Raw genomic sequence first — 72,089 nt, 5'->3', positions numbered from 1 at the left:
ACAAAACACAGTTTGAGTTACTTCTGGTAAGATAAATTGAGAAAAAGAGATTAAGAAATAAGCAGGAATGACAACTATTATACAGTATAATTTCAGGTTACATTTGATCCATATGAACTGTTTTAAATGTACAGACTGGTTAAAGACTAAACACTTTTGCACATCATCCATAGCAAATTCTAACATCTTGTCCTATCTGGAACAGATGTGTGTGAGTGTGTGTATTTGCATTGCGATTTGGCTTCAAGCTCCCCTGTGTCCCTGTTTTCTTTTCCAAATCCATCTTCCATCCTTGCTGGCCTGGCTCTTTCTTTTAGAAAGTTTCAGTGCTCTTCCTCCTAATCAGAAACTTAAGGAATCCTCAGTTTCAGGTATGTGGATTTCCTACCCCTTCCCTTCCCTCCCCCACCAGTACTGGGGATTGAGCCCAGGGCATGTGCCCAGAGTACCACTAGGCAGCCAGAAGCCAAGGAAGTGAAATCAGCAGGAAATGGGGAAATCATCCAGCACTTCCTCTTAGGTGTGGAAGACAGTTGACCCTAGACAAACTAGATTTTTAGAAAACCAAGGTAGTAGGGAAACCCCTAAGAGCAATACTATGCTTCTTGTTCATCTGATAATGGGAGTTTGATCTAGTTTGAATTCAGTACAGAGAGAAATATGGTCATATTAGATCCTGCGTATTTACAGAACAATTTATTCTCGGTGACAATGCAAAGAGTTGGTTTTCTCCTTCTCTGTCCCTCTGTTCCAGTTATCTTCTGTTACATAACAAAGTATTTCAAAATTTGATGGCGTATAACATCCATTTATTAGGCTTATTGGTCTGTGGATCAGGAGTTTGGGCAAGGGACAAGAATGTCTGTCTCTGCTCAGCAGTGCCTGTGGCCTCAGCTGGAAGACTCCAAGGCTGAGGGCAGCTCATCAGCTGGAGGCCAGGATCATCTGAAGGCTTGTTTACATTCACAGGTCTGGTGGTAGACGCTGGCCCTTGGCTGGAATCTTAACTAGCACACCTGCATGTGGTGTCTCTTTATAACCTGGGTTGCCTCACGCCATGATGGCTATTTTCCAAGGGTGAGAATACCAGGGGAGAAAGCCAGGCAGAAGCTGTATCACTTTTTCCAATTTAGCTTTAAATGTCATGCAAGCTATTTTCACAAAAGTTTTATTTTCTGGGTAAATCACAAAAGCCATTCAGTTGCAAGGCAATGAGAAAGGGGCTGTGCCTCTTGGTGAGGAGGTAGCAAGGTTGGATAACAGCACATGGAACCAGAAATATTGCTGCAGCTATTTTCAGAAAATACAACCTGTCACATCCTCTTCCAGCCCTACCTTAAATCAGTCCTTTTAACTAAAAATGAACTTCTTTGAATGATCTGTAGTTAAGTAAAATGAAAAATACTGAAAAGTATTAATAACAAAGTGTAATGTGACATGTATTGCTGTTCAAAAGTTGTACAACCTAATTTTGGAAATAATTTCTGGATAGAATATTTGGTGGTATCCAATAGTAGATAACATAAAAATCAATGCAACAGTTATTGTTCTTGAATGCATAAATACTTAACATAAAACATAAACTGAGCCAGCCATTTTTTCACATTACGTAAAAAGTAAGGATATAACAGAATAAAAAATTCCAACTCTTGATGCAGAGTAATCTTTCCCCCAGTTTTTTCATTTTGACATGGAGAAAGCTGTTTTTCTTCCTTCACTTTGATATTACTTCATTATTCTATATCAATGGAATTTAAAAGTCAAGTCTCTTCCGTGTAAAATACCAATACTTAGGTGTATTAACTTTCAAATTCAGGCAGTATGTTTTTCCTCTAGTTATAAAATTGTTGAGGGCCACAACCAAGTCAAGATGGCGCATGGCACTTTGCTAGAAGGAGTGGTTTGTGAAGCAACGCCAGAGAGCCATTAAGATGATGAGGGGGGCTGGGGATGTGGCTCAAGCGGTAGCGGGCTCGCCTGGCATGCATGCGGCCTGGTTCGATCCTCAGCACCACATACAAACAAAGATGTTATGTCGCCGAAAACTTAAATAAATAAATAAATATTAAAAAATTCTTTCTCTCTCTCTCTTTAAAAAAAAAAAAAGATGATGAGGATTCCTTATTGGTTGACTGCTGTATCTAGTTTATGTTAATTAAGTTAAGCTGTGTGTAATTAGTTGGTTATATATACCTCTGAGGTCCAGCAGAGAGGCAGCTCCTGCTATCTTGGGTGCTCACTACTTTGAGTTCACTCCCAATAAAGTAGTTCCTGATTCAACCTTCAAGTTGTTTGTCACCTCTCGGTTATTTTACCCAGCCGGACTATGGCATAAAATTGCCATTTTTTTTTGTTAGAGTTGCACAAAGCCTGACAAGACTGCTTGAGATTTCCAGAAAGGGAAATCTGCCCTAATCTGACTCAAAAGAAAGCACATCAGGGAGAGGACATTGGTGCTAAGCAGAAGGAAATTTTAAGTAAGTTTGCAAAGGCTGGCAGCATACATCAGATACAGTGCCATCCAAATAAGAACACACAGGGCTCAGTCAGCACCCAAACATGGTGGGAGTAGGGGGAGCGAAAACATCACTGTAGCACCAAACTCTGCTTGCAGGGGCTGTGGTGTTTTATTTTTAAAATATTTCTTAACTTTTTTCTTTAACTGACAGAATCTCTGGGGACACCAATATAATTCAGTTCTGTCGATCCACTCTGTAAGATATTAGATATTAGATTAAATTCATAGTGTAACTAACTTCCCCTCCTTCCTCATACCCTAATTCTCTCAAAAATTGGTGCATAAACGTAGACTTTGTCTAGATTGAGTTTGTATCTAGTGACAGGATTCACTCTTTCATGGTAACTAGAGAACATACAGGCTTTCTTTCTGTTATAGTAAAACCTTGATTTGCCTGAATTGAAATAATAGAAAACAAAACCCAGAGTAAGAAAATTCCTCTAATGAAAAAGATAGAATCAACAAATCATCTGTTAGAAGAATCTCATTTTAATATTTCCTTATATGCTTCAGGATATGTGATACCACATCACATCCAGCCTAACCTCCTAATACTCTTTTATCTACGGCAACTGTCCTACGTCATGAAAGCAGATGTTCCCAATAATACATCTTTGGTCATCAAAGATTATTATCTCCAGTCTGCTCTATTTATTATGACAAGGAAATGCCTAGTATATTACATAAATTAAAGTAAATGAACTGGAACAAACCTTCATAAGCATTGTGTTTAGCAACTTCCTCTTTGCTTATTTGGACATAGTCATTCTGAAATGCAAATAACTCAAATGCATGTGTGTGCACCTCTGCATGTGTGATCCTGTGTGCATGCGCTCTCTCTCTCTCTCTCTCTCTCTCTCTCTCTCTCTCTCTCTCTCTCTCTCTCTCATGTCTCCACCCCAAGCATGTACCCAAGTATCTCAGTCAGTTTATAACAGGTGGCAGATATCACATCTTAAGATATTGTAAAATGACAAAGGTCATATTGCTGAATAATAAGAACAATAGCTTGTTTTTTCAAAATCCCCTATGTAACAATTTAGAATGCTCAGGGGGAAAAAAAGAAAAGAAAGAAAATGAAGCAAATAAGTCCTTACAGGCCAAAATAGAGACCACAAAGTTCTAACTATTGTACACTCCTAAGCACATTCTGCTTATTTGTAAATGAGTCCCTCAATTTCAGTAACAGAATTTGATTTATAAAGAATTCTAACCAAGCAGATTGGAAGCTACTAGATATATGGGGTGGAAAAAGAGTGCATTTTAAAAAGCAAAGTGCATTTGAAAAAATCAGACTCAAGTCTGCAAAAACATACAATATGCTTACATCTGCAGTCCCTTGGGGGTATTACTGAATTAGAGCTCGATATTGATTTAAGATTCAGAAAGTAAGGCTTTGTGCTTGAAGATAAATGTCAATATTTGGAAAATTAACTAATTCCACAACAGTTTTGGATAAACCAATATTACTATTCTTTATTCGGCCAGCCTCTGTGCCTGTGCATATTTCAAAAGAACTTTCTTTACTCTTTTACTATTTTATTATGTGCCTTTGAAAGTCAATGAGTTTGGTTACAATGGATATTCTTAGAAGAAAGTGAAACAACTGGATTTTAATTTAAATTATTTAGTCAGGCCTCTTTTAATTATAAAAAACAGATCTATACTGAAATTATCCTAAAAGGGTTTTGCGGTTGTTAAGTATGTCAGGGTGAGCTGAAAACCTGTGTACTGTTCGAGCCCCCTCCCCACCAAGGTAAGAATATAAACCTACAGTTAGTGAAGTCCTTTGGCATCATGAATTGGAAGATAAGAAAAGTGGGAAGCTGTGTTATATAATCCAAGGCAGGGAAGACAAATACTTGCAGTGCACTGAGAGCAAGGTTTAATTTTGCAAGAACTAGTTAAATATGTCGATAGGAAGAAGATACAAGATGGTTCAGCCTCATGGTGATAAAATCCTGTGGTTTTAATCTGATTGTTGTTAAGCCTCCTTTAGCATAAAACTAGCCACAGTCCAGAGTGAAGCACTTGCCTCTCCCCATCACCACAGCCATGAGGTCATTGCTCTCATCTTTACTTCCCTAGGAGATTCTGGAGAGGTTGAGAAAGCAGCTGTGACTAGGCCGAGGAGAAAAGTCAATTGACAGGGGTTGCCAAGGGTGTGAAATTTTTAAGTCTTAAGATGATTGTGGAGCAGAGATTTTTCAATAGAAAGGTAGAGTACCAGAGGACACAAAGTAGGGTCAGGATGTAAGGAAGGGACAAAGAGTCAAGGAAAAAGGAAGAAAAGTCATTAAATTTTCCAATCTTCATCCCCTCTATTCCCCTTGTCTTCCAACCCCATAAATCCATAACGACTATAGAACAGTTATCTAATCGTCGGTAAAGGCAGATGGGATGATGACATCCAAGGCAGGTAAGATTGGCCCGCCCTCGTGTGACAATGGACACTGGCTGCGCCTCACTGGTGTCAGTGACTGTCCACTCACAGCTAATGCTCCAGGTAGAAGAATCAGGTGCGTCGTCTCTCCACCTACTCCTCTCTCCTCAGAGAATAGAACTACCTTAGAGGGTAGTTCTCTCTGCAGCTAGAGACAGAAAACTCCCTGGAGAGAGTCTAAAGATATACCAGCAATCAGATTGTTGAAAGCAACTGTGATATGCGTGGAGTCAGTGAGCCTTCTGCCCTTATTCCTCTCACCTCTATTCACAGTCAGGAGTTAGGAGGATAATTAAAGAACGGGATTTATTTATTGGTTCATTTATTTAGTTATTTGTAGTGGGGATTTTCAGTTAGCAGTTTGAGGCTAATTCAACATACCTAGGTTAACTATAGAATCTGAATGTTACAAAGAGAACTATGGAAGTCCAGGCAAAGAAGAAAATTCAAGTGTTCAAAAACACATCCAAAGGAAAAAGAAATTCTAGAGATCTGACTTTACTAATTGCTGCAAGTGAATGCTCAAAGCTGACTCTCTTTTCTCCTCTCTTCTCTCCTCCCTCTCCTATCCCTCTCGCCATATGATTTGTAGCAGATGTTATGATCCTTCAGTTCTTCTCTGTGGCCATAGAGAACATTCTTAGGAAGGTCTCTCTGAAAGAGATCTCTGTCTGGCTGCATGGAATGCCCTGGAGCACACAGTAGTCTGTAAGACCACCTGTGGCTCTTGAGCACTTGAAATGTGACTACTTTGAATGCAGATGTTCTTTAAGCACAAAAGTATATATTGGATTTCAAGAACTTGTGGAAAAGAATGTGAAATATATTATTAACCATTTTGTGTTGATTGCATGTTGAAATGATAATATTTGGATATATTGAGATAAACAAAATTTAATGTTAATTTCACCAGTCTCTCTTTGTAGTTTTTACTATGTCTAGTAGAAAAATTTCATTTATGTATTTAGTTTGCATTACCTTTCTATTGGACAGCACTGGTTGTCTAGTAACTACTAAGTTTTTCTTTTCATCAAACCCAAAACACTGAGAAAAATAAACCAAATTTTGACATTAAATTCCAAGTATCAATTAGCATAATTTGGTTGTACTTTCTATGAAAAATTTAGTTCCTCTGAGAAGAACCTTCTAGTGATACCTTTTGGGCTTATGCTTATTGAAGGATGTAAACCTTGAGTGAAGTGCATCTTCAGTGTCACATGTATTACAAAATACTGCTCCCCCCACAAAAAAAAAGGTTTATTAAAAAAAAAAGAGGTTGTAAAGATTTTTGCATTCTAGGGTAAATAGGTCATTCCCATTCCTGAAATTTTCAAGGGCTCACCATTCTCTAGTGAAGTATTCAAAACACAGAAGGAACGTAGTGATTCCCCACTGCCCCCTGGACTTCCATAGTCAGCTTCCTGTATCTCCTCTCTCCCAGCCATTTCCCATGTGCCACCTGGAAGCACACTCTGAGAGTTACTGTATATGCTCAACATCAGATGAGGGCACAGCTATGCCAAGGCACTGAATACTCCCACAGAAGAGAAGAGAAGACGTTAACCTGGTTAAAGTGCCAACATAACCAAAGAAAGAACACAACCTACAAAGGGTTTGTGGTTAGCCCTAGAGGCACACACACAAGGGAGCAGAAAGGCAGAATTTGACAATGAACATTCTGCTCAACTCTGGAGGAGAAGGTGTCCTGGTAGTGCAGTCATTTTCGAAGCATGACCGTTTTGTGGAGCTAGACATATAAAGTCCTCAAAATGATACCTTTTAAAACCATTATAACCATGACACTACCTGACCTTGTTCTGACTTCTTGTGTCACAAGCACTTTTCTCATGATAGGGCTTTCCCTTCAGCTTGTATCTTGGAGTGGGCTGTTCAGGCAATGCAGACATCCGCTCTTCCCAGCAGTTGTAATTCTTACTATAAAATTTTAAATTGCCGTTTTGATTTATATATTTTAGACTCGGAGTTTGGTGTGAGTCATCGTCTCTGAATCTGGTCAATTTGGGGTCATTGATGCAATCAAATTCTGAAGCAGTGAGAATGAGGGGCTGACCCAAGATGGTTGTCAATTAATCATATAAATGCAATTTGCCAAGGGAGGCTTCAGCCCACTGCTGAACCTAGCTCCATAGAATGCTGATGGCACTCCTGTTGGACACTGAATGTTGTCTTGCATTAATCAATTGTTCACATGTCTATCTCCCTACCTGACAGATTGAAAACTCCCAAAAGGCAGGAAATGTAGACGCATCTCTGTATCTGTAACAGTGCAAAGCCTGCTCCTCAGAAGGTGTCCAATAGACCAGAGTTTGTGGTAGATGATATCAGCTTGTTTTTAGGGATTTATTTTTTGATATTTTTTTCTTTTAATGGTCAGAATATTATATAATGGTATCATTAGAATAGAAACTTGCAGCAACTTTGGTGTAAAAGTCCTCAGAAGCAAAATTATTCTTATAGGGTTTTTCTGAAAGTATTGGTAAGCTGAAAATTTCATAGATAGCTTTGATTTGCTTCAAATGATAATTTCATTGTAGAAATAAGTAATGGGGACAATTTCCATGTACTTCATTTATTTTCAAAACTTTTTATAAAATACTGAGTTGATACAAATTAATCTTTTGTAAGTAAAGACTAGTGATACAATTAAGGTCTGTCTAGCTAATAATCAGATTAAGAAGTAGCACATTATTATTATCTTTCAAATTCTGTGTTCTCCTTCACAATTCTATCCCCTTCTTTCTTCTACAGCATACCCGATATCCTGAGTCACATTGTTTAATGAAAAGGCAAAGATAAAAACAAAATTCAAAATTCAAACACTTTTAACACTTGTAAAGACTATGGTGAGCTTTAGAAGTCAAAGTTAATGTGATTTATAATTAATTTTATTTTTATTAGGAAAATAATACAAACACCTAGAAATCACAATTTCTTGGATGTTTTATTAGGATTTTTTCCCCCTCCAAACATGGTGCCTGGAAAGCAGTATGTAGATTCCTTAGAAAACTAGGAATGGAACCACCATTTGACCCAGCTATCTCACTCCTCGGTCTGTACCCAAAGGACTTAAAACCAGCATAATATAGTAACATAGCCATATCGATGTTTATAGCAGCTCAATTTATAATAGCTAAACTACAGAAGCAAACTAGATGCCCTTCAATTGATGAATGGATAAAGAAACTGTGGTATATATACACAATGGAATATTACTCAGCATTGAAAGAAAATAAAATTATGGCATTTGTAGATAAATGGATGGAGTTGAAGAATACCATGCTTAGTGAATTAAGCCAATCCTCCAAAACCAAAGGCTGAATGTTTTCTCTAATAAGTGGATGCTGATCCCTAATGGGAGTGAGGGTGGGGGAAATGAGGAAAGGAGAAACTTTAGATAGGGCAAAAGAGTAGGAAGGAAGGGCAGGAGCATGGAGGCAGAAAAGATGGTAGAATGAGATGGACATCATTACTCTAGGAACATGTAGGTACATGTATGACTGTACATCCCCTGTGGTGCTACATTTTGTACAACCAGAGAAATGAAACGTTGTGCTACAATTGTGTGCAATGAATAAAAATGCATTCTGCTGTCATATATACCTAATTAAAATTAATTAATTAATTAAAAAAAACATGGTGCCTGGAAGAGCCTGGTGTCTCCAGGGGTGTTCTGTTATTTTATGCAGGAGGCAGTATGTGTGCGGCACAAACTTAAAAAACACAGATCTTAGGATTTACTCTGTAGATTTATATCAAGTAAAACAATACATGAGGTAAATGTCTCTAAAATGAATGAATAACTGTCAAGACACATAAAGGAGATGTTTTCCCTGAACTGGTGTTAGGATAATACGAGTCTTAGAAGATTTCCCTGGGTGTCCTGTTGGGTTCTACACCTGTGGGGAAAATATCAACAAAAATTGGCTCTAATTATAGTTAGGTTTTAGACTACCCCTGCTTTATGAAAAAATAAAAACACCTTCAAACCTAATATATACCAATTGGGTATGACATTGTGAGACATAAATTTTGCTTAGTTCTTTTTAAAGATCATATGGAATTTATACTTTTCCTTTGAAAATGAACATTAATCCATTAATTAAGTCAGAATTTTTAATGGATTATTTGTGTGGGCATGCAATAATCTTAAATCCTGGCCCAAGGGATAGCAATCCATACTGGGAGGGTGGTAGGGAAGAACACATTACAGTAATGGGTTTCAGTAACTTGCTTCAAAAGTGGGCAAAATTTTAATGCTTCTATGGGAAATCACAATGTCATTCTGAAAGTACAGTAATGGAAACTTTTGAAGCTAAAGGGCTGTGGTTAGATACATTAGGCTCCTCAGAAAGTGCTGCTGGCCATTAAAAAGGTACTGTGCTCTGAGTTTGCTACCCTCTGTGTTATGCCCCAGAAATTAAATAAAATTGGTTTAAGACTTCGAAGCAGCAAAATATGTTATACTCCAAACAAGCCTTTGTTTGGGGGGAATTGTTGGCTTGTTACTAATGCATTTATAGGACACCTAGGAAATGTTAAATCAGTGAAATCCAGATTTTGAGGGAAGAAGTTCTCAGAATCACATGCTGGGTGAAGTGGGGCCTGAGATGAGAATTATGCTTTCTAGAGCTACTGTTACTTAGTTCAGAAACTAGAGATGATGAATTGGTGACATTTTAAGAAAATTAAATTTCATAACTTATGGATTCATGAACTTGCTTCAGGGATTTTATCTGTGTAATTCCTTTGATTTGTAAGACCTCTGGACTATAATTGTCCTTTACCCTGTGTATTACTCATTATTAAAAATGATTTGTGCACGTAGAAATAAAATGGACTGCACAATGAGAAGTGACATTTAGAAAATAACGCTTAGATTAAATATAACTTCCTGAATTCTGAAAGTCTCCTACCCATGGAAAGTGACATCTTCCTGATGTTTACTTCAAGATATGTGTGACAGGTTCTGATGTCTACTCTTAACCTTGCTCTTAACTGATTTTCACTTGACACATGATAAATACCAGGAATCAGAAGATTAATGCCTATAGTGAAACTGCAACTGAAATTTGAGTCTTTGGTGGCAATGTTACCCTCAAAGTTCCAAGACAATACTATTTTTTCCCTATAAAATAAATATGATACTCTTTACTTTTCAACTTTTTAAAACCGTAAGAAAATAACTTTCAGGTTTTGGATCCTATGCTCCCCACTCCAGTTTGTGTGAACTATTTAAGAATGTTTCAGATTAGTTCTCAGGAAACCAATACCTTGATTGGTTTTTAGGTTAGCAGAAAGACTATATCAGTGACTTTTAAAAGGAAAGTTTGTTCACCTCCTTTTCCATTTTACACCCTTTAATAATTTTCTATTGGCATTAAGGTAAGCCCCAGAATCCTTAGAAACTGGGCAGATTTTGACATTTGCCCCTTTCTCCAGTCTGACCACTCAGTAGACACACTGACCTTTACCGATCCTGGAGGCTGAACTCTTTCTTGCCTTGGAATTTTCACAAATGTCATTCACTGAGAAGTGGATGCTCTATTATATTGGGAGGGAGAAACAGGTTATCTACTGAATTCAAGAAACAATCTATGGGAAAAAATTTAAAATGAGGACTAGAAGACTGGTGAATATTAATGTTTGGGTAACTACAAAAGTGAGATGAGCCAGGATGACAGCTGGTGTTCCACCAAAAGGAGCAGTTGGATTAGACTGAACAGCTGAGATGCACTTCTGCCTGCCCTGGTTGTAGCCCTCTTCTTCTGCCAGTAATGTTATAATTGGAGAAGCTGAATGCAAATGAGGAAACCAGCAATTGAACAACAAATTGTGAACCTGGAACACAACTTTAAAACTGCCCCATCTCTTAAATGACTGACCTGGTGGTAATCAACAAATAAACTAGTCACCCAAGTACCCATTACTACTTGCCAGTTTGTTATGACTTGCATTAATTGATTGGATTCCTCATCCTGTGACAGGTTCACTGCTGCAACAATAGGTAGGAGAAGGGGACACACACCTTTAGCCTCTATTCTTTCTCTACCCTTCACCTGGCCAACCCAACCTCCTTCTCCAGACGAACACGTCACTTTCTCTCTTCCCAAATTTCTTTCTTATTCTTCATAAGAGCACTTAGTTCTTTAATTTTCCAGACCTTATCTCAATTTTACTGGGGTGCTTGTTGTACCATCTCCTTTACCATTTGAGGTAAGTACATGAAGGTCAATGCCAACAACAGTGTTTCATTTACCAAACAGTCCACAGCATTTAGCACAATGCCTGCTGCTACTTTGGAAATGATTCATTAGTAAACAAACAGGTTCTTGTTTATCAGTTAAAAATGTTTCATTTTGCTGGCATTCAGCACATTAGTCCCAGAGATTCAGATGACATCCCAAAGAGACTAGTTTATTGATGTGTCTCTGCTTGGCTTTCTGTGGTCCTGTTTTCATCCATCAGCTCCAAATGATTTCCCCCCTTGCTTCTCCAGCTCTTTAAGCTCAACAAATAAACAGGAACCTCAGCAGCATCAGGCCCCATACACTCACGTCTCACGGTCTGTGTAGTCTGGTCTAAAAGATGGTTTCTTCTAGTAGCTCCTGTAAAAGAAAGATTGCATGTATTTCCCACAAGCCCCAGCACGGAGATTTTTGACTCTCATTGGCTTTGATTTGTTAAACACACATCCATAAACCAACCAGCATGACCAGGAAGATGAAATGCAGCAATTAGAATAAGCCATTTGGATTCATTTGTGGATAGCAGGGTGGGGCTAAAGCTACCCAAATCATAAGTTTAAGGATGGTAAGGGGTGGATTTTCTGAGGCAAATTTTGTGAAAGGGTGCTTGGTAGACAAAAGAGCAGGTGTCTGCTTTTTAAACCAAAGATTAGTTTGGCTATTTGCAGTGTTTGGTGGTTCCCTATGAATATTAGGATTTTTGAATTTCTGTTACAAATGTCACTGGAATTTTGAGAGAGTATGCACTGAATATGTGAAATGCTCTGAGTAGTATGGACATTTGTGGTATTTTTTTTTTTATTCCATGAACATGGTATTTCTTTCCATTGACTTATGTCTTTCTCAATTCTTTAATCAATGTTTTATAATTTTCAGTGTATAGATATATCACTTTCTTTGTTAAATTTATTACCTAGTATTTTATTTTTTTATGCTATTGTGAGTGGGATTGCTTTCTTGACTTCTTTTCCTTTTTAATCATTTATTGTTAGTACATAGAAATGCTACTTATTTTTGTATATTGTATGCTGGGCCTTCTGTCTACCAGCCTATATAATGTTCTAGTCCTTTTTTTAAAAAAATTATTTATTTATTCTAATTTGTTATACATGATAGCAGAATGCAATTCATTTCATATTACACACAAAGAGCACAATTTTTCAAGTCTCTGATTGTACACAAAGTATTTTCACACCATTCTTGTCTTCATACATGTACTTAGGGTAATGATGTCTAACTCATTCCACGGTCATTCCAACCCCTTGCTCCCTCTCTTCCCCTCTCTACCCTTTGCCCTATCTAAAGTTCCTCCATTCCTCCCATGCTCTCCCCACCTCATCACCATTATGAGCCATATCAATGTTTATAGCAGCATAATTCACAATAGCTAAATTATGGAACCAACCCAGATGCCCTTTAGTCATGAATGGATAGGGAAACTTTGGTTTATAAACACAATGGAACATTACTCAGCATTAAAAGAGAATAATATCATGACATTTGCATGTAAATGGATGGAGTTGGAGAATATAATGCTAAGTGAAGCAAGCCAATCCCCTCAAAACTAAAGGTGGAATGTTTTCTTTGATATAAGGATGTTGACTGATACTGGTGATATTGAGGGGTGGGGAGCATGGGAGGAATGGAGGAACTTTAGATAGGGCAAACGGGAGGGAGGGGAAGAGTGGGGGCAAGGGGGTAGGAATGATGGTGGGATGAGTTAGACATCATTTCCCTAAATACATGTATGAAGACACAAATGTTGTGAAAATACTTTGTGAACAGTCAATGGCTTGAAAAATTGTGCTGTATATGTGTAATATGAAATGAATTGCCTTCTGCCGTCATGTATAACAAATTAGAATAAATAAATAAAAATGAAATGAAATAAAGGTAATTTTCTACTTAATTCTAATTTCAAATCACTCTTTGAGCTTTCTTTGGATGTTATAACTTACTGACAATAAAATGGTTCTTAGAAATAGCACTGCCCATTCATCCTTTGCATAATTACTGAGTATTTATTTTGTGCCAAAATAGATACTAGCTAGACACAAGGAAATAGCTATGAATAAATATAATGATGTAATTTTGATGAGTACAAGGAAAATAAAGTAGAAAGTATTCGAAAAGCCAGATCTAACTTAGGTGGGGAGGATAAAGATTGGGGAATACTTTTGAAGGATTCCCTAATAAAGTAGTATTCGAGCTTTGATTTTGAGAATATAGGGCTTAGGTTAACTGTGAGGGGGAAAATTTTCCTTTGTGTGTTTGATGTGGAGGGAACCCAGTTTTGTTGAAGGACCAGAGAGGATAAGGAAATTGGAAGAGAGTAGAGATGAGGCTAGAATTGTACATGGGGACAGATCCCCGCAACTGTGTGCATTATGGCAGTGAAATAGCACTAAACTGGCTTAAGGCGAGGAATGATAGGATAGTGTTTCCTTTCAAAAAGGACAGATAAGGTGCTGTAGGAAGAATGGATTGGGAGAGGAAGAGTAGCAAAAATGAAAGAAAAAGATGAATTTGGGAGTCATCATCGACGCTGCCATTATTGAAGTCATGAGATTGAATGGATTTACTCTGGGAATGACTAGAAATGAGAACACTATCAAATGTATTGCTGAGAAGTGAGGACCCACTGAACAGAGGGAGGAACTGATTTCTCTGTGAAGAACTTTGGTTATTTTTGCTAACCTGAAAAAGGAAAAGGAGAGAATGGGTCCCAGTCCAGGTAGAGTTGGAGGAATTTTTTTATTTTTGAAAGGATTTTAAAAAAATTTTTGAAAGTCCTTAACGAAGGACCGTTTAATGAATTCTGTGTTCTCTATGAGGTCAGAGGCAAGTTACCAGCTGAGAGTAAGGAAGATGGAAGATGGAAGTGAGTGGAGGTTTGTGGAGAGAAGGGAGGGTGGAAATGTAATGCTCTGAGGACAGATGCCAATGCTCCCATTTTCTCCTGGAGAATGGATAACAGCCAGTTCCTCCTGGGGTTGGGGTAGCACGAGGACTATGAATGCCAAGAGCAACAAGTTTTAGAGAAGTATTTGAAAGCATCGTGGTCATTTAGTCTAGTACTCTCAATTTTGTGGCTTTTTAAAAAAGAAACTCCAGATACACTGTTCCTTCACTTTCTAGAATGCTTTTAAAGACACATGAAGGTTATAAAGCACTGAATCTAAGGCTAATCTGAATCTAATTTTGGAATGCCATACAGCTCGGGTCTTGCTGAACACAACCATCCCAAGATAATGGCCTTAGCGTAAGCAAGGGGGAGTCTTGCAAAAGACCCCGTGAAACCTTTGAAGAAGGCCACGGGCTAAACCCATCTCTGCAGACTAATGGTTTAATTTCCATTCAAATAATGGCCTGTAGAGAAATCTATAAAGGACTTCTCTGTAGGTGTAAATTGTACCAAAAACTGGTGCTGGTAACACTTAATTCAGAAGTATTATACCGTTTTGGTTTGGTTTTCTCAGCATCTTTTCAAGCTGAAGAGTTGTTTAGTGAAACCTTTGATGGTTGTGTTTAACAGCAGCTCAAAATTAGTCTTGATATGAATGGGTTTGAAGCCAAACCCTGTAAGTGGGATTAATGTCCCCGTCTGTTTTTTTTTTTTCCATCCCTAGTGCATAGTTAACCAAATTATCTCTTGCTCTCTTGGTTTTATTTACTCATTAGCTTGCCATAATGAAGATTCCACAGTGACTAATTCCTCAGACTCACAAGGAGGTTGAGATATGCCGGTACCGAGGTGATGCTGAACTGCCAAACATCTTCCTCTGCTCCCTCCAGCTGCCACCAGCCTTGTACCGAACTGCAACCTGGACAGGCCCCCTTAAGTATGTAGCATAAAACACCGCGGAAGAGTCTACGGGGAGAATACTGGCCCTTTCGCGCTAGGAGCTCTGTAACAATTCTGAAGAGATGTAACAGAATTAATTTGCTGAAGATAAATTCATGAACAACTACTTAGGGATGCATTTTCTTTTCTTTTCCTACATGTATTATTCATTTATTTATTCTTGTCCACCACTCAACTTTTCTCTAAATGGACATAATAGGGAAAATCTTAATTTATGTGCTATTTTCTTCTTCCAGTGTAATGTATTTGGCTTTTCTTCACCGCAGAGGCCCAGAAGTTACCCCAATCTGTTTTCCAAAAGATCTCCAGTGTTTGCTTCTCTTAATATCTTTTGGTTCTAGATTTTGTTATCCTTCCTGGACACAGAATGCTCCTTCCTTCACTCATTCTTTTTCCTTTTATTAATCACAAAGTTCTTTTAAACATGCAAATGTCTTCCTAAGTCAGATCATGGTACCTGATAGGATGAACAGCACCTTAGAATACTTGTATCTGAATGGGCTGAATATGTTTACAGGTTAGGAGTATTTGCCCTTTAAAACAAAACCACATTAAAAAGAACTCACAGCAATAAGTGTTGGCTGAATTTCACGTATTGGGGTCTTTGGACCTTCTACCACACATACTGTTTCTATTCAAGGTTAAATCAAGAGTCTTGGTGTCTATGTTCTTCAACCCTCATTGGGCAAACTGTATGGGTCTTGGCCAACTGTGTTGTCTTTCTTAGGAGCAGGCCCTCCAACCCCTGAATAATGTGGAATGCTTGTGAAGAGCAGAGGATCTCTGGTCTGGAAGCCTGATGGCCTGGACCTGATACACCACAGCTGTGACCTCTATTGGCCTCAACCTCCTTATCTTATTAAGGGAATGATGTCTACTGCTTTTCTCATAAGCAGTTGTTGACTTCTATAGCATACTCATTTCTTCCACAAAATTTAGCAAAATATAGCATAGTCTTTTCTTTTTATTTATTTACTTTTGGTACCAGGGATGGAACTCAGGGGCACTTGGCCACTGAGCCACATCCCCAGCCCTATTCTGTATTTTATTCAGAGATGGAATCTCACTGAGTTGCTTAGCCCGTCAGTTTTGCTGAGGCTGGCTTTGAACTCGTGGTTCTCCTGTCTCAGCCTCCTGAGCCACTGGGATTATAGGTGTGCACCACTACGCCCGGTTATTTTCTTTTTTTTTCTCTTTTTTTTTTAATTAGTTGCTCAAGACAATACAATGATCAAATATTATATATTTGATTCAAATAGGGTATGAATTCTCATTTTTCCACGTGTACAGATTGCAGGATCACATTGGTTATACAGCCATGCATATACATACAGCAATACTGGTATCTGTTGTATTTGCGGCCCTCCCTATCCCCCTTTCCCCTCCCTTCCCCTCCCTATGTCTTTCATCCTTGATAAGTTTAAGAATGGTTCTATTTTCATCTTTTTTACATGCTTTTCCCATTGCCTTATACGGTGTTAAGTACCTTGTAAGTACTTAAGAACTCAAAACATTCTTTTAAGTAACATTAATTCAATAGCATCTATGGTGATATTCTGCATATTAAATCTTTTTCTAGATGTAATGGGGATACCAAAACACAAGAGAAGTTAAACCCTGCTGGAGAGAGACACCAGAAAACATCTGTGCACAGAACAAAGCGTGAGGATAAAATCACAGAGATGCTGAAGAATCAAGAGAGGGAAAGATTGATCATGATGGGTGAAATCTAGGGGGCATTCTTCAAGGAGGCACATTTCAAGGATGAGAATAATATGGGCAGGTGGTTGGCATGAGCCAAACTCAGGAGGAAGAACTCCCTTCTTGATAACAAAATGTTTTTCCTCTGCGGAGGAAAGAGTCAAGTGGGGTGGGCTCATTTATAACAAATAATACTCTAAGCTGAAAGTTTGAAGGCTTGTCATTCATAATTAATAGAATAAGTATAAGAAGTTTCTCTTTGATCAGATTCCAGAGTTCAAGCAAATATCTACTAAATAATTCATTGTCTCTAAGTGTTATCTTCATCTGTAAGTATTTCCTAGATTTTGTATATACCAAAGGGAGCAATGACCATCACTTTCTTTTAATGATTTTTATAAGGGTGATAACACAGGTTGGAATGATCTCTCTGCTTAGAATAACTTGATTCTCATAATTTGGTTCATTATTTTAAAAAAACAGAGCGCCATATGGACATGAAACGTCAAACTGTATTCAAGGAGCCAAAGTGCCTGGGTCTTTTCCATCTATGATGGAATTATGGGTCTTGGCAGTGAGGGAAGAAGATTCACTCCAGCTTCTGTCTTGTCTTCTCTCCCAGGCCTGAGCCAATCCAGACCCTAAGCTGGGGCTCTGGGAGCTATGCGGGAAAGTATCTATGAGAGCCTCGTGAAGCTATCTGGATGCTCTCCAAACATTCAGCAGTGCACAAGATGTGTACATCCAGAACAAGTTCAGTCTGAAGACCACAGGTGTATCTCAACAAGCTTAATCCTCTTCACTCTTGGTCCTTGTAGTGCAGCACCCAGGGAGCTTTCATCCGCAGGTTGTACAATGAGCTCACCACCTTTGGGTTGGAGAATAACCTTGCTGTGTCCTTTGAAACAGATTGATAACAAAAATGCTTTATACTGTACACACCACAGACTGGAGATGATACAGTGTTAAAGAATAGTTTGAAGTTTAGAGTGTTAAATAGCAGATCTCAAAAGTGGAAGTCCTTAAAAGGAGATTGTACATAGGATATGGATCATAGATGTAAGAAGAATGGTAACTTTCTGATCCAGATTAGAGTAATACATTGTCAATACCATTTTTAGCAGATGTTATGGTGCCCTGCTAGAAGCCTCTGAAACTATCCTCCAGCTTCCTATTTGTTGCTGGTAATAACTTGCTCCTGAGACCTTAAGAAGATTGCACTTGGGCAGTGCAGCCAGAAAGGAGAGTGGATGGGGCCTGGAATATTCCTTTCATTCTCCTTCCAATGAATGACCAAGTGATGTAGGACTATAAAATATCTCTGTTGCCTCCAGATGGAAAAACTGGGAGCTGCACTTTCTGGTTGAGCTCCCTGCAGGATCAAAATGGTCCTTTGGGACTTAACTGTAATACACTCTGGCTTGTCTTGGTCTCTTCGCAGTTTTGCTTCTTCTAACCCCATACTGCTCTGTTCTGATCACACACTCTTAGTAAAATTGCTTGTATCTGAAACCTAGATTTAGTATCTGTTTAGATATCATTATTATACAAACTGTGAAGACATAGTCCCCCCACCTTTGGTTGCAAGAAACAGGAAGGAGAGATGTTTCATTGTTAGCAAGATGGATTGTGCTGACAAACAGAATTATAATTCCCCTTATGTCTACTACTTTATGAGAACAAATCAAAAGAATGATAACAAGACTATCAAGTGAATAAAAAAGAATAGTGGGTATTACAACCTTTGAAGCAGGATTTCAAGAACAAATATGTCTTACTTCCTATATTATTGATTAAGCACCATATTAGATTTTTCACGTTTACTTTAAATTGAAAACAAATAGGCTTAAGGAATTTAGAAAGATGGTCTTTCTCCTCAGGTAAATATCATAAATACAATTTCTGTTGGTTTTTGACAAGATAATCTCTATATATCCTGCCAATAATCCATTTAAAATTGGTCTGTGTGGTTGCTTCTATTGCCCACACAACTAAGATAGCAACCATCATAGTAACCGAAGTCCCCTTGGAGGATGACAGAGTGATCATGTAGCAGGCTGAATATTAGCTAAGCCCCAGCTCACTGTCAGCAACAGGCAAAAGAGGGAAGAGACTCAGGAGGCCAAAATGTCACTCTTGAGTTTGAATTAATCTTACAGAATAGTGGCCAGAAAGATCATGACTTAATAAGGGAGGGGGGAATCCATACGAGAGAAGGCAGCTTTCAGTTTCAGGTCTTAAAGACAGAGGCTAAAATGCATTCATTTCCTCATGCTAGAAGGCCTTGGTGTGGTTTCTTAACACCTTTTTTAAAAAATATATATATTTATCAGTATTATTTCTGTAAGCTGTAGGTCTCTGATCATGAGTTTTGTCATTCTGCTGTTAATGTTTCATCATGGTGTCTGTCTTATGTCTTTGTTTCTTCTTCTTTCCAAACTCCCCACAGTATGCACTCCAGGATGTCCTAATCTCTCCTGTGAAATAGATGGCTTCTATAAAATTATTTTTGCTTCCAGGTATATAATTCAAATTCAGTCTTATTTACTCAAGAGCATTTTGATGTTTAAGAAAATTCTACAGTGATTTTATTTTCAAAACAACTATCTTATTGAATTATAAACAGTAATTTCCAGGGACTTCTGTGTAACAATTCAGTCTTTTTTTTTTCACAGCCTGAATTTGATCATCTGGGGAACTTGATTTTAGATGTAGTTAGGATGTTCTGCAAACAAATACCATTTTAGTGCAAAGTATATATCATCTGAATCGTTCCCTGTCTCTAGAGATCTAGAAATAATTGGCTGGGCCCCAGTCACTTCTTTCATGTGAAAACTAAAGGCCATCCATCAGTTCTAATAACATGTCCAGGAGGGATGAAAATGACCACAGGGAATGTCTTTGATCCTCTGTGTCAACTTGTGTGTTGAGCATCATCTGGTTACCTCAGATACTTTCTCTTCTGTGTTCTCCCATAATCAAAGCCGTCCCTCTCATCCAATTGTGATTGCCTAAAATTTGACTAATCTCTGAGTCTCTGTCTTTAAATCTTAGTTTTAATATACTTACTTTTGTCCAGAACACATAGACTAAACATGGAGCCTTAGGTGTCATCTAGCAGATCTGATTTTATAATGGATTTAAAGAGAGGTGTTGAGCTCTTTTCCCATCTCTGTAAGAGGATTCTTCCTGGTTTCTAATCCTTAGGGGAGGGAATCTGTAATTTAATGAAGTAGGGATAAGTTCAGGAGATTTCTAAAAGTAGCTCCTAACTGCTCAAGCTGAGAGCTTGTCAGAGCTTTTGCAATGGCTGCACTGGCGTCTCAGAATTTAACGCTCTCTGGGATTGCATCTTCTGTTCTTGGTGACTTCACAAGGTTGTGAATTTAAGCTTCTGATCTTCCCAAACTAACTTCCGATCCATTTAGACTGACAGTCGCTACAGGGATAGAGTTGGAAAACAGTTGCCTGGGTTCATGTTTGAGTATGGGCTTCTGGGAAACGTGGCAGATTGACAAAGATATTTAGTACCATTGCCTCCTCGAATCCAGATTTGACTAGAATGCAGAGGAGAAAAGAGCAAACGAGGGATGTCAAGAGAATTTTGGAAGATAGAAAGTATGCAGAGAACCTCTCCCACCCTGTGCAGCCAGGTGACTCTGCTGCTGTTTTAGAGAAGTTGAGCCAGGTGGGAAATTGATGCAGGTTGACCTCGTACAGCTCATGAGAGGTGTGGAGTACATCCAGAGAACAGGATATTGAGTGAGAATCTTATGCAGAATGGGGAATGCCATCGTCCCCTCTTCTGCAGAGTATCCATCTCTCTAGAAGTCAGATTAATACTTCACAAACAGAAGAAATGAGGAAAGAGATGGGTCCAAGAGAACAATTTTTTAGAGACTTGCCTGTGGGGTGACTCTATGAGATGGCCTGTTCCCAATTTGCTAATCCACAGTGGTCAGGTTCCAGTTGGTCAGACTTTGGTCAAGCCCACAAGTCAGTGAACTCACCCTGCCAGCCCCAGCTTCCAGTTAACATCTTTAAATATGAATGGATTTGCCAAGAAGCATTCAGACAGTTGAGGAAGCCTGTACCATAAAATATATAGTTCCCAGGAAAACAGGAGGGGAAATGGACAGGAAATGAAGGGAATGCAAGGAGAATAGGAAAACATCTTCTCAAAAAACTCAAAGAGATAGGAGCAATTATATTTATGAAAGAGGAGCAGGATGAGATGAAAAGCTGAATACTCAGAGGAAAAATACACCTGGAAATGGAAACCGGCATGGAAGATAGAATCGATAAATAATATTTCTTGGAAAATAGAAACATTAACACCACCAATAAAATGATGAAAACCAGAAAACCAGTCTTGGGTTGTTCAGGAAGAAAAATACATCACTTAAAAGTAATAACTCTTATCTTTTTCCTTCCATAGAATTACTTCTCTTGTTAGTTTCTCTCATCTTATTCAACTGTCTTGGGCTTCTTCTATGACACTGAAGCGTGACAGTAATAGCAGGTTTCCTTGTTTAGCTCCTGATCTGAATAGTAGGTACCCTTTATATTCCTGGTTAACTGGCTGTGATTTGAATACATACCTTGCGCAATTCAGGTGTTGCCAATGTGACAATATTAACAGATGGGGCTTTTTAAGAGGTGTTTAAGTCAGGAGGGCTCCTTCCTTGTTAATGGGGTTAAAGTCCTTATAAAAGAGACTTCACACAGCAGGAACAGCTTTAGACTACTTTGTTTTCTTGTCTTTTTACTGTCTGCCATGTGAGGACACACCAAGAAGGCCCTCACCAAGTGTTGTCACCTTGATTTTGGGCTTTCCCAAATTTTGAGAAAAATGTTTTTTATAAATTACCCAGTTTCAGGTACTCTTGTTATAGCAGCACAAACAAACTGATACCATGAGCGAGTGTTGAATTTTACAAAATGGAAATGTGAAAAACTTCCATTCAGAAGATCATTTCCCTTTAAATTGTTAGAACAGTGTTGAGTTGGCCTAGGAACATAGTAAAGGATTAAGAGCATGGAATAAAGACATGTTTTGCTTCAAATGAATCCTTAATAAAAATATGTATTATATTTACTATAAAAATTTTAAAAGAAGCATGCTTTAATGATGCAGCAATAACAACAATTTTGATTTTTACTTGTTCTTAGCCTTCTTTAGGAATGAGCTAATTTGGTATAGGAGAAATATTTGCCTTAAACTTAATTTGTTAACCTAACTAATTTGTTCACATCTGTGGTAATATTTTGGTAGTATCAAAAGCACTGTAAGACAAAATTATGAAAACTGTCATAGAGTAAATAATTGCATTTAGATAACAAAGAGCAAAATTTTCATATGTGTGTGTATTTATATGTGTGTGCGTATATATATACACACACACATATATATATACATATACATATATACATATGAATATAACTGGAATATCAGTAATCTACTGATTGTGTATATAATTTAACTTGTGCAAATTGATTGTAGAAGGACACCAGCTCCTCACTAGGAGCTCTTTAAACATTGTAGAATAGAAAAGACTTGTTATTTTTTAGAGGAGTAGAATGGCAAGCAAATACTAGATATATAGCAAAATTTCTGTTTGTAAGATCCCTGAAAAGAAATACATTACTATAGAAAAAACCTGGACTCTGTACCTGGACTCCCTGTATTTGAATCTCAAGTCTATTCTATGGTCTTTGTGACCTTGGGAAAGTATTTGACTTCTCTGAGCTTGTTTCTTTCTCTTTAAAATAGGAGGTATTACCTACTTCATAGGAATGCTAAAATAATTAAATGAATTAATATGTGCCTTAGAAGAAGTCCTGCTCCATCAGGTATTGATAAATGTCAGCTATTATTATCCACTGGTTATTTTTAAGTTTGACAACATGCATCTCTTTTCCTCTATAGATTACCAGCCGGAACAATTGAGTTTTCTCTAACTTAGGAATTAGTATATGCGTGTTCCTGGGTATGTACACTATGCTCCATGTTAGCCAAAATAATTCAATGAGTCATAACAGCAGAGCCCAATGTTGACAGTTCTCTATGTAATAAAACCTGCAAAAATTGGATTATGATGTCATTGAGCAGTTGCCTCTCTTTCCTATGACAGTAAGTTTTCCACATCCTGGCAAGTCTCCTAGCGCGTTTTGGAACAGAGCTGGATGCCAGAACCCCTTTACTATAAATTTACTTCCTACCTTGAGCTGCTTGGCTTTAGACTTGGGCTTTATTTTTATGGGGAATATTCAGGATTTCGGAAGGAAAAAAAATCAAACTGCGACATACAGAAAATAATATACTTTCCTCTGGAGCCCTAATAAAACAGCAACCACATCCTTTCCCGAGCATTGGATGATCCTCTGGTTCCCCTTTTATACATGATACTATAACTGTGCCCTTCCTTAAGGAACTCGAATTTCAGAACTTAGAACCAAAGAAAACAGAAAACTTTGTAATTTAGACAAAGGATTTGAACAAAAATGTTCTGCATGTGTGTTCTGTGTCTTCTTCTAAAAATAGGAAATAACCTGCTGCCAGAATGATTGGAAGTTAAAAATTCCCTCGATTCCTTTACCCAGTGACCTTGACGTAGGCTCAGCTCTGAAAAGAACTGGGGAGTTGAATGGGTGCTGTCTTTCCCCAACTCTTTCCTCCTCCCACCAACTGAAGGGTTCCGGGGGCCCACTGTGCAGACTCCACGCTGCTGGCTAACAGCCTGCTCTCCAGAGCTGTACCTACTAGGACAGGGTGAGACTCCTTTCTGCTTTAATGCTTATTCAATAATAAAACTATTTTCTTTTGTTTCCAGGAAGCATAAGATCCCACCCAGGGAGGAAAGAGCCTAGGCCATAGAGTTAATTGCGCCAGAAATATTCAGAATCAAACTGGCAGGAAAATAGGTTTTATTTAAATCTAGCTTTTAAGGAAGATGGAAGAAACTTAATTGTTTCAAAAGTTCTATGTCCAAAATCCTTGAAAACTACCAAACCTTTTGAAAAGGAGAAAGAAAAGTGACAAAAAGACAGGAAATGCACATATACGAATTTAGTTATCATGTACAAGGCCTTAGTGGGCAATCTCTGCTCCCATCTTTGGTGCCTGTCAGGGTGGCTGGTCTGGTCCTTTGGTTTCCTTCTCTCAACAGGAAAAATATTTCCCAATTGGGGGATGGATGATGACCCCCAAATTCAGTCTGTTTTACTTTCTACTTTATAGGAGAGGTTTTCTGAACTGGAAGATTTTTGTCTTTAATTGTATTTTCCCCACATGCCCATGCCTATTCCTTGCTAACTCACCCTCATGTTTTTTTTTAAACATGGAAACTCAGGTATTGCTCAGATATCTGAACTCTAAATTTACTTTTTATAAATGTGTGCTTGATTGTGTGGGAATATTAACATTGGGTGAAAATTTGTAATTGTATTCACATTTAACTTAGGATAGGTACTTTCCTTACTAGTGGATGGGAACTGCCAGGCATTTTTTTTTTTTTTTTTAGTCTCCCTTGTCAGATACGTTTTTATTTTTACACCTATGTTCATTCTTCAGGTTTTTACTAATTTGCACTCTCAGTCTCACATAGAATTAAAAAGATGTGGCAAACAGCTAAAATAACTGCCAGATTTAATTGATTCCTCAACAGGTACATGAATCACAGAAACATAGCTTAAGGTTGGCTTTGGAGCGGTAATACTGAATTATTTATGTTCCTCTTGTTGTAGTTCCCTATTTATATTTTCAGTATGTCTTGATACAGGTACTTCCTGCTAGGTCCAACTGGCTAAAAACACATAACTTTTGTGGTGAGTAAAAAGTCTTCTATTGCTTCCTTTAGTAGCAATAAGAAAAGTCTTGTTTTACTTGGCCAGACAATAATTATTTCCAACAAAAATCACTTAATTTAAGTCCAAAGTCCAACATAGGAACTAACGAAGATCAATGGGGAGAAGCCTTGTGCTAATATGCATTTATTAACTAAATTCCATCTGAAGTTTAATCAGTCTTCCAAATGAGACAATAGAATAAATGTCATGGTAGCTGATGACTGCATTTCTGACTGATTTTTCACTTTCTGACTGATTTTTCACTTTGGCATTTATTCAGGAAAGACCCACTTAGAAGCTAATTTGTATGCTTTCTATACTGTTAAGCTCCACCCTGTTTTATTAATGTTTGATTGCAATTTGAACAAAATGATCTTCTTGGCTACATTTCAGGGTCTGAAAATTTCACTGCAAATTTTCTGAACATACTAGCATATCAAATTACTATACAAACTAAAACCACATTGCATGTATTTGTGTGTGTGTGTGTGTGTGTGTGTGTTTGAAATCAAAATGTAAGATATATTTGGCTATCTAATCATATCTTTACCCTCTTTTTTATTGGAGTTACATTACAAAATCATACAATGACCATACTTTTAAATTAAATATTATTTAAATCTCCTTTTAAATGATTTTTTTTTCTGGTGAGCATAATTTAAAAGCCAGTGGAGTACAGTACAGCAACTGAATATATAATCAGAACTGAATTTGAATTTTAGTTTTGTCATTTATCATCTGTGAGATTTTATGAATCTCAGTTAACTCATCAGTAAATGGGAAGATCAATAATGCAAACTTCTTGAGGGTTGCTGTGAAGGTAATATGTTTAAAATGTCTATAGTGCTCAGCATGGTAACTTCAAAAAAAATAGACTCTCTTAATTTTGTTGCACAGGAAGTTGGGATATAAGCCATTTATGATTCTGTGTAAAGCAAGTCATTCAATTTCATGATAACCAAATATGTAGTTAAAGTAAGCAAGATGAATTTGGCCAAGGAGGTTTAAAAGATAATCTTCAAGGAACTAAAGTGCTTCTCATGTAGTTACCTGCCCATTAATCACCTGGAGATCTTGTTCAATACTGATTCTGACTTAATAGATCTAAGGTAGAGATTCTGTATTTGAAATAGGCTTCCAGTGAGGATAACTTGACTGGCCCTTGGACCACACTATGAATACAATTATTCATATTCAAGGAACCAGGTGAGTTCTTGAAGTATCTTTATTATGTAAAAGGTAGTTTCTGCTTAATTTGCTGTAGGAACCATAGCACCTACTTTTTATTAATACATTTATTGGAAACAGGGAATATATTTTTTATAGCACTCCTTGTTTTAAAATTATTTTCCCATTTTTCATCTATAAGTTGCATGTTTACAGAAAGTTTAAAATATACCAAAATTTATATTTTTGTCAATTGGCTTAAATGTTTTTTTTAATTCATTCACATTTATATGGCTCACACCTAGCACAGAACCTGTAATATAGTAGGCAGTGAAGAATCAATTTTTATGATATATTAAAACATTTGTTGATTAGCTAGACTTAACCATTTTATTACTTTTTTCAAAAATATTATGTTGCATAGTAAGTACATACAGTTTTATCTGTTACATTAAGAGAGAAAGAGCTGTTTGTTCATTATTTTGAGGGTTTTAAGCAGTGTTAGATGTAGTAGTTTTCTACCCTAGCTAAGCAAGAATTACCTGAATAAAAAAAAAAAAAAAATTGGTCCTTGTCCCAAATCTATTGAATCAGAATATCTACAAGTCGCTCTTGCTATATTTTTAAAGTTCCCCAGGTGATTCTAATGGGCAGCCAGGACTGAACCACTAAAATAAATAGGAACAAACATTCTGACATTTTTCTCTACACATCTTACCTGTGAGTTCCTCGTGGTCAGTTTTGATTTTCACTGCCCTGTTTCCTGCCTCTGTTCAGCCTAAATGTTAATCATGTCCTAAAAAATGTTCTGCTGTAAACTCTGAGCATAAAATGCTCTGGGGAGATTTTAATTTCTTAATCTCTTGCCATCTTGAGTTCTTTTTCTTGTTTCTCTCTGTTGAGCAGCTTTAACAGATCATTTTAATTTATTTTATTTGCATTACAAAAATAACACATGCTTTAAGTTTTTTTTTAAAAAAATCAAGCAAGACAAAATTGCAAAGAAATCAAAGTAAAAATTCTTCCTCCCTTTTTCTCCTTTCTTTCTGCTCCATTTAACAGAATCACCCCTATTGCCAGTTTTTGTGTACTCTTCTGGAAATTTTCGTTGCCTGTACTATCATACATATTCTTACATAAACACACACCACACACAGACATACACACACAAACACAATCACACCAGATTAGGTTAGCAACCCGCTTTTTATTTAACAATATGTCTTAAGAAATACTTCAATCAGTACGTATTTTTCTACTTCATTCTTTTGCAATTCCATAATTTATTTTAGCAGAACTTATTAAGACACATGTAGAATGCTTCTAGTTTACAACTACTATATTAAAATCAATGTCACAGTGAACATCTTTTCTGACTTTGTAATTTTGGCACTGTAGCTATTAAAACGTTTTATATGTTCGATGAACTGATTTCCCCTCTCACTGGCTGTTATTGGCAGCATTTCCCTCTCTTCCCTCTTGTAAGAGCAGCACCCTTGGCCCCTGCTTCTGCCTTCAGTGTCTCACAGCAGATCTTAGTAATCCTCCCACCACAGGCCCTCAGTTGCAACCCATCTCTTAGATCCATACTAAGAAGAGGCTGAAGAAAACTAGAGGAGGAGGAAGAAGGAAATGTTTATTATGCTCCAGATATTACCATGATCAGTGGCCCTCAAAGCAGCTATAAAAAGTGCCTATTATTACCTAGGTTTACCTGGATGATAAAAATGAGCAATAGAAATCAATTTATTTGAGTAAATAGGGATGGAACTAAGATTCAAAATCCAGGGTTGTATAATTTTAAGTCTCAAAATCTTCTTTTCCCTCTGGTATCTTAATTGGGTTCTACTCATGGTGAATGGCACTGGGGTGACCACTGGGCTCCCCTGTCATTTTTGGAATTATAGTGCCCACCACCCCATTACCTTGGAGCATCACCATTCTGGCAACTGGAAGGTATTTCTCTCTTCATGCTGTGCCTTGCTTCTGTAGGCAGGTTTCTTTATCAGGACTTCATTTGATCTTCTCAATGTTCTAAGACTAGGACCATCTTTCTGTATCTCACATACTTCTGAGTAAGAAATAGCTACCATTTTGCTGTACTGCATGAGGCTGGGGATGTTTAGAGGAAGTGATGTGACCTCTCAGTCTCTGCTGAGTGGGGTTCTGTGTTCAGCATAGGGTCTCATAGGAAGTCATTTACCCAATAAGACAATGTACCATAAAACTTCCCTTCTACAAAGAGGAACAACAAACTATGTTATAGATGTAGAATTTTGAACCAAAGCAGATGATCAAGCCAACAAGAAGGGTATAGTTTTTTCATAATAACACTAGTCACAGACATCTTGCAAATGGTTTCCTGGGAAGCTACACTTTGCAAAACCAAAGGTGAACCTTTAGTATGTGCCTTGGGAAAACTAGGAATTTTCTTCAAATAACCAAATCATCAGTACCAGGGAAATAATATTCCAGAACAGCATAGTTTTACATGTGACTAGCTGAACACACAAAAGCAAAGTTCACAAAAAAAAGAAACTTGTGTGTGTTTTTTTATGTTAGACCAAGGTTTTTATACCACTTCAGGGAACAGAAATTGAAGCTCAATAGTAATAACTAACCTATGTGAATCATTTACCTTTTTCCAAGAAGCCCACCTCGTTTAACAGTTACCACATTATTATACCCACAATGCCTTAATGCTGTTTGGTATAGTTGAGTAAAAAAAGTTTGATACGACTCAGAGTTTGATATGACAAATTCTGAATTGGCGCATCGCCATCTATGTCAGATTGTATTTTTCAAGGATGACCATAACCATCTCTTCCAACCCCTATGTTCCAGAATGTTGATACTCAAATTTCAGAGGTGTAGTCTAATTAGGCTCCACTTGAAAATGAGTGGACTTGTGACCTTTATGTAACCAAATGAATGTGGCAAAATGACAAGGTGTGACTTTAGAAGCTAGATCTGAAAAGGTGATAGGATGCTCACATTGCTTGCAGGAATGCTCTTACCATATAAGCAACCCAGATATCCTAAGACCACTGTTTTATGAGGAAGCCAAACTACCCATGGAGAGAATATGTGGAGAACCTCTGAGACAATACAAACATGGAGAGAGGGAGAGAGAGAGAGAGAAAGAGACAGAGAGAGAGTCAGCCCTTATATTCCCCAGTAGGTGTACCACTGTAGGCAATGTCTTAGCACAAACTTGTGAGAGACCCCAGGACAGAATTGCCCAGGACAGCCCTTCCCAAACATCAGCCCCACAAAACTTAGTAACCTAAGAACATGATTGTTCATGGCATTAAGTTTTGAGGTAGATTGTTATGTCACAATATTAATTGGACTAACATCTGGTTACCTTGAGCAAGTTACTTAGGAAAACTTCCTTGCTTACAAAAAAGGGGTAGTGATAAATAATTAAAGAAGTAAATATTATGCTAGTCCACCAGGTAAATTACTGCTAATAGCAAGGCCCATCCCTACAGATGAGTTTGCTTCTTCCTAATCCTGCCCTCCTGCCCAAGTTTTCTATGAATAAGCAGTCACTTGCTTTTATTAGCACTAGGACAAGGTCATTAAACTTCTAGAAATTTTGGATTCCTTAGACAAAACACTCTATGGTTGAAATGAAGTTGAACAGGTTTCTTTTCATTAGTTCACAGAGAGGAGATGTGACCTGCTATGGTTTCCCCGCAAAGGCCCATGTGTCAAAGGCTTTGTCTTCAGCTCATGCTGCTACTTGGAGTGGTGGGACCTTAGAAGGTGTAGCTGGTTGGAAGGCAGTTAGGTCATTGATGGTATGCCCTTGGAGAGTTACTGAAAATCTAGATCCTATTATTACCCTCACTTTCACTTCCTGGCTGCTATGAAGTGAGTAAAACATACTCTCTACCATAATATACTACTTTTCCACAGATCCAAAAGCAGCAGGGCCAAGCCTGTTGGACTGAAGGCTTCAAAACTGTGAACTGAAATAAATATTTCCTCTTTCTAAGTTGATTATCTCAGGCATTTTGTTACAATAATGGAAAGCTGACTCACACATGGCCTAACTGGATTATGGCATGGAAGAACATAGTGAACATGAAACATATTATTTAAAAGAAATAATACTTAGATACACTATTAGCCACTGACACCTAGGTTTAAATTATGTCACAAGATTAGTTGCCAAAGACTTCACACCAACATAAGAGCTTTGCTTTGAGATTACAGAATTGGAGTTAGGTATCAAATATATATCAGCAGTGGAATACAGCCAAATTGATTCATGATAGTAAGTAAAAAGGCTGAATTGAAGGTAATTTCTGATCATCTTGCCTAGTGGATCCCTCCAGTTTTGTTAGATCCTACTCCATTTACTAAAATCTATGTAGACTACTTTTTTAGTTAATTTTTTTTCTTGTGTTGATCGCAAGACCTGATGAGAACAATGTAGAGGAGGAAACATTTATTTTGACCCACTGTTTCAGAGGTTTAATCCTTGATCAACTAACTTCATAGCTCTGGGCCAGAGATGAGGCAGAAAAACATGGCAAAAGGGAATGGCGGAGGAAAGCAGCTCAGAACATGGCAACCAGGAAGGGTGGGGGGAGATAGAGAGAGAGAGAGATAGAGAGAGAGAGAGAGCGCTTTGCTCACCAGGGTCAAAATGTAAACCCAGGGCTGGGGTTGTGGCTCAGTAGTAGAGCGCTTGCCTAGCACGGGAGAGGCCCTGGGTTCCATCCTCAGCACCACATAAAAATAAATAAATAAAGGTATTGTGTCCAGCTAAAAAGTAAATATTAAAAAAAATGTAAATCCAAAGCTACACTTCCAGTGATTAACTTCCTCCAGCCACAGCCTCCCTGCCTAGAGTTACCACCCGGTTAATACGGATCAGTAGATCAATCCACTGCTTAGGTTGAGATTCTCCTAACTTAATCATTTCACCTCTGAACATTTCACATTGTCTTACATATGAGTTTTTGAGGGACACCTCATATTCAACCCATAACCAATACCAATGTGCATGTATCCTCAGAATGTTTTGAGATGGACCATTTCTCAGCTTTCTTCTTTTTCATAAAGGTCCCATGTCTTATCTATCAGAGGCATTTCTTTCTGTATGCAACATTTATGTTTCACATGTCATTCATAGCAGGTGACTTTGCTTTTGCCTTACTACTTCTCTTTTAGCAAAATGAAGTTTTAAAACTTTATTTTTCTTTGTGAAATTGACATGTTTGTGATTTTAAAAAATGAAAATCCATGTAATTAGATTTTTTAAAAGCTGCAATTTAGTGATTCAACTAACCAAAGACAGATATTATGAAATATTTTTGTTTTTATTTCTAATCTTTTCCTTTTGTGTGCATAGATTTTAAAAGTTTAATTATTCTTCTACCAGTTTTCTGGAATTTAATTCTAGGGAAAACTTGAATTCTTAGAACTTGGACACTGAATAAAATCCTGGATCTCAAAATGATTTTCTATCCTGAACTAGAGAGAATCCATCCCCATCCAGAAGGAAAAAAAGTCTTTTATGAGTATGTGATATTTGAGTTGAGCTCTGAACTGTGAAAAAAGACCTAAAGTAAGCACTTTCTAGAGTTGTCACCCAATATAGTATCTACAAGTTGCTATGGTTTGGTTATTTAAATTTAAATGAACTAAAATTAAGTAAAATTTAAAATTCAGTTCTTTGGTCACACTAGCCACCTTTCAAGTGCTCAGGAGTCACACGTGGCTAGTGGATACTGTATTGGACAGTGCAGATGGACCATTACACTGTCACAGAAAGTTCTTTTGTATACCACTACCTTATAGCAGGGTTTTTCAACCTTCACACTATCGACATTTTGGGCCAAGTAATTCTTTGTTGTTGGCAGAAGGGGTTGTACAGTATATTGTTGGAAGATGAGGAATACCTTGGTCTGTACTCACTAGAAAATAGCATCGAACAACATACTGTCAAAAAATTATCATGTTCTATGTTTTTATATATATGATCATTTGAAAGTACAATCAGACAAATAATGAGCATCATTTATAGACTGGGGACATTTAAGAATGCAATAAAATTCTAGTCTTGTAAGAATCTATAATCTAGTTACAGAAGTAAGACAAACACATTAAACACAAAAGCAATAAAAGATAGTAGATGTGTGTAATAAAAGACCAAGTGATATAGCGTAGACATAACTATCATTGAACTTCAGGAAATGAGCTGAGAGAACAGAAGGAAAGCCATTTGATTGCATTGTCTCAATTTACAAATCTAGGACTGCAAGGGATTATTAGCCAGCTGTGTAAGAAGCAAAACAGGGCCCAACAATCTTAAATTTCAGGCTAGTGCTCATTCACCCACTCAGTCCTCTTAATAATTGAGCTCCTATCATGCCTAGGCACTGTGCACAGGCTGACTTCATGAGGCACAGGTGATAGAATGCCCAGGTTCCACAAAAATAAAATAAAATAATTATTTTTAATTGAAAAGAAAAAATGAATTTTAGGTGACAGAGAAGTTTTAATACCTGATATTAATATATTTGTCTTTACATAGACATGATTTTTTAAGACTTTTTATGGTGCAAGGAGCCCAAGAAGGCAAAAGTGCCTCAGGACCATGCAAGTCATAAAGCCCCAGGCACTGGGGAAAGATAAAATGGTGAATGAGGCAGACAAGGCCCTGCTATTATAGAACTTTTGTTTTCTTAATGGGACAAACACATAATGAGCCAATGAACAAATCAATAAGGGAGATAATTTCACGTAGTGATAAAAGCTGTGAGAAAATAAAACATAATTTGATAGAGAACTGTGAAATGGGGATGTTCCAAAAAGTCCTTTATGAGTATGTGATATTAGAGTTGAGCTCTGAACTGTGAAAAAAGACCTAAAGTAAGCACTTTCTAGACAGAAGGAACAGTGCAGGCAGAGACACTGAGTCAGGAATGAGCTTGGCAGAGCAAGGAGCCCAGAGTCCTGTAGAGCTGGAATGTAGAAAGGGAAGAAAGAGACAAAAGAAGTTCAAGTATAAGGGGAAGAACTAGCAGGGAGGCTGGGCCTTCCAGGGGCCATAGAGTCATTGCACACAATGGCAACCCACTGGTGGTGTTCAAAGAGGGGAAAGGCAGCATCTCACACATACTACACGATTGGCCTGGGCTTAGCATGGAGAACGGCTGAAAGGTGGGGAACAGAAGCTGTGCATTAATGCAGAAGAATGATGATGACCCTTAGGCCAGGAGGGTAGCAGTGGAGGTGGAAAAGAAGGGATAGATCTGGAATCTATTTTGGATGTAATGTGGCAGGAATGGATGTGGAGAGGGAGGAAAGGAAGGTATCTGTGGGGACAGGTGCATGGAGTACTGATATATGGCATATGTTAAGGGCATCTGAATGGCAGGCCACTCTCCTCATGCTAGGCATGAGTGGCAGACCGCTTACCCCATAGGCACAGCCCTGGGCATGAGGCCATGGGTTGCAATCCATGTGCTTGCTCCACAGCCTGCTGCTCCATTAGTCTCCGCAAGGGCAGTTAGCAGAAATTGCATTGCTGGCTGCCTGTAATGTGCTTTAGCTACTGCCTGAGTATATATACATGGTAACTGCGTAATAAAATCAGACCTGTTTCCTTCTTGGTCTCCAGAGGTATTGATTAGCGACTCCCTCAACCACACTCTCCTCTACCCTGTTCCATGGACCTCCTCCCTGGACGAGAGAGCGCCCACACAGGTATCCAAGGTAGTAAGCCAGCAAGGTCTTTGTAGAGGAGATAATCATGCAATTTCAAATCACTTCATAGAGAAAATAAAACAATGTCTTTCTTTAACTTGAGAGCTAGATTATAAAATACACTGGAATTAATGTAATAACCAATTGCAAATATTTTTAATCTATTGGTATTTGAAAGTTATTAAAGGAAGAGTAATCTTGAGGTTCACATCACTTATGACTCAGAAGATGCATTGCATTTATAAGAGTACATTTTATTGAAACTATTTTGTGGATAAATGAGCCATAAGGGAAAGTTCCATTTTTAATAGAAAGAGTACTCAGAAACAAATAAAGATAATACACAAAGATAAGAAGGACAATTTAAATAGGTATTTCATGACACATTAATATAATTTATCAGCATTAAATAACACAAAAACATAAATAGCATAATTTAAACCTATTATGTAAGAATTAAACAAAATAGAACTGGTAATATGTTTAAATTAATAGAATTTTACTTGTGAGTGAAATGTGAAAATCAAATTGCAGGAATAAGTGATGAAGTTCAGAATATATTAAATGTTTCCAACACCCTGATTTTAAAACATAATTAATGCCCAGTTCATAGAATGATTGAATAAAATAAGGTATAAACAGGTTTCATAGTCTAATATATAAATTAAAGTATTACTTTACACAGAAGTGTTTCAAAAAGTTTAGATAACTAGTTATAAAATCAGTTTATATCAAATAAATTTTTGGGAGAATAAACCAGATTGCAGGTCAAGTTTGACCACCTATGAAAGCAATCAGTCCTTAAGGAATGCTAAGACTAGAGTGTTGGATTTTAGAGAAAAGTAAGTCATGCTTCCATTATACTTAATATGCTGATAATTCAGAGAAAAGATAGAATTCAGTCAATCCAATGTGTTCCTTTGTGATTATGTAGACCATTAAACTTTCAGAAAAAAAGGAAATAAAATGAGAGACTGGCATAAGGCTACCAACTTTTCATTTATTTGTATTAAAAAATAAAATATCAAATGATTATCATCATCTATTATTTTTACAAAAAAGTTCTTGAAAGACATTTTATGCCTTGTATTTATTTTAAACAAGTTTATCCTATTGTTCCTATTTTTCTACCTTTTGACAAACTATTGAATATTTATCATAAGCCAATTAGCAATTGCTGGGGTGTATGCCCAGGGGCAGAGAAAAATTCATCCAGTGCTCAGGTTTCTTAAGTGATGGGAAGTTTACTAAGGACAAATCACTGGATGATACCTTAAATTTAAAAATAAAGAGATAAGTTTGCTTAAAATTGTAAAATTACTACAGTACTTCTTATATAGCTAGCTAATTCTTTTTGGAAGAATGGATTTCATTGATATAAATTTTTATTTATATGCAAATATTATTATACCAAGTGCAAATTGTTCTGTTTATTAAAGTGGTTTAGGTAGGATCTCACAGATCATATTATGTTGTTTTAGTCAGCTTTTTCACTGCAGTGACTGAAGGACCTGATCAGAGCAATTTTAGGAGAGGAAAAGTTTATTTGAGGGCTCACAGCTTCCTAGGTCTCAATGCATACACAGCTGTCTTTATTCCTCAGGTCTCCAGGTGAGACAGAAAAACATGGAAGAAGAATGTCGCAGAGGGAAGCAGTCCATATGATGATCAGAAAGCAGAGAAAGACTTCACTCACCAGATACCAATATATACCGCAAAGTGACTGGTCCCAATGCCCCACCTCTTCCAGCAACACCCCACCTGCTTCAGTTATCAATTAATTCCATCAGATGATTAATTCACTTACTAGGTTAAGGCTCTCGTAACCCAATCATTTCTTCTCTCTACCTTGTTGCATTGTCTCACACATGAGCTTTTGGGGGGTATCTCACATTCAAATCATAACATATGGTGGAATATAGAACTATGCTAGGGTTACCTTTTAAAAATCTGTAGATATTTTCATAGTTGAGAGAGTCTCCTACCATGAGAATATTTTGTATTCAATTATTCTGTTAGCAAGCATCAATCCTATGTCTCCCGGGCTACCCCAAACTGACATAACTCATCATTGGTGTAGGAGGAGAGTCAGGTAGCAGGAAGAAGATGCCTAGAGGGCCCAGAATCAGAGAAAAAGATATGGTTAGCGTGGATTCCACAAAATAAAATAGGAGGTGGCATTTTATCCAAATGCGAGTTAAAAAGGAGTAGTTCTGAACTTGACAAGGGTATTAATAGAATCTCATAATGAAGATACAAGCAATAAAGAGGTTGTGAGAATAGAGGCTTCTGGGAATGACTTTGAAAAGGACATTTAAATCCTTATTATAAGTTCAAAACTAAAAGAGAGATTCTGAGCTCTATTTTCTCCCTCTCCTCTTCTTCTTGCTGCTTTTACTCTTTAGCCCAGCTAAGGAAAATGTCTTCTGATATAAATTTGAGATCAGACAATTGAGATTTCAGAAACCATGATTATTCTGAATATTGTAATATGATAGGCAATTAAAATAAGGAATACAAAAATGTTAAAATTTATTAACTCTGGCTAAAAGATTGCAAGCATTTTTATTATTTTCGGTTGTCTTTTCTGTGTTTTCAAGTGTCCTACAATAAGCATCAATCACAGATACAAAAAATAAAAACTATAAATGAGAGAAAGAAAAAACCCTACCAGCATGTGCTATTGATGCAATTGAATATAAAAATATTGTAGTGAAATTAGAATAATTTTCCACAAAATCTTCTTATTCGAAATACCAATGGAATAGTGTCTAAGGCTAGAACAGAAAGGTGCCTGGTTCATGTTATAAAATATTTACTTCATCAAAGGAAACCTATAGAGTTTTTATTTATAGAACATTCTAGGCATTTGAAAAAATTGCACGTAGTATACTAAATCCATGTGACATCACAAGTCTTAAAAAAGGCAATGTGAACCATGGTTAGGTTTGCTTTATTAAGTGGAAAGCATTTCAAGGAAAATGATGGGGAACAAATCCAATACAATGACCTTTTCAATGACTTCCTTGGAAAATACAACTCTAATATAAATAGAATGTATCAGAGGCATGAGGAGCCATTGAGTTTGGGTTGAATGGTGCAATGGGGAAGACTTTCCAAAAAGCTCCTTCATTTTTCGCAGAGTTCCCTGAGTCTCCAGCATCTTGGTCAATGGATTATATTTAGACCAACTCTCATTAAGGCTATGTCGCTGCTGCTTCTGTAGAACATTCTAGTCATTTGAAAATTATTCGAGACATTTACAACCAACTTTAAAGATGGATTGAGCTAAAGGAAATAATATACAGCTGATATCTTCTAGAGCCCTGTGGCTTTTATTTCTTTAAAGCACTATATTGGATTTTAATATAAAAAATGTCTTTTCCAGTGAGTACCCTGAAAGACCCAGCACTATGGTTATATTTAATCTAAGCCAGTATTAAGTGGAGGTGGAATTTGGGTGACTAACATAATTATAAAAATTTTAAAGACGTTGACATCAAAAATACGTTAATGTTTTCAATCTCTTTATTCTCAAAGTTAATTGTTCATGACATGAAATGTCCCCATTAAAAAGTTAATTTTTTTTTGGTACTTTTTTTGCAGCAAGATCATTAAGTGCTTAGCAGCTCTACTTGTATATGAGTCTGTGAAAGATGACTGGGCTGATTTGATTCTTTCATTTAGGAATTAATGTAACAGAAATCCAATAGTCTCAAATGTAGAGGCCAGGAAAAACGTAATCACACATGTCAAAAACATAAATGACAATTCTGTACAAAAAAAGAAATAATTCCAAACTCATGGGATTTCATCACAAATGGCAAATCACACAGCCTTGCTTCCATTGTGATTGCTAGCCATTAGGAAGTTCACGAGTTCTTTACTGTGGAAGTCTGGCCTACAGACCATTCTATTTCAACATTTTTCTCTTGTGATAAACAATGAATGGTTATGTGCAAATACATGGCACACCACTCACCAGGGGCTCACATTCCCCATGGGCTGTTACTACCTTAGCTTTCTTTTCTTCTCAAGCAAAATGGGATACAACACTCACATCCTCTGTGGAGAACACTGAATCTACTCAAAATTACTTTTTAATTAAATAATTTACATTTTTCATACTTTAAACTATTTCTGTCCTTATAACTCCAAACCAATTGTTACTGTGGGTGCTGATATTCTCATTGAGAAGTGCTACTTTGTGAAATAACTTCATTTGATTTAATCCCTTGCACAATCTTGGATAGTAGAAACCAATTTTATCTCTGTTTTATAGAACAGAAATCTGAGGCTTGAAGAAGTTAAACAACTTGTCCAAATGCATGCAAATATCTTTTGCATAGTTTTAAAAACCTATTTCAATTGTGATTTTGGATTTCTTTTTCTTTCTTTACTAAGTGTATGGAGAATTCAAATTTGTCATCCTAGAATCTCTTTGGTCTGTTTGTCATATATATAGATGTTGATGAACCTTTATTTTCTTCATTTATTTATATGCAGTGCTGGGAATCAAACCCAGTGCCTTACATATGCTAGGCAAGTGCTCCACCACTGAGCCACAGGCCCAGGCCATATACCAGTATTTTTGTATATTTAAAAAAGCAGGTAGCACCTCCATATTCTTAAATGTGTTTTTTGGGTATAAATCTGCCTTCTCTAGTTTGGGCAGGTTTCCTTAAAGCTTTGCTGAATTATTTTGGACTCCTAAAAACTTTTCTACTGCAGCAATTGATTTTGTTGTTATCTGTTAACTGTGGGCTAAAACTCAAGAGACAGCAATAGTCATCCCAAGCAAAGAGGCTACTATTGTCAAGTATTTCTTCCTTCAATTGGAAAGATGGAAGTTGATCCTATTTAATTTGATGACTTTAGTTATACTACCCTGGGTAATTACAAATTATAATTTGGAATCAATACCTATAAAAATTAATAGAAGGCAGAAATCTTGGGGAACAGAGTTTTGGAGCTGCTTTCAAGTATCTAGCATCAGTATTCTTATGCAGATGTTCACACAGTCAGAGCTCCTGGCATAAGAAAACCAACATCAGTTTTATACCAAAAAAACCTGTGAAGCATAATTTCCTTAGATTAACTATGTTAGTTTGTGAATATGGGGGATGATTAACTTTGCTCATGGAAGACAGATCCCTGTTGTGAAATTAATAATTTTCTTAGAGCACATAAGTAGAATCAAGGATAAAAATCACCATGATAAGCTAAATAGATGCAGAAATAGACTTTGATAAAATTCAATATCCTTTCATGATAAAAACCCTGAATAAATCAGATATAGAAGGATCATACCCCAACATAAAAGAGGTGACATATGACAAATCTAGAGTCAACATCATACTAAATGTAAAAAAAAAATGAAATCAGGAAAAAGACAAGGGTGTCCATTCTCATCACTCTTATTTAACATGTACTTGAAATTTTATTCAGAGCAAGTAGTAAGAGAAAGAAAGAAAAGGGATACAAATATGAAAGAGGATGTCATATAATTCCTGTTTATAAATGGTATGATTCTATACTTAGAAAACTGTAGCTTCTCAATAATGAACTTGCTGAGAAAGAAATCAGAAAAGCAATCCCATTCACAACAGCATAAGTAGTACAACAGAACAATAAATATATGAAAAAATGCTCAATATCTTTAGCCATCAGGGAAATGCATACCCAAACCACACTGAGATGCCGTCTCATCCCAGTCAGAATGGCTATTATAAATATGGCTAGGAATAAACCTAACCAAGGAAGTAAGAGACCCCTGAAATTATAAAAAATCTGAAGGAATTGAAGAAGACACAAGAAAGAGAGAGTGTCTATGTTTGTGGATTAAGAGCATTAATACTGCTAAAATTACCATAACAACAAAAGAAATCTACAGATTTAGTGCAATTCCTACCAAAATATTAATGACAATCTTCACAGAACCAGAAAAAATAATCCTAAAATTCATATGGAAGCACAAAGCAATCCTGATCAAAAAGAGCAATACTGGAGGAGTTGCAATACTTGGTTTAAAAATATACTACAGAGCCATACTTACAAAAACAGCATAACATTGACATAAAAACAAATACATACTCCAATGGACTAGAATAGCGGACCCAGAAATAAACCCATACATATATAACCAACTGATTCTTGACAAAGGTGCAAGGACATACATTGGCAAAAAGACAGACTCTTCAACAATTGGTGATGGGAAAACTGATATCCACTTGTAGAAGATTGAAATTGTACCCCTATTTCTCACTCCATTCAAAAATCAACTGAAAATGAATCAAAGATCTTAATGTAGGATTGGAATCTTTGAAACTGCTAGAGGAAAACACAGAAGAAGCAGGTCAAGTTATTGGCACAGGCAACAATTTCCTGAACAATGAAAGTAAGAATTAACAAGTGGGGTTACATCAAATTAAAAAGTTTTTAAACAAAAAGGAAACATTCAACAGAGTAAAGAGACAGCTATAGAACAGGAGAAAATATTTTTGTTAGTTATTCATTTGACAAAGGATTAATATCCCAAATATGTAAAGAACTCAAAAACTTAATAACAAAGGAACAAGTAATCCTGTCAAAATGGGCAAATGATCTGAACAAATATTTCTCAAAAGAAGTAGTACAACAGAACAATAAATATATGAAAAAATGCTCAATATCTTTAGCCATCAGGGAAATGCGTATAAACCACACTGAAATGCCGTCTCACCCCAGTCAGAATGGCTATTATAAAAAACACAAGAAAAATAACAAATGCTGGTGAGGATGTGGAGAAAAACAAACTCTGTCAGTTGAAATGAAAATTAGTGCAGCCACTATGGAAGACAGTGCAAGGTTTCCTTAAAAAAAAACTAAAAATAGAACTACCTTATGATCCAGCTGCACTACTTCATGGTATTTATTGGAAGGAAATGAAGTCAGCAACATACTTTATATACAACCAGAGATATGAAAAATTGTGCTATCTAAGTGTAATAAGAATTGTAATGCATTCCACTGTCATTTATTAAAAAAAAAAAAAAAAAGTAAAAGCCCTACCATGCTCAGGACTCAGACTTTGGGAACCATCTTTCTGGGCTGTGCAACCACTAAAAAAAATGAAGTCAGCATACAAAAGAGAACCCTGCATACTCACGTTTACTGTGGCACTATTCAAAATAGCCAAGACAGGCAATCACTCTTTGTGCCTGTTGACAGATGAATAGATAAGGAAAATATTGTATAATATATAATTGAGTATTATTCAATCATAAAGAAGCATAAAATCATGTCATTTACAGGAAAATGAATGGAAACAGAGGGCATCATGCTAAGTGAAATAAGACAGACACAGAAAGACAAATATTGCATGTTTCTGTCATACGTGGAAACTTTAAAAAAAAGAAAGAAAGAAGAAGAAGAAAAGAAAGAAAAGAAGAAAAAGACCTAAAAGTAGAAGAGGAATTATTAGAGAAGGAAATCTGGGAAGGGAGGAAAGAGGAAAGGTCAAGAAGAGGTAAAGGGAGGATCATAATTTAAAGTACGAGATATGCATGTATGGAAATATCACAATGAAATGCTTCCATTTGCATAATTAATATATGCTACTAATTACAACAATAATAATAAATCCCTATTGCACAGGGACAAGGACTCTTTCCCCCTTTTAACTGTGACACCAATCAATTTTAATGTGAACTGTAATTCTTCATTGTCCTATAATTTTCCTAAAAGCTTCCAGATTGGAAAAATGCTGCTCAAGCTGACGGCTTCTCTCTCTCTTTGTGTACTTGCACAGCAGGCAGATGTAGAAGTGACAGAAATGTGTCCTGTTTCATTACTTAATCTTTTTAATGGATATCGTGCTAAAAGATACTGTCTCTTTATTGTACAAAGCTGGAGAGAGGCCCTTCTTGCTGTCATGGTTACATGTCAGTGCTGGAATTTTAAATTGAGATGCATTATAGTTGGGAAGAGCTCTTCTACAAATCTCCGCTTAACACTATCCCTGTCATTGATAACTCTATGGAAGTCGAGATCTATTTCAAAATGTCTAATCCAGTTTCCTTGAAGTGATTATGAAGTTGCTGGATGATCAAGAGAGGTATAAAATTCAGTCATTTGAGAATGAAATTGTCTTCATTTGTTCTTTTCAGTAAGTACCACATTTTTTTTGTAATTTTTCAGGAAATATTAACTATTTCAGTAAATATTTCCCAGAAAGCTCAATTAATTCTAAATCATTATTATTATAAACCCTGAGATTCTTTATAAAACTGAAGCATTCACTGAAATGGCATCCTATATACTGTTAACCAATTGAATCCCTCAGTTTTGGTAATACAATATTTCTTAAAGCTCTCGCTTTTGTTATTATCTACAATTCAATGAACTTTATCTATTGGGGTACTTAATAGGTATGAAAATCCTAAACAATCAATTGGACCTAATGGATCCAAATATATTTCTGTTTAGGTAAAAATTTTTGAATAACTTATCTGAAAACAGCATTATGACAAAATTATCTTGAAGTATTTCTGAAGAGTTCTATCTTTACTTCACCTATGACAAAATTCAGTATCTGTCAATACTACTAAACAATAAGAATATTTTTTTTAACTTTAAGATTCCCATTATGTCCCCTTGAAAATGAGCACATTAGCCCAAGGTTTGACAAAAGGAAGTGAATCAGAAGGATTTTAGAAATGTTTAGATTCAAATAAGGGTCTATATTTTTGTTTATATGTTCACTGCAGTGATAATGCAGTATTTTATTTTTATTTTCAAAATAAAAATGGAATTTTAGAGAGGAGAAAGCAATATGAGCCCAATTATAACTATTATTCCCTTGAGAAGGACTGTAGAGTTATCTTAGGGTTAGGTATACTGCAACATTAAGAACTTATATTTTTGTTGGAGCTGCAGAGAATACAGTTAAAAACAATATTGCTTTGGCAATCCGATAAACAAAACTTTAAAAACTTTTGAATGTGGATGAGTATGTTTCCTTCTCCCAAACTGGTAAAACTTCCAGATAATCATTTGTGCTTTTTAATTTTTAAAGACAATGCTGTGCTTTGTTTTTTTCTGCCACTTTAACATAGCTTATTTGTATGAGAGCTATGTTCAGACAAACTGGGTAGTAATTATATAATTCAGCAAGTTCTTCCATTGTGACTTACAGACTGCTGATGGACATGGGCCTATTTCCATGGGTTTTATGTTGTTGTTTCAAATATTTTTCTTCATTCATAGACGGACAAAATACCTTCATCCTATTCATTTATTTTCTTGTGATGCCAAAGATCGAACCCAGTTGTGCCTCACACATGATAGGCAAACACTCCATCGCTGAGCTGCAACCCCTGTTTGTTTATACATATTTGAAATAGTGAGACATACCAGTCTTGGCTGCTTTGGGCAACTTCTCTCTGTTTGTTGTGGAGGGCAAGTAAATTGAGGGAGGGAAGGAGACATTTTTTCATTAGGCTCATAAGCTTCAAATTAAGATAATTTTGCCTTCTTTAATAGATCTCTTGAAAGGATAATCAATGAGTTGGGTCTTATTCTCCATGTTATTCTGTAGAACAAGTGTGTGTGTGTGTGTGTGTGTGTGTGTGTGTGTGTGTGTGTGTGTTAACCCCTCCCAAAGCATTATCATAACTGATTTTTATGGTTAAGTTTCATCTATTTGCAATTATCATTATTTTTTTGTTCTACCCTGCATCTCTGAGATTCATCTGGGATCTTGTCCTTTTGCTAAAAGATCTTTCTTCAGTAGTTTCTTCAACACAGTTTAATACAATGATGAATTCTCTATTTTTTTTTTCCTTAGGGAGAAGATATTTTCACTTTATCTTAATTCTGAAGGATATTTTTCCTGGCACAGAAATCAATTGTTTTCTTTCAGTTCACTGGAAGAGATTTTTATATTTTTATGTGATAAGAATTTGTCTTTTATTCTTATTATGCTGTGTTCATGTCTCTTCCTTTCTAACTTCTCCAGAATCTTGACCTAACAAATTTTACTATCTTATATGATGCCAACAATTTCTCCCCATTTTTTATAGGTGTCATCTGAGTAAGTGTTGGTTTGAACTATTTTGTTTTCCATTAGTGAAAGTGGAAGTCTCATTTCTTTTTTATTGTCATATGATCCTACAGTTTGCATCATCTAATATAGCCATTTATTATATAGATAATATTATAAATATAATCATGATTTTTTTCTTTATTTGTTTTGCGTTGGTAACTTTCATTTCCCAGTGAAACTGGCCATATTATATATTTTTCCATATACATACCTGCTACCACCTCCTATCCCACACTCAATATTCTCAATGTTCTAACTTACAACTGAAATGTAAATTGTATGTGTTTAGTTTGATATTATAAATTTCAGTCAATGAACATAGAAAGAATTAATTTTATTCTAACTTAAAATAAATTATTATGGTAGAAGTTAATTATATTTAAGAAAGTGATGTTCTTTGCCAGAATTACTAGAAATAACCTTCAGGTCCTTGTGTTGAGGCAAATATAGTATTTCACACAGATATCAGGTCACATATTTCTTTGAGCATCCCTAATTTAAAAAATATACAAATTGCTTAAAAATGCTTCACTGGTTGAGTATCCCTAATGGAAAATCCAAAATGCTCCAAAATTTAAGACTTTTAGTAAACATTTTGGATTTTCAATTAGTGACACTCAACCAGTAAAGTTTATGCAAATATTAATAAATAAATAAATATTCCAAATCTGAAACATTCTGATCCCAAGTATTTTGGATAAGGGACATTTAGCCTGTATTTATTACTGTTATTGGGGGTGTTGCTGTTCTCATATGTTGTAATCACCTTCCATCCTTGCCCTTCGTCCATATTATATGTTCTGTCAACTTCACTTAATTCGTCATTCACACTGACCAATTCATCTGTCTTCCCTGTGTCTGTGCAGTAGGTCTGCTCCTCGGCCTCTGGCATAGCTGGAAAATCCACCCCAAGGACTTCTTAGCCATAGTTCACTGGACCTGGGGACATCTTTAGTCTTGTGAAATACATTGAATCAACCAAATACTCTCTCCAGAGAGTTGGGAACAGATTCTTATAATTTTTTTTAAAGTAGTGGGATTGAAAAATGACATGAAAATTACTGGGGCAGCCATGTCTTCAGTAGACATAAAAAGTTAATCTGCAGAGAAGGAGTAAGAAAAATAAAATAGATACCATAAAATAAGTGAATAAGTAAGGCCATGCCACTCCAAGATGAAGTCTCCTGCTCATTTTCTGAGTTTTTGCTATGACAGCTAGCTTCAAAAGTCATTGTGATATATTTTTTATCCTTTCATTAAATTTTCCCCCACCCCAAACTATTATGAGGGAGTTTTATTTCTTGCAACTCAAATAATTTTCACCAAAGCAAAACCATTTATCAAATTTGCATTTTGATCATTTGCCTTTTTTTTTTACCATTAATTGCATTAATAAGTGGATTTTTATTACCTCTCTCTTTTTTTTGGTCCTTAAAGTAATTGAGTCAACAACTCATTGGGTTTAGAAAATCCTTTCAAACATATATTATTTTATAACCTTTTTTTCTATTGTAAACTTTCACATAGAGATCCCAAGTGAGATAATATAAAATGCTTTTGAAAATTGCCAAGAAAAAAAGGCATCATAACTCTCTCCAATCTTGATTCAAGCTACCTTGCTTATGATTAGCCACAGATGGAACTAAGTCACAGAGTCCTTAATGTAATCATCTTCTTGAAAGAGCATTTTATAGAATGTCCTGCCAATGGATTTTAGAGATCACTCTAATACCCAGTTTTCCTATACCTTGTGAAGATGTACTAAAACATTCACAATAATCGGGATTTTGATTAATTTTAAATGCATATAGAATTAATCAGCAATACTTTTAAGAACATACTTCTTGGAAATAATTCATGCAACAACTTGAAAATTTGCTTTAAAGTGCCTGGAAGAAAAATCTGGAATTTTGTGCTTTTAAGTAGAGATTTCAGAAAATGTTTCCTTTTTCCTTGTGTACTTGTAAAACTCATGGTAATAAATAAGCTTCAACAGGCAGGGGCAATTGAACTTTAGGGTTTTTAATAAGTAAAAATAAAATGGCATAGCCCCTTCTTTAATTTGCAGAAAGATGATTTAGCAGACAAGCAGTTTACCATCTGTTTAGAAAGACAAATCAGAAACTTATAAAATTAATAACAAAGGCAATAGATACTATGCATTCAGAATCACATGGTCATTGGTAAAATCTAAAGTGCACCCAATGAACTAAGAATATATGGAGTGCTATAGGCAAGAATGGGAAGGGTTAGGGATAACCATTGTGACCTGGAGGCAAATGTCCTTGGGTAAGAGAAAAAGGAATTAAACCAAATGTATATTGGTCCAAAATATGATGTAAATAAATGACATTTTAAAATCAAAAGCAAACAAAAACACAAAATAAGAGACTCAGCTTTCAGGAATGCATAAATTTTGGAAAATCCAGGATGGGAAAGAGTAGAAGAAATGATGCTTTAGAGAATTTGAATATAAACCATAGCAAGTGCAATACCTCCTGAGAGGGTCACTGTGGGGCACAGATGTGTTAGCCTGGCAACAGACAAGTCACCAACAACCAGAATGAAGACCTCCGTGTTAGGTTCAGGGAAGCACAGATATACTCATTCAAGAAATGGCTGCTTTTTTTGAAAGCAGCCTATGTTTGTATTTGTTTAAATTAGATCCTTCTCTTTCTTATACTTTCCACTAAGATTTAACCATAAATCTGATAGATTTCAGCCACTTGGACTTCTAGTACTTAACAAGGTGCCTGGAATGTAGTGGTTACTCATTAAGTGTTTTAAGTGTTTGTCAAATGAATCCTTCAATCTGATGGTTGATTAATTTTAATTGTCAGCTCGATTGGATTAAAGGATGCTCACATAGCTGATAAAACATTACTTATTCTTAGTCCTTCAGTAAGCCCTGCGCCCAGAGCCTCCCTGTTCTGCTGAAAGGAAAACCCAGCTGGCTCTGCTTTGGGTGAGAGGGATTGGACTGCCTCAGGTATGTGTGAGGGTGTTTCCAGAGGAGGTTGGCCTGTGAGTGGGCGGACAGTGTGAGTGGGTATCCGCCCCCAAAATGGGCAGACACGATCCTATTGGCTTGTGGCCCAAATATAGCAAAAAGAAGAAAAAGGATGCGTGAATTTTCTCTCTTCTGGCAGAGTAGCCTTTCTCCTCCTGCCTTTGGATGTCAGAGCTCCAAGTTTTCCAGTTGTTGGGATTAACACCAGCACAATCTCACCCACCCCAACCCCAGCCCCTCACCTTCCTAGCTCTTGAGCCTCCAGACTCCAAATGAAAATTTTACCATCAGCTTCTCCAGTTCTGAGGCCTTTCGATTTGGACTGAGTCACACTGACCAATTTCCTGGTCCTCCAGCTTGCAGATGGCCAGCTTTAGGATTTCTATCTTGGGACTTCTCAGCCTCTGTAATCAAGTGAGTCAATTCCCCTAATAAATTCTTTTCGTATATCTCTGCATATATCCTCTGGTTCTGTCTCTGGAGAACTCTGACTAAGACAATGTGGTTTAAAGTTGGGGAACCTGAAAACTTGAAACTCACCTAAATTATTCAGAGAATTGTCAGAAATAGCCCTCAGGCGCTTGTGCTGAGCTGAGTATAGCATTTCACACTGTTGGCTTATTTCACATAATAAACCTCTAGCAACCAAAATGCTGGCAATAGCATCTGTTGTCTCACTTCTGTGGAAGGTGGAAAGACACCCCAAACCCACCTTTGATCCATAATTTGTTTTGGGCCACCTTCAGATGCTGGCTGCTGCAGATGGGGGCATCACATTTGCTGATGTCCTACCATTATTTTTTTAACTGTCACAATATATAGAGGTATTCTAATAAATTTTGAAGCAAATAAAATTCAAGCAGCTATATTGGAATAGAAATAAACATGGACATAGTCCTATCTTCTCTCTGTTCCCAAAGTTTCCACCTCAAATTTGACTCTTTTTATAGTATTTTAACCCTATGCCCTGGAAAAATCACTAAATTGTCACCCTTCTTGCCTCTGTATGGAAAATTTAATGAGAAAACTCAATAATATTTAAATATGGATGTAATTAAGCGTACAAGTCAGCACTCGATATAGGGAACATCCACATCATGCTAATCTGTCTGTAAAATGAAAATGACATAAAAGGCCTTCAAAAAGGTAATCCATATTCTCTGTTTTACGGAGAACATGAACTTCACTAATGGTGCCTGGTCATCTTCTGTTTAATTTCCCCTAAAATTTTTTGCTCGTAGTCGTGCTAAATTGAATCTGGTTTATGATTTTCTGTAGCATCTGCTACTAGGGTTGGCTTTTAGACATTTGTAAGGAATCAGGGAAAATTGTACAATTTGGGGATAATCCAAAATTTAGCATTGTGTAAGTCAGCTTTTCATCACTGTGACCAGAATATCTGACAAAAACAATTTAGAAGAGAAAAAGTTTACTTTTGTCCATGGTCTGCCAACTCTAGGTCCAAGGTGAGGCAGAACATCATGGCTGAAGGATGTGGCAGAGGAAAGCTTCTCATCTCATGGAGACCAGGAAGCAGAAAAGGCTTGAATGCAAGGAGCCAGGGTTAATATAATCAATCCCTCAGGGCACACCTCAGGTGACCTCCTCCTCCAGCCATACTTTACCTGCCTAAAGTTACCATGCATTAATTCATCAAAAGGATTAATTCACTGATTAGACTGTTGAGCTCATGATCTAATCTTTTGCCCCTGAACATTCCTGCATTGTTTCCCATACGAGCTTTTGGGGAACACCTCAATGTCCAAACAACAACAAGCATGGAACATTGATTTCTGCTAGTGTGTTTCAAAGGAGGACATGTGCTTTGAAGTGAATCAAATCATTCCTTATCTAATAATTAGATCTTTTTGTCCCATTTTATTATTTATTTCCAACTTTATCTTATTACCATAAAACAACGTGACCTATAATTGTCTAGTCATGGGCTTTTGAGTGGCCAATTGAATAATGTATACATTTTGACTAAAAAATGTGATTTCTCTATTTGTATTATATATGATTTTACATGCATACCCCAAACATATATACATGTATACATGTAATCTAGTTTATTGAATGGATTATTAATATCTTTGAGGTAATAACCCATGTTCTGCCACCTACATTAAATCAATTCATTACAAATGTTTGTAATCATATTATTATTTTTTGTATCCAGGATGACTTCATTTTTGTAGGCTTATGTTCTGTGTTTACTACATATAGGTTTATGGCTAACAGATGGTTACCAGCCTGAGTTGAAATCAGGTTCATGTTTCATGGAGTTGTAGAATAAATACCACAAACACCAAGGCAAGCGGGCGAGCAGGAATTCTAATAAAAAGGAAAGTAAGAGAAAGACTTAGAACTCCAGGTGCAGTGCACCGGGGAGGGGACAGAGTGCCATTTAAATGTTATGGACTTTCTTCTTCTTTTCTTCTTTTTTTCATTTTAGCAGTTTTTAATGCAAGTTGTAAATATGGTGATTACTTTATACCTGCATCTTCTCAGTTGTTTCTTCTTTATATTTGCCCTTTTCCTTTCTTACTTGGCGAGACTTGGCCTTCCTTTCCAGGATCTTTTTGTGGTCTTTGTCCAGTTTTGGCTTGGTGACAACCACCTTGCTGGGGCGAATGCCCACTTGAACAGTTGTGCCATTATCCTTTTCCTGCTGCACTGATTCGATATAGATATATCTTCCTGCAAACCTGGACCACTTTGCCAATCTGATGACCTTTACAGTGTCCTTGCACAACCTGAATTTCATTATCATTTCAGATGGGCATAGATTGAACTTTATACTTCTGTCTCAGCTCTTTGGAAAGGGGGGAGGACATAATCTTCCTGAGAATGTGTGAGGTACATTGAAATGCCTTTTGTAGTTCTTGCTTCAGTCAGAAGTCACAAAAGAATTGGACTTGGGCTGGGGATGTGGCTCAAGTGGTAGCGCGCTCGCCTGGCATGTGTGCAGCCCAGCACCACAAACAAAGATGTTGTGTCTGCCGAAAACTAAAAATAAATATTAAAATTCTCTCTCTTCCCTCTCTCTCTCTCTCTCTTAAAAAAAAAAAAAAAAAAGAATTGGACTTGATTTTGGCTTCTGTGGCTTCAGCAATGGCCCCCAAAGAGAAAAGTGGCATTCCTTCTTTTAAAGGGTCATAAGGAGAAGTTGATAAGCTCCTTTTGGTTGGTTTTTGATATTTCAATTGTCCCTCTGTGGATGAGGGCTGGATATGTATTATGCTGTCACTTTCTGTGAGATAGAAATTTATGCCTTTTTTTTTTTTTGAGAAACAGGGACTGTCTTGTAACATGTCAGAGCATGTTAAAGTGGCTGTCCTTGTGCTTGCCCTCTTGTCAACCTTAACTGTCCCTTCCCTACTCTCCACTATGAATCCCTTTCTATCTCAATATCATCATCATAAATTATGACTTATCACTTAAAATGTAATATGTTTTGACTATTCATATTGGTCCAGATTTGTATGTGTTAGTAATTGTAGGTACCCTCCACAAGGTAGAAGTAGATACAAGTTACAGCACTTTGCCTGAGAAGGTCTCTCCAATCTAAAGCTGATGAATGCCTGAAGAAGACTCAGGTGAGCTCTCTATTCATTCAGGCAACAGAACTCTCAGTTGAGGGGTTAATGCAGGACTGAATGGAACTTAGGCCTAAAGAGAATACTCCTAAGGTAGAAGGCTGGTGGACTCATCAGTGTCTTGTGTTATCTTCACACAGTGGTAGAGGTGTATTCATGCAATATTTTAAGCCATTTCATACCCTAACAGTTCATTAAATCAGTGGAATACTAATTCTAACTTTGATGCTGATTAATGAACTCAGTAATGAGGATCCAGATAGCAATCCTTCAAGCACTGATGGTATTGAGTTAGGAGTGCTGATTTTTGATGTAGATAATACAAAGGCTTGTTCATCATTTTGGAGTGTGGATTTGTCATTAGCATCCTTGAAAAGTTAATTAACAGTTCATACTTACATAATGTCCATGTTCACAAATATATAATGCATCTGTGCTAACATGGTTTTAAGAAATTACATCCAATATATCAAGATAAGGAGAGGCTTCTAGCATGCTAGATTTAGAGACGATCCAGATAAGTAGGTCATTTCAGCCTTTACCTCACCACACTCTTTCCATGAGCTTAACTACTTGCAGAACCATCTGAATGTCACACTCATATCCAATGCAGGCTGCCTGTTCTCTACCCAACAAAGGCTAAAGATTATCCTTCTACATTGGTCATTTTCTTTTCTTACCAAGGAAGACTGAAAAATGACTTCCCTTGTGTCACTGAAAATATCATGGGTTTTGTGTATCAAGATCATCAGTGAAGCTTAAAGGAAGACGGTCTTAAAACCAGGAGCCCTGTCCAAAGTCTGAACTGGAAGAACATAAGCTCCTTATTTTTCGCCTGTGAGAAAGTCTTTGGAGACCCTTGACTAAAATGGACCAATTCACCCCACATTCACTGCCAGATGTCATCTGGACACATACCTCCCAGAGTCAGTGCCAAATTACTCCAACCTCTTGCCAAATATTTCAAAACCTCTATAGTACTGTTTTGTCTCTGAACAGCTGTCTACCAAGCAATTTTAAAATGTAGCCACTTATATCATTTTTGAAATGTTTACTGAAAAAAAAAATGTGAGCAAAGAGGTGAAATGTAAGTGGGTACAGAAGCAGACTCATGTCCTAGAAAGCACCCACTCCCCCACGGTTCTTTCTGCATGAGAATGTTTTTTTCCTGCAAACAATAGGATCCAGAATCTTATGAAGCCATTTCTTATTTAAAGGCTTTTTATGGGAGCAAGGCCATTGCTGACTTCAGAAAGTACTTCATGAAATGAAAACATGGAACAAACTCACAATAGTTTTGCTCATTTGCCTGAGTTTCCAAGTAGAATTACAATGGAAGCCTGGGTCATGAATACCTCAGAATATCATATAAAAACAATCAGTACTTGTAACTCAAGCAGTTTTTGTTTGCTAAACCAAGAAAGTCCTGGGTTCTTTTAAAATAAATTGCTTAATGTATCCCTACATTCATTGCAATTTTTATTATAAATGCAATGAAACACCACAGCATGTTGGATAATAGTGATCTACTTGCTATGGCCAACACAGCAGCTTTAAAAATTATTATGTACTTACTTTGTGGTTATAAAGGACTTGCTACTTTAAGTAGAAAATTTGGGGAATACAGACAATCACAAAGAAGAATATAATCACCACATAATCATTGATCTTTAGATGTGTTTCCTGATAATTTTCTATGTATACCAAACAGACATGAAATTCTTGTCTTTCTATTATATAATACACAGACATATGTAAGAATATATATCTGGACGTTTTTATAAGCATAGTGATTTAATATTACAAGCATTATTTGGTATATTTTTTCTTGTGCTCTATTTATCTAGCGACATTCTTCTATTTAGGGATTATGAAAAAAAGAGACAAAATACAAAATGCTTTTTAGCCCTTCCACATAGGGATTTGGGGAAAGATGTAATGGATCAGAAGCTTCCCCCTACCCCTCGTTGTATCCCCTTTCTCCAGATTAGATGAAGATTCCAGGGGTTAAGGAAGGGAAGGAGCATTTAGGTTTTGGTCTGTCCTTGGTCTCACTGCGTCCCCTACTCCCACTGTGGTAGAAGGGGCAGAGATGAGAGTGTGGGGGGTGACATGAAGGGCCCGAGGATAAGCTTGGGACCCCAAGCCTAGTGTTTGACAGCCTGTTGGTAAACAGTGGACTCAAGGATGTTTCCTGTGCTCCAGGTGTAGGAGTCACAGTGGAGTAACAGCTGCAGGGGGAGTTAGGACAGAATATGGGGGCTTCATTGCTCCTAGAAGATGCAGATCAGCCAGCCTTCCATATGCAAAAAAAAAAAAAAAAAAAAAAAAAAAATCCCAAAACCCCCACAGCTGTAACCGAGGGTAGAGAACCCACTGGTTCAGGGTGCTTTGGCAGCCTGACTAAGTGGCTGAAAAGAGGAGGCAGAGAGGACTCATCTGGCCCCACTGTAGCAGACTGGCAGCTCAGAAGGGGACACAGAAGAGGCTGGTCACCTCTTTGGTAAGAGGCCAGCACAAAGTGAGCAGAAGTGTTGCAGAGGCATTTGACAAACCTTCAGAGCCAGTCCCCAACATAGTTGGAAAAGATCAATGCCATCTTGAAGGACTGAATTTAAAAGTGCATTGGCTGAGAAACCACAGAAATTGAGCTCACCAATCAGCAATGACATTAAACATTTTGCATTAGATAGAAGAGTTTGAGCCAAAGATAAAGACATGCAGAAATATTTAAAGAAATATATGTTTTTACTTGTATATGAAAATATACAAATACAGATGAACATACAAATATTTACATATATATCCCACACCAGGGTTGGTGGAATGTATGTATTCCTTCAAAATTTGTATTCATGTCATTTATTTCCAACAAAAACAAATCTGTTGAGGAGGGAGAGAATAAAATTCTTTGTGGGTCCTTTCTTAGAGATACGGTAGGTAAAGAAGGAGCTCTGCCAATCGTTTTCATGTGGGACTGACTAACAGAGATCTCTGCAGAAAGACTTCTTTGTGCTATTAATAGTGTGCCTGTTGAAGGCTTTTCAATAACAGAAACTTAAATTATATTTTCAGAGGAAGCTGGTATTACACGCCTCCTTTCCTCAGTTAGGTGTGGTCAATGACTAAATTCTGGCTAATTTTAGAATGAGTGTTGGTTGGGATTTCAGATGGCTGCTTCTTAAAAGTAACAGATTTGGTTTCAAGGGGAGGAGAAATAGACTCCACCTTTTGATGCAAATAGAAAGTTTTTAAAAGCAATAGGAGGTCAGAAATATCATTCTGGCTCTTTTGGAAAACATTATCAGACATAAATTTTATCAAATATATAATAACTATTAAAGTGGTTGCAGTGGTTGCATTCTTTTTTTAAAAATATATTTTATTTACATTTTAGTTTTCAGCAGACACAACATCTTTGCCTGTATGTGGTGCTGAGGATCGAACCTGGGCCGCACCCATGCCAGGCGAGCGCGCCACCGCTTGAGCCACATCTCCAGTCCCAGTGGTTGCATTCTTATTCTTTTTTTTTTTTTAATATTTACTTTTTAGTTGTTGTTGGCCACAATACCTTTATTTTACTTATTTATATGTGGTGTCAAGAATCAAACCCAGGGCCTCGCATGTACTCATCGAGCACTTTACTGCTGAGCCGTAACCCCAGCCCTGCATTCTTATTCTTCAATCTACTGATTTGGTATATATACAACATTAATTGACTGCTCCAATATTAAAACACCGTATATTCTTGGATAATGTTTTATTCAGCCCTGGAAGTCACTTTTTTAAAACCATTGTTTAATTCAATCTGTCCATCTTTCTTTTTATCTTCTTTTTTAAAACTTTTGTTACTTGAAATAATGATAGATTCATAAAAAGTTACAAACATAGTAGACAGAGGTCCAGTATTCTTTCTTTTTATCTTCTTTTTTAAAACTTTTGTTACTTGAAATAATGATAGATTCATAAAAAGTTACAAACATAGTAGACAGAGGTCCAGTATTCTTTCTTTTTATCTTCTTTTTTAAAACTTTTGTTACTTGAAATAATGATAGATTCATAAAAAGTTACAAACATAGTAGACAGAGGTCCAGTATACTGTTCTTCTAGTTTCCCTTAATTGAATTTTTTAAAAATTTAAACCTTAAAAAAAATTTTTAGCTGTAGATGGACACAATATTTATTTATTTTTATGTGGTGCTTAGGAACAAACCCAGTACCTCACCCATACAAGGCAAGCACTCTACCATTGAGCCACAACCCCAGCCCTGAAATATCTTATATAATATAGAACATTATCAAAGTCAGGAAATTGACATTAGCACCCAGTATTGACCAGATTCAGATGTCACTGGGACTAGAACAGGTTGTTAAAACAACTTGGACACTGCTAGAGATAACTTGGATCATCTTCGTGGTATTTATTTGTATTTTGGATAAATTATTTAATGTCACTAAGCCTCAGTTTGTTCATCTTTAAAATAGAAATGATAATACCACCAAGTAAGTCGTTATGAGGAAATGTGTCTAGTTCAATGAGAGCATACATTAAGAATTCCCCAAATCCTAGTTTCCTTCATTTCTTCATAAGAGCTGCCACTTAAGTTCCCAGAGATTTTCTTTTCTTTCAACTGAGAATATTGGATCTCCAGACAACTTAAGATCTCCTTTATTCTTGAAATCTGGGTAGAATTGCCTTTGATTCTCTGATTTCATGGTCTAGAGTAGTCTAAAACTCTTCCAAAATGTCTGCAGGCCTTCCCGATTCTTGGTCTCTGATATTCTCATATCTTCTGTCTTCATCTTATTGCCCCCAATAAGCTCATCTCTCCTTTCAGATACACAAGAGAATGCCCTCAGACCTCACCTCCCTCATCGATGCCGTTGGTTGATGTCATTGAAGAGCTGTGTTTGGGATAATGTCTCACAGGACATGACATGCTCCTACCATGTCATCTCCAGTCCCCTGTCCATTCTGTCATCTCTGCAGCCTCTCTGCTGCACAGTGGAGAGGTATCCCTATTTCTCTACCATCAAGGTCAGCTTACCCTTCCTCTGAAACATCCTCCATTCAGAGAAAGGGCTGGGGATGTACCTTCTATCTTGAGCCCTTATCAAAACGTTTTAGATTAAAACACATGCCTTCTCCAGATAAATTCTGGATTCAGTTTTTATATGTACATCTACACATATGTGTGTGTGTTCCAGAGGAGCCTAGTCTCCGTTAGACACTGAGAACAAATTCAGCCTACACTGACAATTAAACTTAATGCTTACCAGCTTGATAATGTCATAGCCGGAAACAGACTTCAAAGTTCCCCTTTTCCATTATGGCATCTCAAGAGGTTCCTAGAACTCACATTGAATCTGTCTGGCCTTCTTCTCCTGATTTCCCTGTTATTCAGCTCTGGCCATCAGCAGACTTATGAAGAAACTGGGAAAGACTATCAGATACATGCCAAGTTGGCACCTCCAAGTTGGCACCTCTATAGCACCTCCAGAGCTGTTGAGCCTGGACTGCTGGTATGAAGGCCCAGGCTCTGGCTACACAGGGGCCACTATGAGGAGCACCCCTTGTCCTCAGTCCCACCTCTGCCTCAGATCCTCACTGGTCTTCCTCTGTTTTTAGGTATATTAGGGAGGCAGCTCACCTGGGTGTCAAACCTCCAGGATGCCTCTGTCTTCAGGTGTATATCGGAGGGATGGTTGTCCTGTTCAGAGCATGAGTCAGATAATTAAGGAACTTGAAAGAAGTTTGTGAGTGTACTAAAACTTCTCTTTATTAAATTTTTCCTTAGTAACAATAGAAATTTATATTTTGTTCCTCATAAAATTAAAATTAAATAAATACACACACACACACACACACACAAACACACAAAAAGATACAAACACTCATATTGTATAGAACTTTCCTATTTAGGGAAGACTTTCACATCTATTACTTTTTTTAAATCTTTAGAACACTTGGATTAAATAGGATTTAATTTTTCTCTTTTTGTTTTTATAGATAAAAGGAAACAGCTTAAGAGATAACGTATGAAAACCTTTTCAGAATATTTACAGTAGATTTGAGACTAGAAGCAATCTGAGACTAGAAACATTTTCTTATTATTCTGGTTGCTGTTCTTGGGTTTCCAGCAGTTATAGTAACTTCCCACGGGGACAGAGTCACTACCATGCATATATACTCAAGGTGTGGGTCATTGTGAGTGTTCTGGCTCACTCTCTCTTTCATCACCATATGCCTTCTTATTTCCTTTATATATCACAAAATTTTAATTTTGCCATTACTCTTAACAGTCTTTACTTTTTAGAGCAGGTTTATGTTCACAGTAAAATTGATCGGCAGGTAGAGATTTCCCATATACTCCCTGCCTCTACACGAACAGTCTTTCCCTTATCAACCTCCACCAAAGTAGTATATTCATTATAATTAGTGAATCTACATTAACATATTTTTATCACTTAGAGATAGTTTGCATCAGGGTTCTTTCTTGGTGTTGTATATTCTATGAATTTGGACAAATACGTGACAAGTATCCACCACTGTAGCATCATATGTAGTATTTTCGCTGCAAAAATCCTCTGCCCTCTACCTGTTCATCTCTTTCTTCTTTAGCCCTGACAGCCATAAATCTTTTAACTGTCTCCATAGTTTTGCATTTTCTACAGTGTGGTAGAATTGGAATCATATGGTATGTAGACTTTTCTTAAAAACTTTTAAAGTTTTCTCCATGTCTTTTCATGGATTGACAGCTCATCTGTTTTTAGCACAGAGTAATAATGCATTGTCTGGGTGTACCACAATTTATTTATCATTTCACCTATGAAAGACATCTTTATTTCTTCCATGTTTGGGAAATTATGAGAAAAGCTGCTCTAAACATCATGTCCCGGGTTTTGTGTGGACATACGTTTTTATTTCTTTGGGGTAAATACCAAGGAGCATGATTGCTGAATCATAAGGTGAAAGTATATCTAGCCACATTGTCTTCCAGAACATTTGTACCATTTTTCATTCCCAGGAGCACTGAGTGAGAGCTTGTGTTGCTCCAGACTCTCACCAGCATTTCTCAATTTTGTATAGTGATGTCTTCCTGCCCTTTGCTGATGACGCAGGAAATGAAACACATCTTTTCATGTTTTTATTTGCCATTCTATATATCTTCTTTGGTGAAATATCTGTTAGGGTCTTTGGCCCTTTTTAAAATTGGGTTATTTTCTTATTGTTGAAATTCACGAGTTCTTTTATTTTATGTAACAGTCTTTTATCAGATATGTCTTTTGCAAATATATTCTCCTAGTCTGTGGCTTATCCATTCTTTTGACAGTGTCTTTCACAAGGCAGTAAAAATTAGTTTTAATGAAGCCCAGCTTTTCAATTCTTTATATCATGGATTGTATTTTTAGTATCATATCTAAAAACTTATTGCCAAACTCATGAACATTTAGATTTTTCTCCTATATTATCTTCTAGGAACTACATAGTTTTGAATTTTACATTTAGGTCTGTAATCCATTATTACTTGATTTTTGTGCCACCTTCTCTATGAAGAATACCCAGAGTTATATTATGTGTCTTAAAGTTGACCTTTGCAACAGAATCATCTGGAATGTTTGTTAAACATTTAGATTCTCATCCCAGACCTTAGGGTTGGTTTCGTGGAGTCTTTCACATTTTATAAACATGATGTTTTTATATCCACTGAAGTTTACAGGAGTATCAGAGAATTCTTGGGGCAGATGTGATGGGATGGTATCTTTGCCAGGATTTTGGATTAAAAAGGCAATTACAACTATGTGATTAGAAGCTGAATGGTAATTTTTACTGGAGATATCTGGATAGTTGTTAGTTATGAGCATATTTTAACTTAGAGTATAAAACAAATACCTTATAAAACAGTACCTTCCAAATGTGTTTTCTTCACAGATAACAGAGGTGTGTTCTCTCAATTGCTTATGTAAATTTATCTCAGAGATCTAACATTTAAATGCAAAATGTTACAAAATGCAAATAGACATTTTTAAAAATGCTTCAAATTCATTACATATTTGGATTTATGCTTTGGGTTATGAGGTATTTGTAAATGGTTTTATCAACCATATGGAAACAATAATTTTAATAAATGAATCATAGCAATCTTTTAAGGACTCTAGAGAGAGGACACTTAGAGGGATGCTTTAGTACAAAAGTTAATAGCATTTTAAAATACTGATAAAATAAACATGCTTTAGGTGATAAATCCTGGGAGAAATCAACAAGACTAGCTGAATAGTAATGACAAAAATAATAATAGATTGACTACTGTCCTAGTAAGTTAATTTTCTTATTAAATGATATTTCTATGAATCTCTCATTTTTTCACCTTTTGTTGTAGGATAATTAGGTTCAGTCACCTAAGGCAGAATTCTGGAAGTTTTAATTTTTATTCCTTCCTCTTCTACCTACATCTGTTGTTGCTCTTTGCTTACAAAGAAGAGGTGGGGAAAATCTCTCTATATATTTTTATCTTTATTTATTTCTATGTGGTGCTGAGGATGGAACCCAGTGCCTCACAAATATGAGGCGGGCGCTCTACCAATGAGCTACAGCCCCAGCCCCGAAAGTCTATATCTTAAGAAATAATGAAAAATGGTAGTAAATCTATGCTGGACAGTCACTGTGTAAATCACAGACTTTAAGAAGAATCTGAACAGCCTGGAGTTGTCAGTTGAAGGAACTCTTGGCTTCCTTAGGAAATAGCCATGGAAAGATCTGAGTCTGGTTGCAACTGCTCCATTTTTAACTTACGCCTCCACCCCCCAGAATCTATTGCCCCATCCCCTGTAATGGGGCTGGCACTGTAATTGATAATATTACCAGAACCACTTAAATTCCCCTTGTCTTTCATCCAGAAATAAGTAATATGCTTACTCGTATGAACTCCAATAAGAATGGCAGCTATTATGAAGTCAAACAACACAATAAGTGCTGGAGAGGATGCAGGAAAAAGGTACACTCATACATTTCTGGTGGGACTGCAAATTGGTGCAGCCAATTTGGAAAGCAGTATGGAGATTCCTTGGAAAGCTGGGAATGGAACCACCATTTGACCCAGCTATTCCCCTTCTCGGACTATACCCAAAAGAGCATACTACAGGGACACAGCCACATCAATGTTTATAGCAGCATAATTCACAATAGCTAGACAGTGGAACTAACCTAGATGCCCTCCATTAGATGAATGGATAAAAAAATGTGGCATTTATACACAATGGAATATTACTCAGCACTAAAAAAATAACAAGATCATGGCATTTACAGGGAAATGGATGGCATTAGAGAAGATTATGCTAAGTGAAGTTAGCCAATCCCTAAAAAACAAATGCCAAATGTCTTCTCTGATATAAGGGGGGGGGTGTGGCTCAAAATGGGATAGGGAGCAAGAGCATGAGAAGAAGATTACCACTAAATAGGGAAGAGAGGTGGGAGGGAAAAGAAGGGAGAAGGGGATTTGCACGGAAGATGGAAGGAGACCCTCATCGTTATACAGAATACATGTATGATGTTGTGAGGAGAAAAAAAAAGAAGTGTGTCACATTAGATTGGGTAGAGAGATGTGATGGGAGGGGAGGGGAGGGGAAGAGGGGGATAGGAAGGGCAGCAGAATAAAATAGACATTATTATTGGTGTATGTATATAGGTGACTATGACCAATGTGATTCTGCAACCTGTACAATTAGAAAAATGAGAAATTATACCCCATTTGATTCAAATGTATGAATTGTCAAGATCATTGTACTGTCATGTGTAACTAATAATAATAAAAAGAGAAGACTGGAATGCCAAGAGAACACACTTAAAGTTATCTGTGTCTCCTAGCTAAGACACCATGTTGGAGAGCTTCTCATGGTAATACACACCATTACACTGATTTCCAGCTTTCTTTGCCACACTTTCCGTTCTCTTACCTTCACCACCCTACTTGACCTTATATCTCAGGATTTGCTTTTGAGAAAATTCAGGTTCTGTGTCAAACCTTCAAGTTCTCTGGAAGACTCCTCAACTTTCACACTCCCACATATCTGCAAATAGGCCTGAGTCAACTGACTAATCTTGTGGCTAATCTTGACAAGACCTGTGTGAACTTCACCCGGGGATAATCATTCCTAGGAAGGCTACAATCCAAAATAAAATTCTACCCAAGAAAGCTCTTAAAATAACTGCCTCTTAGACAAGCCAGTAGCACAAATGAGAAGTGAAAGCAAAAACTTTGCATAAAACATGCAAAGGGGAAATTTGTTTTCATAACATTGGATCCAGCTCAGTGATGTTATAGATTTTCAATACACTGTATTAATTTGAAGCACTACATTTTCACATAATAGAATTCCTCGAATTTTAATTAAAAAATTTTTTTAAGATATTCTAGGACTTTTAAAGTTTTTATTAATTATTTCCCATCAATAATTTCTAGATGCCATCATCACTGAAAGCATTTACATATTGGGATTATATTTAAAAACAACAACAGCAGAGATTCCTGGTGCTTTAGGCCACATCAGCTTTGATTCTTTGCAGCTCTAATTGCAGTAGGGGTTCCAGGAATCATCCCACATCAGAATTCCACAGCTTCCTTTTTCTGCCTTATTTTCTCTGGGCTCCCTCAGCACACAGTGGACACATGGAGTTAATGCTTTCAGCAGCAATGCCCACACTGTGGATAAATGCCCCAATCCCATACTTCCGAGGGATGGTTCTGAGACATACTCTACATGGTTCCTCAGAGGGTTGAAACTAGCTCAATCACACATCCACTACTGGGCTTCCTGCTTTTTCTATCTTTTGGACACCTGCAGTTGGCTCCTGGTATCACTCCCTAAAATCCCTTCAGCCATTCCTTGCCTCAGACCCTCCTTTGTGTGCAACCAAACATGTTTATGTGGAAACCATCAGAGATTGAGCAATTTCCTAAAATTTTTACATATTTAAGGCAATTTGACCTTCTTAAAACTTAGGAATCCAGGGGGGAAAGGTAAAATCTACAGTTGGGAATCTAGGCAGTAGTATCTTGTAAATGGAGTGGCGTGAGAAAATTTTAGAATATAGCGGTTGAGTGGAACTAGAACTGATATTGCAGCCTCCAGGTTTAATTTTAGTTGTTTGGTTGGAACTTGCAGGCAATTCTTTCCTAATTGATCTCAAAGAGATGTCTTTTCCTCAGGAGGAATAGCAGCATTGCTAATATTGGATCAAGGTCTTTTGTTCATAGCCTTCTAGGTTATAGCCAGGATAAGAAGAAAATAATAAAGTAGGTAATTATGTGACTTAAAGTGCTTGAATACAGAAAACAAGAGGCTAAGGTGGGAAAGTGGGAAATGGTAAAATATGAATTCTCTAGAGAAACCAATAAGTGCAGTTTAAGCATTCGTGATGATATTGTGAATGAGAGCTTTACAAGACCCATCTAGGGATTCTCCAGGCCTTTGAGCTAGTCAGCCATGCTGGAAGCATGAATTATTCTTGGTTCGGTGTGCCTGTGGGGATACATAAAGCCTCTGAGATGACAGCCAGCCACGTGAGGGACATGGACTGTGGCTCTACAGAATTTCTAATAGGATTGCATTCAGCTGCATGTAAACCCTGCTCTCCCACCCCTGGGGTGTGGCTCTTCAGTCTTTAGGCATTCTATCTGCATTCCACACCATAAAAGCGCGTGTGGGAGAGTTGGGGGATAAATGGTGCATGTCAGCTGCTCCTGTTCCTTTTCAAACAGTGAAAGAATAGGTGTTAGACCCACTCAACAGATATTATTGACCAGAACTATGGACCTTAGCAAAGATTTGCCTTCAAATTCTAACTAAATTAAAAATCTGAAATTAAACTTTCAGTTCTGGCTCAATCTGCAAGGAGATGTGAAGAGAGAAATATTTTTAACTGGACTCATTGTTGTACTAAAAATCAGAATTTTAGTAATAAGGAAAAGGGAGAAGGTTTGATAGGCAATTCTCTGCAAGTGCCATAGTGAGAAAAGGTGGGGGGAAAACTGAGAAATTTCAAAAACTGTAAGCTAAAACAAGAGAACATAAGATGTGAAGGCATCAAGAGAAATTCAGACTTATGGAGACAGCCTCCTTTCACCAGCTCCCCCCTCTCTCTTGTTTCTGCCTTTCACTTTATATCCCAACTCCTACCTCAGGTTCTAGAAAGGAAAGGTAGAATAAGAAGGAAAGAACAGAGGTCATGTATAAACACTTTTCTAAAAGACGTTTGACTAGCCCCAGCTAGATATGTTCATGTTTGGATTTTATTTCTTGTTGTCTTTGACCACCGAGCTATAGAGAGATACTTTTCTCAGCACCTAATGTCAGTCATGTTATTATCCTGTTCTGTCAATTAAGAAATCAAGGTTTACAGAGGCTACATTTCTTGGAGACACAGGAGGTAAATAGTGAGTCTTGGATTTGAATAACATCTGAACTATTTTAGACTTCACAGAAGTGTTCATCACTCACCTTATGCATTTTAGTTGCTTGGAAGCTGTAACTTTTTTTTTTTTTTGCTGTGAATGCCCTTTGCCAGAAGAATATCTCTAGAAAAATCCTGAGATGCTTAGTTGTTGGTCCTCCTATTAGTTTCATTCTTTTTAAAAACCATGGTCAATTCATCTTTAGCTCTGATAAGACTGTAAAGGTGAAGAAAGTAGCATGTTTCTTTCCTGATCACTTTTCTCCTAGGACTTGTACCAATCAGAAATCTATCCGCTGTCGTTCAACTCAAGGTGGAGAAGCAAAGTATTGTTATCTAACCAATGTGATGTATCTCGTTAAAGAAAGAATCTTATAACATTTGAAATTTTATATTAAAAAATAATACAATGGGGACAGCAAAGCTGAAACAGGAAACCGTGTTTTTCTGCAACGAGGTTTCTCTTCAGTACATAATGTGGCATGGTGAGGTATCCAGGGGTTGGAGTTCACCTGCTTTCTTCTTCTTCTTCTTTTTTTTTTCTCTGTCTCTCTTTTGGACTGAGTTCTCTGCCACCCAACAGCTTCTCTCACTGGTTTTCTGGAGCCAAGCCCAATCCACCAAGATCACAGCTTGGATTAGGTCAGCAGCTTCAACGGAAGGCAGCCAGTGACCAGCATGACTGCAGGCAAGCAGCGTCTGCTGGATGGTTTTTCTAAAATGATTTACTGTATTTTTACAAAGGGGTCAACAGTGTAGAAGCCAGTTATGCTGGTTGTGGGGGCAGGATGCACAATAGGTAATAATGAGACGGTGTTTCTCTTCTGTTCAGTTTAACAAAGGTGGTTGTCATCCAGCTGGTGATCTGAATGTAGACTATTCTGTTCACACAGTGAAAATCCAAGTAGGGAGTGATTCTCATATGTATACTAAGTGTGGGAAGTGGGGGGCGGATAGATGGCTCAAGGGGTAGCTTAATGTCATATAAAAACCTTAGTTTGATTTTGCCTTCCTTTTTAATACTCGTGTTTCAGTTTTCAATACCCACAACTATGCTATTACCCTTTTGGCAGACAGTAATTTAGAGAAAAGGCTTGGTATTTCCTGGTAGTAAAAGTTTAAAAGCAGGCTAGGAATCAAACACAAGTTAGCAAGAGTAGACTTGGTGCATGAAGGGTATTAAGGCTTAAGAAACTTATTTTTATTTTTTTACTTGTATCGGGTGTAGAATCTCCACTCAAAAGAAAAAGATTATCATTCTAGAATTTTGAAGCTGAAAGAGTCCCTAGCAATATCTAATCCCCCCAAAATTATAGCAGATGCACAGAGATCCAGAGAGAAAAAGCAAGAGATTCAAGACCACAGGCTGTTCAGTGGCTACTCTAGCCTCTGCCTAGAGTAGACCACAGCTCACAAGTTACACTGAAAATAGGACAAATTCTCCTTGGAGATGGTACGAAGTGATCATTTGAGGCATCACCAGGTGTAGGGAAAATGATTCCTGAAAAATTTGAGAGATCATAATAGGTCATTTAATTCTGTCTTTACTATTCCCATAAGGTATTTTCTATAATTATGTAATTGATTTTTTTTTATTTTTAGAGAATTGTAGGCAGATATGCAGTTGTCAGAAATATTCTGGTATCTTTTGCCTAATTTCCCACAATGGTAACATCTTGCAAAACTGTAATACAAACATCACAACCATCATATGAACATTGACATTGTCAGGATAAAGAATAGTTCTTCACACGGATTCTTCCTGTTGTCCTTTGGCAGCTCTCTCCCTCTTCCCCACCCCACCCCTGCCACCAACTCCAGGTAGCCATGAAGCTCTTTCTCATCTCTGCAATTTTATAATTTTAAGGATATTATATACTGTAAGAAGAATTATAAAATATATAATAGAATCATACAATTCTCATCTTTAGGATTCACTTTTTCTTTACTCATGATTCCCTTGAGATACACCCAATTTGTTGAGTATATCAATACTTGTTCCTGTTTATTGATGAGTAGTATTCCATGCCAAAGGTTATTTAACTCTTCATCATTGAAACACATCTGGGTAGTTTCTACTTTCTGGCTACTATGAATAAAGATGTTGTGAACATTTGCATACAGGTTTTTGTATCATATCTTCATTTCTTTGACATAGAAGTTCAGGAGTACAGTTGCTGGATCAAATGGTAGTTGTATGTTTAATTTTTAAGAAAATGCCAAACATTTTTTCCAGAATGATTGCACCATTTTATGTTCTTATCAGTGGCGTATAAGCAATGCACTTTCTGTATACCTCCACTAACATTTGATGTTATTAATTTTTGTCTTTGTCATTCAAAAAAGTGTGTAGTGGTATCTAATTGAGGTTTTAATTTGCTTTTCTCTAAGGTTAACGATGTTGAGCCTCTTTTCATGTGCTTGTTGTCCATCTGTATACCTGTTGAAGGAAAATGTCTGTTCCTATCTTTTGCCTATTTTTGTGATTTATTTTATTTTGTTTTTGCTATTGTGTTTTGAAAGTTCTTGAGGTATCCAGATCTTAGTCTTGTGTTGGACAGATGGTTATGTAGTCTAAACCTTGTATAGTGTAGAAAATATTTTTTATATCTTCTGCACAATCTTTTCCAAAACAGAACTTTTTAGTTTTGATCAAGTCCAGTGTGTCAATTTTTCCTTTAGCACAGTACACTTTTGGAGTCAAGCTGAAGAACTCTTTCTTAGACTGGTCCTTTCCGGTTTTATGTCCCAGAGATTTTCTTCTGTGTTTTTTTTTTTTCTTTCTAAAAATTTTATAGTTTTATGTCTACATTCAAGACCAGGCCCCATTGTGAGTTGACCTTTGTATAAAGTGTAAGATCAGGCCAGTGATTTAAAAAAAAATTATTCATTGTTTGTTTATTTAGATTTATGGTGTCCCTTGCTTCAGCATCATGTTTTGAAAAGATTATCTTACATTCATTAAATTGCTTTTGCACTTTTGTAAAAAACCAGTTGTAGGCACAGGCAGTGGGCGCACACCTGTAATCCCAGCAGCTTGGAAAGCTGAGGCGGAAGTATCTTGAGTTTAAAGCTGGCCTCAGCAAGTGAGGCACTAAGCAACTAAGCAACTCAGTGAGACTCTGTCTCTAAATAAGATACAAAATAGGGCTAAGGATGTGGCTCAGTGACTGAGTGCCCCTGAGTTCAATCCCCAGTACCCGCACCTAAGAAAACACATTTGCACATGTTTGTGTGGATCTCTCTGGAATCTCTACCCAATGCCATTGACCTATATGCTTAACCATCTGCCAATACCACACATTCATTACTCCTAGAGCTATATAATGTCTTGAAATCAAATGGAGTGATCTCTCTCACTTTATTCCTTTTTAAAGAGTATTTTAACTTTAAAGGGTCTGTGCCTTCCAAATACACTTTAGAATAATTTGTCTAAGTCTCCAGAAGAACTTCCTGGGATTTTGGTGGAAATTACATTAAAGCTATGAATCAGTCTGTGGAAAATAAACATCATTATGACGTTAAATTCTCCAATCCATAAAGGTATCCTTTCCATTTATCTGGATGCCCTTTGATTTTTCCACTAATTCTATCCTGTGTCACCTCAACACTACTAATTGGACTATCCAAAAAGGATTTTTAAATTTTTCATTTAATTTTTTTAACTTTATTTTATTTATTTATATGTGGTGCTGAGGATTGAACCCAGGGCCTTGCATGTGCAAGGTGAGCGCTCTACCGCTGAGCCATGACCCCAGCCCTAATTTTTTTTTTTTGGTTCTATAATTTGGCTTTTTTAAATAATTTAATTGGTTTGCTGAAATCTTCTCTATTTTCACATTTCTGAAGATAATTTGTAATTGTTGCATCATTTTTATGATTGTTAAAGTTCTTGTTAGCTGATTCTAACATCTTATTCCTATTGGTGTCAATGTTGGTATTATTGATTGACTTTTCTCATCTAGGTTGTGATTGTCCTGGTTTTTGGTATGTTGGAAAATTTTTTTATTACATTCTAGAAATTTCAGCAATTATTCTAGGAGACTCTGAACCCTATTTTGAAGTCTTTATTTTTAGTCAAGCCTTCACCCTGTTGAGGATTGCCTTGCAGGTCCTACTTTTGTGCACTGTGGATCCAGGAACTATGATTTTCAGATCGTTTACAGTTTTGGTTTTTCTTATGGTGCTGGGGGTTCCATTGGTCCTTGCCGATTTGCTTAATTGGGTGAAAGGAACCACCCAGGCCAGGCTACCCTTGCTAGGGAAGGTGGTCTCCAGCCCATGGGGTGGAGTCCTGACATCCTCTTTGCTGGTTCCCCCTTATGGTATCTCTGGTTGGGGACAGGGAGTCTCAGGCCCTTCTGAGGAGGACAGCACTTTCCAGATCACTGGGGCTGCTTTTCGTGGTAGGATTACCCTTAAAGTTCATTTTTCTCCTTCTCCTCTTTCTCCTTCTTCTTTTCCTTCTTCACCTTCTCCTCCTCCGTTTCCTTCCTCTCCTTCTTCCTCTACCTTCCTCCCTTTTTTTCTCCTTCTTCGTTTCAATTTAGGCAAATTTCTATTTCTATCTTGTATCCATCCTTTCATTTTTTTTTAATCAAATCAGGGGACTTGAGTTTTAACATAAAAATGCATAAAATTTAGTTGTGTGTTTATGGGTTATTCCACAGAACATAATCACTAAAATGAGTCTAAGGATTTATATTTTTATGTTGTAACCATAATCTTTGAAAAGAAGATTCAAAGCAGAAACAAACATTCCATTTTGGATGTTATAAAAAGAATCTGGTATAAATTTTTCCAAAGAAGGTATCATAAACTTAACTGTAGTTTTAGTAAGTAGTTATTAATTTAGAGATGATAAATTTTCAGTAAGTTAGGTTTATAACATACACATCAAAGATGTCTGCACTTCAAAGTATTGGTGGACAAAATATTTTCTGAGCATTGTAAAGAGCAATTCAGTAACATTATGTTAAGTCTTGTTTCTTACCTGATTGTTGACAGTTTTGAATTGGGCTGTCAATGTTTTCTCTGGATTCTTGTGCTCATCCATTTATCCTACTGAACACCGAATGTAAATTTTGTACTATATTAGGTGTTTTGAGGAATTTGGAGATGACCCAACTTTTACATGTCAGAGCCATTTTTTTTCTAGCTATATCTTCTGCCACTCCTAACAGTGTCTACACCTGAACCGTACCACACTCACTGCACGTGGATTCCTAATCTTTCCATCTTTTCACAGGTATAGATTCTGGCTTAGGCTATTCTCTCTCTGTAGAATGGCTTTCCATCTCATGTTTATCTATCAAATTCCTTGACCTATTTCAAATGTCACTGAGTCTGGGAAGATCCCTCAATCTCCTGAAGCAGATTTAATCACCACCGTGGAATTTTCATATCTTTATATTAGCTGGTGTGTGATGGTTGGTTTTAAGTGTCAACTTGATTGGATTGATACATACCCAGATATCCAGTAAAGCATTATTTCTGGGTATATACATAAGGGTGTTTCCCAGAGAGATTGACATTTGAATTAGTGGTCTGAGTAAGGAAGATCTGCCTTCACCCAATGTAGGTAATGTAATCCCATAATGGTTTGGATGGAACATAAAGGTAGAAGAGAGGTAAATTTATGCTGTCTCTTTCTTTCTGTATCTTCTGGAATTGGGACACCATTTTCTCCTACCCTTGGGGACCAGAACTCCAAGTTCTCTAGTATTCAAATTTTTATACCTGAAACTCTCTAGGTACTCAGGCCTTTGCTCTCAGACTGAGGGTTACTCTGTCGGTTTCCCTGGTTCCGAGGTCGTCAGACTTGGACTGAACCATGCTATCAGCTTCCTTGGTCACCTTAGTCACCTTTTTAACTGCTGTGACTAAAAGGCTTGACCAGGGCAATCATAGAGGAGGAAAGTTTATTTGAGGTCTGGCGGTTTCAGAGATCTCACTCCAATAGACATCGGGCTCCATTCCTCAGGGCCTGAGGTGAGGCTGAACATCATGATGGAAGAGGAAGAGTGTGGCGGAGGAAAGCAGCTCACACAATGATCAGAAAGCAGAGGGAGAGACTCCACTTGCCAGATACAAATATCTACCCCAAAGCCACACCCCCAATGACGTACCACCTCCAGCCACACCCACCTGCCTTCAGTTACCACTCAATCCCGTCACGTGATCAATTCAGCGGTTGGGTTAAGATTCTCCTAACCCAGTCATTTCTCCTCCAAACCTCCTTGCCTTGTCTCACACGTGAGCTTTTGGGGGACACCTCATATCGGAACCATAGGACCTGGTCCTGCAGTTTGCAGATGATCTTTTGTGGAACTTGTCTTTCTCCACAACTGCATGATCCAATTCTCCTGAAAACGTCCCCTTTGTCCTTATCTCTCCTCCCGCCTCCCTTCTTTCCTTCCTATCTATCTTTTTATCATTTGTCTTTATTGGTTCTGGGTCCGTGGAGAACCCTGATTAATACACAGATATACCATTTTATTGTCCCCTATTTTATTATTTTATTAGTCTCTCCCTGTTAACCAGGAAGTACTTTGATTAGAGGACTTCAGGACCTGGTACAGGAGTGGCAAATACCAGGCTTTCACTGTATTTCTTTTATTCAACAAATAATTTTCAAGGTCACCAAGTTTGGTTATTTCTCTTGAACACAAAGGAACTCGGGAAGGCGTCATTGACATAAACTATAGTGCACTTCAGTGCTGTTGTAAAGCCACATGGTGAGATCTGTTTATTGAGGGCCTACATTTGCTAGGCATGGTCCAGTAATACAGCAGTGAATTAAAGCAAAATCACAAAATTATGCCATTGTTTCATCCCTGGGGCTTCAAAAAAAAAAGAGTTCTTTCTAATGTACTCTGAACAAGTGGTACCTGCTTGATGACAATCTAAATGACTATTAAAAGTTTTTGTTCTAACTTTAAAGTATATCACCTCAGAATGAAAATATTATCTCATACATATCAGGCATTTTTGTCAAGTAAATAAGCAATGACGTATACTTTATAAAATTAAATATAGGATTATTTGGTTCCTGAAGCTGGTACATGTAGATTTTTTCTTTTTACATTTGAAAAAATTTACTCACTTATTGGTAAAGACCTAAAAAGTGAATTTATAAAAATAAATAAAGAAACATCATTGATTGGAACCCACAGAATGCAAGACCTCCCTCCCACTGTGCGCTGCAGGGACAGGCCAACTCAATTTCAAACACCTTGCCACTCATTATTTGAATATGAAAGTAAAACTAATTATTTGCTTTAAAACATAATCACAAGCAATACCAAATATACATTTACCTACCTATATCTATGCATGATTTTTTTTCTTAAAAATTACTTTTTCGACTAAAAAAAATAAAAATAAAAATAAAGTCCATATCAACCAACCCACTTGGGGTCTGTTTCAAGATCAGTAATTAGTTTCCAAATTTAAACAGAAGCCATAGACTCTCCTTTTGATTTAATTTAATTTTATTAATTACATTTTCTTCAACAGCAGCACATTTGAAAGAAAAAGGCATTAATTAGCCATTTTCACCAAGCATACACTAGCAAACAGGCTCAGATTGCAATGAAGGCAACTCTTTGAACTTGTGTCTTTGCCTTGTTCAGAGCCCAAATTTTGTACAATTTGAGGAAAATAGTTCAAAATTAGACATGAACATGAATATTTAGAATGAAAAAAATCAAAACAAAAATAGTTTTACAAGCTGACAAATACTACAAATAACAATAAAATAAAAAACGCCCAAAATAATATTAACTTCTCAGTATTTCTCTATGATGTTTTTTTATTTAACTTATTCTATAGAAGTGATCTTGTAATCTTTTCTTCAGAGAAAGAGAAATATAATCCAATCTATCCTTTTCAAATAATCGATCATGAAGCTGCACAGATCTGTGACTTCCCCGACAGGCACATTCCCTTTTCACAGGTGTGTTATAGGTTTCTTCCTTGTATACAGAGGTACTCTGATCAACTGTATTTCCAAAAATTTCCATTTGACTAAAACAAAAAATCTTACACATTTGCTGCATTGCTGTATATATTCCCAATAGGAAACAACTTCCTCTCTGACAAGATATCAAGGGGAATGTTTACAATAGTCCACTTATAATCTGGAATAATTTTCTATAGGTTAGCTTTGACTCTACCTGCCTCAAACCTTCCTTTTCATTCCTATCTATGTACTCTCCAGGCTGTGGAACATGTTATTACCCCACATGACTTAACCCTACACTTCTGTCATGTGATACCAGGTGAAGTGGGGCAGGGTAGGAATAATACTGCAAGTAATAACATCTCCATGCTTGGAAGTCATTGTGCCCCATACAAACACACTCCAGTTCAGGCAACCAAGAGCATCACCAAGTCAACTTCCCACAGCTGGATCCCTAAAATGCCAATGACAATTTTGATACCACAGAACACTAGGGAAAGTAAGACTCAAAGTTTAATTAGAGTGGAAAGGGGCAGTAGTCCTGAGTAAATATTGTTAATATGGCGCACAGTTTCAAAATTCACAGAAACGTGATCATATAAACACATTGAGAGAGTCATTTTCAGAGCCTTGAAGATTCCTATGCAAACATAAGGCCCTGAACTTTATTCAGGACTTTCCAGAGTAAAACTCTCTTGTTCTCATGACTTCCCCAAGGTAAATGACAACCAAAGACCCTTATAGACATCTACACACATAGCTCCAGCTAAGTCATCCTAAAGTCCTTTATTTATGAGCTCACCTTCCCCTTTAATGTACAAATAAGAGGACCCTAATTCATTTTACATGTACTTGCAATGCATGAGACATGCTTCCCAGGGATCCTAGGGATTTCTGGTAAAGAGGGGGTATTTTCTCTGTTCTGATAATTATTAATTCTTGCTTCACATTTCTTTTAAGTTAATTTTTGACCGTGTTCTACCAGCTTGATACTGTTCTCTTGTCCAAAAGTGGTCAGAGCATCTTCCATTGTTCACTCCTTAACAACAACAACAACAACAATAAAATACCGTATTGCAGTAGTAAAAGGAAATAGGAACTATGCTCTCTTGCAGTGAAGAATTAGTAAGAACTTTTTGGTAATTAATTCTGTCGTATCTCTATAACAGTATGGATTTCACAAAGTCACAACTTAAGTTCATTCAGGCTGCTACAACAAAATACTGGGTGGCTAAGACAGTGGGCTGCCAGCTGATTGGGTTCCTGATGAGGTTTCTCTTCCTGGCTTGCAGAAATTTGCTGCTATAGTTTGGAGCAACATGCCTCCATGTTTTGGAAGCATGATTCAAAGCCTGTGGAGCTAGAGGGAAGTGGTATAACCTTTAGTAGAGGGGCTTGTGGAAGGAAGTTAGGCCATTCTGGGCAGGTTCTTGAGGAAGGTATCAG

General features: G+C 36.9%; 1 pseudogene; it reads right to left on the bottom strand.

Annotated features, from left to right (window-relative positions):
• Positions 1-49,121: 49,121 nt before the first annotated feature.
• Positions 49,122-67,736, bottom strand: LOC143397344 (large ribosomal subunit protein uL24 pseudogene; annotated as a pseudogene).
• Between the last annotated feature and the right edge of the window lie 4,353 nt (positions 67,737-72,089).

Source organism: Callospermophilus lateralis, chromosome 1 (genome assembly GCF_048772815.1).
Source record: "Callospermophilus lateralis isolate mCalLat2 chromosome 1, mCalLat2.hap1, whole genome shotgun sequence".
Taxonomy (NCBI): Eukaryota; Metazoa; Chordata; class Mammalia; order Rodentia; family Sciuridae; genus Callospermophilus; species Callospermophilus lateralis.
Note: the sequence above shows the minus strand (reverse complement) of the source record. Positions and strands in the feature narration are given on the sequence as shown.